Here is a 70,118-nt window from a genome sequence, read left to right as displayed (position 1 = left end):
ACATCCGGAGGGAGAGCTCCCTGGAGGACCAGACCCCCCCCACACACACACACACACACCACGTCCCTCCAAAGCCTGTCCCGGCCATTCCAGGAGGCCAGATCACCAGGATGGCCCTGATGGGGGTCAGGCAGTAGCCCAGGACTTCTGTCTACCAGCAGTCCTCTCCCTGAAGGCAAGAGGGGATGCCAACCCAGCCTGGGCTTTCCCACGCCCAGCTGGAGGCCCAGGTCACTGCAGCTGGAGGCGGAAGCTAAAAATACCCTGCCTGCCCAGCCCAGCAAACGGGAGCCCTGAGCCCGGGCCCCTCCGCCTCAGGTTCCTCCCCTCAGGGACGAGAGGCAAGATAGGCCCCAAGATAGGCCCCTGCCGCTGATCCTGAGATCCTGGACCTCTCCTCCTCCTGGCCCAGGCCATCCTGGGGCTTCAGCGGGAGCAGGGAGCACTCACCCAGGTAGATGTCTCCAAAGGAGCCGCTCCCGATCTTGCGTCCCAGGCGGTACTTATTCCCTACGCGGAGCTCCATGATTCACTCCTGTACAGAGAGGCAGAGATGCTGGGGTCAGAGAATGGGGAGCTGGCGGTGGGCCTCGCCCACCACACCCCACCCGGCCCTCCGAAGGCCAGGCACAGCACAGGACTCACAGGGAGAGCCCGCGTTCTCCCTCCCGCTGTCCGGGAAGCAACTGGCCCCGCTGCTCGCGGGCAGCCAGGTGTCGGGGGCCCGGTGGCCCGCACGCCCACACGTCTGGGGAGCAGCTGGCAGGTTCAGAATGGGCTCAGCCTGCCTTGGCAAAAGGTGGGATTAGGGCAGGGCACAGGAGGAAACCACCCAGCAAGCATCTCTTTGGGGGACACTCATTTGGGGGCTCCCTAACAATGAGGCCCTCGGTGGGAAGGCTGGCACCATGGGCTGAGATCCTGAAAGGAGAACCCAGGACAAAGGGGTAACAGAGGAGGAGCTAGCCACCCTGGGGCTACCATGGTCGGCCACCACCAAGCCCACCTCCAGGGAGGGAGGCAAACTGGAGGGGAGGGTCCTGAAGGAGTTGCTCAGCCCCTCAGCTTCTGAAATGACAGGGTCCCACCTCCTTGCCCACCCCCAGGGTTCTAGCACCAAGAACCGGAGGCCAGGCCTCCACCAGCTGGCCTGATCCTGCTGCACACCGCCTCTGCCCCGTGCTAGGCCCCCCAGTTCCCAGCATCCCGCAGGAAAGAGTGTGATCCACTCCAGGCAGGGCCAGATAGGGGCCCTGCAGTCCCCTCCCTCCTGACACCAACATCCTCGCAGCCCCTCCAGATGGACATTGGGGCTGACTTCCTTCAGGACTGGGGGGAGGGTCTCCTAGGCAGCCCCTGGACAGGGGCGGGGTGTGTGACCCCAGCCAGGCTTTAAGCCACCAGGCCCTGGAGCCGGCTCCCTCCTTCCTGCCACCCATGCTGGGTGCATCGAGCCAAGGCAGGGCTTGGGCCACCCTGGCAGGGACCCCTCTGTGCTGGCCTACTGCAGGCCTGGGCACCGGTGGTCCTGACTGGCAAACCGGGTGACTCGGAAGCCTCTGGGCAGTTTGGGCTGCTGGGGGAAAAGTAGACTCCAGAGCTGGAAGAGGAGGGGTGCCTGAGAGCTCTCGGCATGTTTATAAGAGGGCCAATGTGAATGACCAAGAAGGAAGACTCCTTTTGTGGACGGCAACTGGGCCCAGAGAAGCCATGCCACCCAGCAGCAAATTAGTGGCAGTGTGACCTAGGACTGGGCGGGGGCCCTGCTGCCCCCCACCCACACACGTGGCTTAAATGCCAAGGCAAAGCGGCCAGAGAGGAGAGCAGCTGTGTTGGCACAGGGGACCGTCCCTTCCCCAGGACAAGGGCTACCCCGGCAGCCAGGCAACAGGGGAAGGGAGCTGAGAGGGATCCATGGCACTGAGGCCAGGCCAGAACTCTTCGCCCCAGCAGGCCCAGAGCGCCTGCTCAGCTCCCAGGGGGCCTCCGCGGACACCAGGAAGTAGCCTCCGCGCGGTGCCAACCAAACTCTGGGCTCTCCATCAAGGGCCTCTGCCCACACGCCTGGCCCGGACACGCTGAGGGGGCGCGGCTGTCACATTTGCAGGAAACCCACACACCACACACCCCACATGCACACACCGGCCGGCTTCCCAGTGTGTACCCGCTAAGGGAAGAAAGAAGCAGGCGCCTGTGCTCGCTCGGTGCGCCCCGCTGGGGGGCCGGGTGCGTACACACCAACACCCCCAGCCCGCTCCCCACCAACGCAGGTTCAGAGACCACACACGGCAGCTGGGGAAGCCGCCGGTTAGGAACCGGTTAGGAACGGAACATAAATATACCCGCATCCTATATTACATAAATACCCACGCCGGGTTATATAAATACCCGTGCCCTCTGTCTGGGTGTCTTACATAAATACATTGCACAGAACCCCCAGCCCCTCTCCACTCACTGGGCTGTCAGCAGAGAAGGGCAACCAGCAGCACCCCACAACCACTGCGTCCTCGTCACCCAGACCTGCAGGGTCACCCCAGCCCTGGGGGCCTTGGGGGGAACCTAGTCTTTCCCGGCACTCTGCCTCCCAAAAGCCCCCCAAAGAAGGAAAGGCTTCATCCCAGAGCAGCTTCCCAGTTCTTTGGCTGGCCTCTCCTATGGGGGTGGGGTAGGGATGGGGGAGATAAACAAAGTAAAAAAAAAAAAAAAAAAAGGATTCCATGCAGAGCCAGCAGGAGTTTGAGCGGGTCAGGAAGACAGACTACCAACCAGCCCCGCACTGGTTTTTCACTTCCTGACACCTCCCCCTCCCCCAGAGCTGGCCCCCTGTCACTAAACCATTAAAATAAAAATTAAAGGGATACCCTAGACCTGAAGGCACAGGGGGCCCAAACACAGGCACCGAGCAGAAGTAACTTGGACACTGCAGCCCCTTCTCTCTCCCCAAAGCCTTTTCCCCAGGGGGAGGTTATGCCAAGAAGAAAATATGTAAAAAAAAAAAAAAAAAAACTATGGGCGAAGTTGGGGAGGGGGCTCTTTAGGGGCTGAGTTTGGGTGTTGAAAGGAGTTGGGAACCTCTCTTAAGGTTCCCAGCACCAACAGTTTTGCTTCGGTAGACTTGGGAACAGGAATTTGTCACCCAAGCATGGGAGAATCCCAGCTGATAAATAACCCCCACCCCTTCCTTTCTCCACAAAGGAAAACAAAGCCGGTGGCCCGGGTGCCCCCGCACCCCGGCGCCCCCCGGACCCCAGCCGCGCCCATCCGACGGCAGGGCGGCCGGGCCCGCCGGGGTCGGGGCTCGGGGGCCCCGGGGGCGCCGCTGCCCCCCGCTGAAACCCGCCGAGGCCCGGGGCTCGCGGGGAGCCCGAACCCGGACCCGCAGCCACAGCTCGGCGCCCCGAGCCCCGGCGCGGAGGCCGCGGGGCCGGCGGGGAGCGCGGCGGGCGGGCCGGGCCCCCCCAGACCCGCCGCAAAACAACAGCCCCCCCCCCCGGCCGCGCCTTTGTCCTCGCCGGCCCGCCGCCCCCGCCCCGCGCGCGTGGCCTCCGCGCCGCCGCCGCCGCCGCCGCCAGCAAAAACAAAGGGCGGGGAGCCCGCCGCGCCCGGCCCGCGGCCCCCATACTCACGCCGCCGGGACGCCGCCGGGGCCGCGCCGCTGCTCGGGGGGCTGCCGCGGCCGGGGGCGGCCCGCCGGGGCGGATGCCGGGGGATTCGGGCCGCCGGCCGCCAGCCTCTCGGGCCCGCCGCGCTCGCTCCGCCGGCCGGGCTCAGGCTCTGGGCGCGCGCCGCCGCCGCCTCCCGGCCGCCCGCCGCCCCCGCCGCCGGCTCGCGCGCGCCCGCCCCGCGCGCGCCCGCGGCTCCCATTGAGCCCGGGGCCCGCCCGCTGATGTCATCCCCGGCCCGCCGCCGCCGCCCCGGAGGATTTAAAGGGCCCGCAGCCTGGAGACGCCGGGCCCGGCCGCTGCACCGAAGCGCGAGCCACGCGGACGGGCCACCCCGAGGCCAGCCCGGGGTACGGGCGGAGAAACCCCCTGGCGGGCAGGAGAGAGAGGAGGGCGCACAAAAGCCGGGGTTTTGCACACCCAGAGCCTCCTTGCCCCCCCCCCCCGCCAGGTTTTCTCCTTTCTAGAGTTAGGTCAGTGGGCAGCTCCAAAGGCCGGAGAGATGCCCAGCTCTGGGGCGAGGCCGGCGAGGTGGGGTTCAGTCCACCTCCAGGCTCAGCGTTGAAGAGAACACGCCGGGTTGATACAGGGGAGAGACCGGCGCGGCCCTGGGAAATGGCCCAAGGAGGTAGGCTGCGCCCTTACGCTCTCCTCCGGTGGAAAGCCCAAGAGCAGACCCTTCTCTTCATACAGAGCAGAGCCCCGAATCCTAATCTTACACTCCCTAGTTGAAAGTGGAGCCCCACAGCTACTGGGGAATGAACCCTGGAGTCGGGGACCCTGTGGTCCACATCAGCCCAAGTCGGCTCCCAGCTCTGGGCTTGGGCTTCCTTAACTAAACAGGGAAGGAGGACCCTGCCCTCCCCGGGTCACAGGGATAATTAAGGCTTCCTACCGGCTTCCAGCTGATGAGACTGTTCCAGGACAGGGTTATTAAAATGACATTTACACTGTGCCATGCAAAGCTCCAGATCATGACACACCTATGCTCTCACACACACAGTTGTGGCTGTAGACACACAAAGCGCGTAAGCACACTGCATCCAACCCCGAAGCCCATTTCCGGAGAAGACTCATTCCCATCATAACCACATCTTCCCTGGAGCCTGAGGGACTTAGTCACACGCTAAGTGTGGAGTCCTACAGACCAGGTCCTTTCCCAGCCAGATGACTGTGGCCCCGAGAAGGCAAGGGTTCTGCCTAGGACCGCACAGCCCAGCCAGGCAGCTCCTTCGCTGAGAAGCTGGGTTAAAGGGTCATTTCCAAGAACAGGAGAGAGGAAGAGACTTCTCCCGGCATCAGTCACCTGGAGACCTGCCCTGGGCCACCTTTGTTGGGGGAGGGGGTCAGCCTACATGGTGTTTCTTGCTTTAGTTTTGTGAATAAGCCCCAAGTGGCAGGTTTCATATTAGAGGTCCACATTCCTGACTTGTGTTGAGACCTCGGGAGATTTGGCCACTCTGGGCACCGATCACGTGTCCTGGCCACATGCAGCTGCTCTGGGTGACAGCCCTTCCCTTGGTCAGAGTCCATTCTGTGTCTCTTGGTCAGGGCCCCGGCAGGACTGAGCAGGGGTGCATGCACCCGTGCCCTCCAGCCCTCACTGCCCCGACCTTCCAGCCTGGGCCCCATTCCCAGACGTGGGCCCTCCTCTTCCGCAGCACCTACCCAGCGCCTACAGAGCAGGGCGGCTATCTCATTTAATCCTCTTAGAGGACAGTGATTGGATAGGAACTCTTTCCATGGTAGGGAAGGTGAAGCTGAGGCTCTTTAGCATCTGCCTAAGGGCAGATCAACACCCGAGACTGCAGCCTGGAACTGGCCAGAACACCTCCCCTTCCCTGCTAGCCCAGTCAGATGCCCCAGGAACAAGGTGTGTCTTATCTGCAGTGTGCGCCCAGCGCCCAGCTTTCCCCGTCTTGTCATGCGCTCCCTCCCCATTCCCAGACTGGAAGCCCCACCTCCCACCCAGGGGAGATCCTGGTCAGCTCCCGCCCGGCCTCCCCCACCCAAGGGCTGCTAAGTCGTCCCTGGACCCTCCCAGGGGCTCCCCACGGTCTCCACCCTCTCTTTCCGCTGGAGGGTTCTCTCCACACCCTGTCAGCCGACAAGCTGCATTTTGGGTCCAAGTCCTCTTCCTTCCTGCTCCCCCATAAGTCCAAGCTGTGAGTCCTTCTAAAGAGCTTTGCAGCTAAGCTCTAAGGGGAAACAGACGTGACGCAAAACCGAGCTGGCGGGGAGGCGGCTGTTCCACGGCAAAAGGAGTCCTCCCTCCTTCCAGCAGCGGGCCTGCGTCTCTCTTCCAGTTGCTCTCCAGGATCCAGGATCGCCTGTGGAACTGACTTGCAGCGGCACAAGGGTGTGGCCGGCTCGCCAGCTCGCGGCTGGTCCCCTAGCTGCCAGCTAGTCTGGACATACACGCGGAGTGCCAGCTTGCCAGGGCCCTGCGGTTCCACATCCAGACAGGAGCCGCAGCCCTCCGGTACCCCTCCGGCCTCGTGTTTGTACCTGTTCCCTGATTTCGGACCCCACGGGACCACCTGGTACTCTGGACCACGGGCATTTTGCAAAGGAATCTGTGTCTTAGGAAATGTGAACGGCCCTCCTCCGCCGTTCTCCTGTCTCCTGACCTCAGCTCTAGTAACTTCCCTCTGGCTTCCCCCACGCCCGTGCCAACTCGCTGGAGAAACGTGGAAGCCCCCACCTCAGGCCTTAGCCCGCCGCCGTCCTTGCTGGCTGGCTCTGCCCTGCGAGCCACATAGTTCCTTGGGGCTTGACTCACGGGTCACCTTCACACGGGAGGCCGCCTCTGTCCCCTGATTTAAGATCCACCCCTCCCCCATGCCTCCCCCCTTATCTACTCCACTTTCCCCCCTGACACTGACATACTCTATATAGTAATTTTTATTTTATTATTTTTGGGGGGAGGTCTGCATCACTTAGAGAACTGAGTTGCATTGAAGGCAGGGAGTTAAGCTATTTTGGGTACCACTGTGCAGCCAATATCCAGAATAGAGTCTGGCACCTAGGAGTCATTTCACAAATAACAAGGGAATGAATGGGCTGGGAAGAAGCCGCTTCTTCCCTCTCTGACCAGGCGTGGGGAGCCAGCCCCTGGCATGTGCCAGGCCCTGTGGGGACACGTCTCCTGTCTCCTGGGTTGACTCGTGCAGGGCTCCCATCCACCCTCCCTCAGAGGAGGCTACGGCTGGAGCCAGCACTCACCCAGGCTGGCTCCGGTGGGGTCCCACACAAGACCCCACCCAACCCCCCCACCAGCAGGCTCCTGCCCCGAAAGGCTCTGCCGGAGGAGCAACTCCAGCCACTGGAGAGAGCTGCTAGGGCCCTGGGCTCAGCACACCACCCCACTGATTTGCAGACCCACAGAGGGTGACACTCCTAGGAGAAGCTTCTGGAAGGAGCCTCTGGGGCAGGTGGGCCCTGGAGACGCTCAGAGGTGGGCGGAACCTCGGGAAGGTCTGGAGGTAGGGCCAGGCCTCCTTGGGTACCAATAAATGCACCAGGCTGCCAGGCCTGGCGGAGACTGTGTGGGCCGCTCACCCTCAGTGGTCTCGGAGAGACCTGAGCAGGACCTCAGAAGGAAGGGCCCAGAAAGCCAAGACCAGGATGGCCAGGCTAGGGGCTCACCTGGGCCCAACCAGAGGTTGGAGGTAGCAGCTTGAGGGGGAGGATGAGAAAGGGTTGGAAGTAGGTGTGTCCTGGGCTACTGAAAAGACGGCCTGCTTCCCAGGGCCTGCTGCGGCCTGGTCCCACCTGCCTGAGGTCACATCTCACCTCTTAGTCTTCTGTTTCATCATACCTCAGGGCCTCAGCATGCAATCCTCCCGGTGGTGGCCCACGTTTATAATCCCAGTACTTGGGCAGCTGAGACAGGAGGATCACAGGTTCGTGGCCAGCCTCAGCTCTTTAGTGAGGCCCTCCACAATTTAGTGAGACCTTGTTTCAAAATAAAGAAGAGAATATAGGACTGGGGTGTAGCTCAGAGGTAGAATGCCCCTGGACTCTGTCCCCAGTACTGCAAAAAAAAAAAAATGTCACCTCCTCCGAGAGGCCTTCCCTGACCAGAGTCTTAAATGGGATTCCTTCCCCTCTGCCCGCTACTGGGGATACCCTGCTTTATCTCCTTTATTCTGCTTAGGGCTGGCTGAAGACATTAAGTTATTTTAACACCCTGGAACATAACCTTCAAGAGAGAAGCCTTCCTATAGGTGCCCATCAATATCTGTGCGCTGAGCTGGGCCTCGGGAGGTTGGAGTCTAGGGGATGGGGGCAGGGCCTGACACTCCCGTCCCTGGGCCAGCCTGCACCTCCCTGTGAACTGGCTGTCCTCCCCCTCCGGCCAAGCTGGGCAGACCCCATCCCAGTGCTCCCTGGGTTGCTGGTCTCCTTCAGGGAACCCTCCCAGAGGAGGCAGTAGTGCACCACGTGCCCAGAGGCACAGGGAGCACGACCCCAGGGTCCCTAAGGCCCCTCAGCCTGCCAGCTGCCTTCCCTGCACTCGGCACCTCTGGCACCTCTCTGCCTCTGTTCCGCACCATCAATCCCTTGTTTGTGCCAATTGTCTCCCAAAGGTGCCCCTCCCGCCGTCTGGAAGCCAAGGGTTCCCATCCCAGGACACAACCGCTCATTAGGCGGGCCACGGGGGCTGCCGATGGCTGCCGCTAAGAATCCCCACTCCCACCCGGCGTTCCTCAACCCGGCAGGTTGTCACGGCCCGTCCTGTCCCTGCACGTCACATGCCCACCCACAAGCACTTCCTGATGCCAGTCCCTGTGGGACCTCAGAGGCCTGCCCTGCCCTCCTGGCCGGGAGTCCACAGTGTGGCTGCAGAGGCTGGCCACACACGAGGAAAGACATGGATCACCGCTCCCTGTGCTGGGATGGAACCCAGGCCTTGTGCAGCTAAGCCAAGCACTACCCCCGAGCTGCACCCCAGCCTCTGGGTCTTGTTATGTTGCCCAGGCTGACCTCAAACTCCTGGGCTCAAGTAATCCTCCCGCCTCAGCCTCCCAAGTGCTGGGATTACAAGTGTGCACCACCATGCCTGGCTTTTCTTTCTTTCTTTCTCTCTCTCTCTCTCTCTCTCTCTCTCTCTCTTCTTTCTTTCTTTTGCAGGTCTGGGGATGGAACCTGGGATATTCTACCTCCGAGCTACATCCCCTGCCCTAATTTTTATTCTTTATTTTGAAATCAGGTCTCACTGAGTTGCAGAGGGCCTCGCTAAGGAGCTGAGGCTGTCCGCGAACCGCGATCCTCTGGTCTCAGCCTCCCGAATGCTGGGGATTACAAGCACACACCACCATGCCCAGCTTATTTATTTTTTTGCGGGTCTGGGGATGGAACCCAGGGGCACTGTACCTCCGAGCTACACCCCCAGCCCTATTTTTTTAGTCTTTTTATTTTTGAAACAGGGTCTCACTGAGTTGCGAAAGACCTAAGTAGTAGCTGAAGCTATCCGTGAACTGCGATCCTCCTGTCTCAGCCTCCCAAATGCTGGGATTACAAGCGTGCACCGCCACGCCCGGTGAAGCCTTACACAGATACAGCTTTGAAACACGTTCCCTCCCCGCCCCCCAGCACACAACCCCACAGCTCCCTAAGCCCTGTCTGTCTGTGGGGAGACTCAGCAAGGTGGGCGGGAGGAGGAGGATTGCAGTGGTGGAAGGCTGGGAGGGGCGAGTTCCTTCTGGTGGGAGCCTTAGCTGTTTGGGGTGGGAGGGACCCCAGTGGGGAAACAGTGAAGGGCACTGCAGGGTCTCCAGTCCCAGGCAGCCGATCCACTGGATTTGCTCAGAACAGCTAAGAGCTTCGCGTAAGGTAGGGATCACGAGCATTTGTGGACAGACACCGGGCGGGCACTTCCCAAGCCACAACAATACTACGCACAGGCTGGAGATCACCCCACCTGTTTTACAGGTCGAGCCCCAAGGCTCCAAGAGTTAAGAGAATCTGTGCTCATGTTCACAAAGAAGCAAAGCGTTCCCGGCGGCCTTTCCAGACTCAGCCCGGCCGCGCCCTGCCCTGCCCAGGACTGGGCCCCACGCTGTTCTGACTCCCCCGGTGCCTGCCAACCAGGAGCTGCCAATGGACGGGGATGGGACAGGATGGGATGGGATGGGATGGGACGGGATGGGATGGGATGGGATGGGACGGGACGGGATGGGACCCAACGCCCCACCGCAGAGTCCCTGGAGCTTAGATGCTCCACAGGGAGAGGTGCCAGTGGCCAGTAAGGAGCTTACTTCAAGAAGTGCCAGGAGCTCACTGAAGGAGCCCACGAAGGGCAGGAAGACAGAAATTGGAACTCTGTAGTCTTCTTTTCTTTTCTTTATTTTTTATTTTTATTTTTTGTGGTACTGGGAATGGAACTCAGGAGCATTCTACCTCCGAGCTACACACCCAGCCCTATTATATATATATATATATATATATATATATATATATATATATATATATATTTTTTTTTTTTTTTTTTTTTTTTTGGTGGTACTGGGGTTCCTGGAAGCCCTTCTACCTCCGGGATACACTCCCAGACCTATTTTTTTACATTTTTATTTTGGAAACAGGGTCTCCCAAGCCAGCACGCGCGGCTGGCTTCGAACCTGTGCGATCCTCCTGTCTCTGCCTCCCAAGCGCGGGGATTACAAGCGTGCGCCACCACGCCCGGCTTTATTCTATATTTTAAAACAGGGTCTCACTAAGTTGCGAAGGGCCTCACAAGTTGCTGAGGTTGGCCTTGAACCTACGATCCTCCTGTCTCAGCCTCCCAAGTACTGGGATTACAAGCATGCGCCACTACACCTGGCTCTTATTTTCTTTTAATCTTGGGCTTCTTCTGAAGATTGAACTCAGTGGCATTCTACCTCTGAGTTACAGCCTCGGTCCTATTTATTATTATTATTACTATTATTATTTTGGGCTTTTATTTGTTTTTTTATACTAGGGATTGAACCAGATGCTTCTTTCTATTTCTGAGCCACACTCAAATACCTATTTTATTTATTTATTTATTTATTTATTTATTTATTTATTTATTTATTTTTGGTACTGGGAATTGAACCCAGGAGCATTCTAACTCTAGGTTATACTCCCAGCCCTATTTTCGTTTTATTTATTTATTTATTTATTTATTTATTTATTTATTTATTTTTGCGGGTCTGGGGGTGGAATCCAGGGGCATTTGACCTCTGAGCTACACTCCCTGCCCTATTTTTTTTTTTAATTCTTTATTTTGAAACCAGGTCTCACTGAGTTCCAGAGGCCTCACTAAGTAGCTGAGGCTGTCCGCAAACCGCGATCCTCTGGTCTCAGCCTCCCGAGTGCTGGGATGACAAGGGTGCGCCCCCACGCCCAGCTACTCCCAGCCCTATTTTATTTCTTTCTTGGAAACAGGGTCTTGCTAGGTTAAGTCTCACTCCTTGGCTCTCCTTGACCCCGTCTCAGCCTCCCCAGCACTGGGATCACAGGCGTGCACGGCCACAACCAGCTTTTGTTTTGTTTTGTTTTGTTTTGTTTCAGAACTGGGGATGAAACCCAGAAGCATTCTACCTCCAAGCTACACCTCCAGTCCTATTTTTTATTCTTTATTTGAAACAGGGTCTCACGGAGTTGCAAAGGGCTTCACTAAGTAGCTGAGACTGGCTGTGAACCACGATCCTCCGGTCTCAGCCTCCCGAAGCGTGTGCTACCAGGTCAGCTGTTTTTTATTTTTAAAAAGAGTCTCATTAAGTTCCCGTGTACCGGCCTGAAACTTGTGACACTCCTGTCTTAGGTTCCCAAGTACAGGGATTATACTATGCACTAGCATGCCCAGTTTCACTATGTATATGTGTATATGTGTATATTTATATATAAATATATAAATTCATATATATGATAATGTAATATATATATATATATATATATATATATATATATATATATAGTTTTTTTGGTGCTGGGTATTGAACCCCGATTGTTTTTTTTTTTGCAGTACTAGAGAATGAACCAAGGGGCATTCTACCTCCAAACTACATCTCCAGCCCTATTTGTTATTCTTTATTTTGAAATAGGGTCTCACTAAGTTGCAGAGGGCCTCACCAAGTAACTGAGGCTGGCCGCAAAACTGCAATCCTCTTATCTCAGTCTCCCAAGTACTGGGATTATAAGTGTGCACCACCATGCCCAGCTTGATTTTCTTTCTTTCTTCCTTCCTTTCTTTTCCTTCCTTCTTCCTTCTTTCTTTTTTTTCTTTTTTTTGTTTGTTGCAGTACTGGGGATGGAACCCAGGGGCACTGTATCTCTGAGCTACACCCCAGCCCTATTTTTTAGTTTTTTGTTTTTTGTGGGTTTTTTTTGTTTGTTTGTTTTGCGGGTCTGGGATGGAACCCAGGGGCATTTGACCTCCGAGCTACACCCCTTGCCCTATTTTTTATTCTTTATTTTGAAACCGGGTCTCACTGAGTTGCAGAGGGCCTCACTAAGTAGCTGAGACAGTCCATGAACCGCGATCCTCCTGTCTCAGCCTCCTGAATGCTGGGATTACAAGCCTGCACCCCCTCAACCGGCTCCACCCACAGTTTTGATTCAGCCTGCGCCACCACGCCCGGCTTAGTCTTTTATTTATTTATTTATTTATTTATTTATTTATTTATTTATATTTTGGTGGTACCGGGGTTCCTGGAAGCCCTTCTACCTCCGGGCTACACTCCCAGACCTATTTTTACATTTTTATTTGGAAACAGAGTCTCCTAAGCCAGCGCCGGCTGGCTTTGAACCTGCGCGATCCTCCTGTCTCTGCCTCCCAAGCGCGGGGATTACAAGCGTGCCCACCACGCCCGGCTAGTCTTTTATTTTTTGAAACAGGGTGTCATTGAGTTGGGAAGGGCCTCGCTAAGTGTCTGAGGCTATCTGCAAACCGTGATCCTCCGGTCTCCAACTCCTGGAACAGAAGGACCACAGACTCTCCGCCAGCCTCCTCAAGAATTTAGCGACACTCTACAACCTAGTGAGACCCTGTTTCAAAATAAAAATTAAGATAGGGCTGGGGCTGTTGCTCAGATTTAGAATGTTCCTGGTTTTAATCCCCAGAACCACAAAAATAAATAAATAAATAAACAGCTGGGCATGGTGGTGCACACTTGTAATCCCAGTACTTGGGAGGCTGAGACAGGAAGACTGAAGTTTGGAGGACAGCCTCAGCAAGTAGTGAGACTCTCGTCAACCTACCCAGTACTTGGTAGGCTGAGATGGGAGAATCTCAGGTCCTTGGCCAGCCCCAGCTACTTAGTGAGGTTCTCTGCAACTTAGACCCTATTTCAAAATAAATAAAAAATAGGGCTGGAGGTGTAGCTCCGAGGTAGAATGTCCCTGGGTTCAGTCCCCAGTACTGCAAAAAAAACAACAACAAAAAAAAATAGGGCTGGGGATAGATCTCGGAGGTAGAATACCCCTGGGTTCAATTCCTAAAGCCAAATGATTATTATTAATAATAATAATAAGCCAGGCGTGGTGGCGCACGCTTGTCATCCCAGCATCCGGGAGGCTGAGACAGGAGGATCGCGGTTTGCGGACAGCCTCAGCTACTTAGTGAGGCCCTCTGCAACTCAGTGAGATCCAGTTTCAAAATAAAGAATAAAAAATAGGGCAGGGCGTATAGCTCGGAGGTCAATGTCCCTGAGTTCCATCTCCAGACGTGCAAATAATAACAACAACAACAACAACAACAACAGCCGGGCGTGGTGGCGCACGCTTGTAATCCCCGCGCTTGGGAGGCGAGACAGGAGGATCGCACAGGTTAGAAGCCAGCTTCGCTGGCTTAAGAGACCCTGTTTCCAAATAAAAAATATAAAAGTGGGTCTGGGAGTGTAGCCCAGAGGTAGAAGGGCTTCCAGGAACCCCGGTACCACCAAAATAATAATAATAATAATAATAATAATAATAATAATAATAACAACAACAACAACAACAACAACAACTCCATTCAAACAGCTAGATTAAAATCTTTCGCTAAGCCAGGCATGGTGGTGCACACCTGTAATCCCAGTACTTGGGAGGCTGAGACAGGAGGACTTCAGGTTCAACTCTACTGAGGCCCTGTACAACTTATCAAGACCTTGTTTCCAGATAAAAAATTAAACAGGGCTCAGAGTGTAGTCCAGAAGTAGAGGACTCCTGAGTTCCATTCCCAGTATGACAAAAAAAAAAGAAAAAAGAAAAAGAAGAAAAAAAGCCTTTTCTGCTCATATTGGTCATTCCAAGCTCCTGTTTTGTGGATGGGCATTTTCAGAACCTTTCTAAACCTCAGTTTCCTCATCTCAGAAATGGGTGGGAACCCAGATATCCTCAGGTGGACTGAGATGATGATGTGCAAAAACCTGTATCCCAGAACCTGGCACACAAATGGGAGAAGCAGCCACTTATTTATTTATTTATTTACTTATTTATTTATTTAGCAGTGCTGGGGATGGAACCCAGGGGCATTCTACCTCTTGATTTTGAAACACGGTCTCACTGAGTTGCAAAGGGTCTTACTAAGTAGCCGAGGCTATCCACGCACCGGGATCCTCCTGTCTCAGCCTCCCAAGTACTGGGATTGCAAGCGTGCGCCATCAGGCCCGGCTTGAGAAGCAGTCGTTATTAATCCCATTACAGAGTCAGCACCTCACGGCGGGTGTGGGGGACAGAGGTACACAGCCCTGGGCCTTGCCCTAGCGGAACTCAGCCACTCCGGCACCCCAGACCCCAGATGCAGGTCACTGTAAACTACTGTGAGCGGGGCTGAGACAGATCAGGATGTGACAGACATCAAGTCATGGATTCTCCCACAATGCCCTGGGCCCTGTGCTGAAGATGACACTCCGATGCCCAGCTGGTTGTTGAGCCAGATTGTTGCCCTTTTCTCAGGGGAAAGAGGCAGCCTTGCTTAGGGACAGGAGTGAGCGCTGTCACTAGAGAATCCTGGCTCAGTCCCACCATCATAGGATCGTAACTTAACTCTGTCATGGTATATCCACGGCTGCGGTACAGTTCAGTGCTGGCGTACCTGTTTAGTGTGCACGAGGCCCGGAATTCTAGCCCCAGCACCACAAAAAGTTTGTTTTTGTTTATGTGGTAGTAGGGATTGAACCCAGGGGGGCATTCTACCTCCAAGTTACACTCCCCAGTCCTATTTCCTTATTTATCTATTTTCTGTGGTGCTAGAGATTGAACCCAGAGACATTCTACCTGTGAGCTACACCCCCAGGCCTTTTCTGCTGTTGTTCTGTGGTACTGGGGATTGAACTCAGGGGCATTCTACCTCCTAGCTATACCCCCAGCCCTATTTATTTTATTTTATTTTGAAACAAGGTCTCACTAAGTTGATGAGTATCTCACTACCTGCTAAGGCTGTCCTCAACCCTGTGACTCTCCTGTCTCAGCCTCCCAAGTGCTGGATCTACAGATGTGTGCCACCATGCCCAGCTCACCCCCAAGCCCTTTTTATTTATATATTTGTTTTGGGGTTGGTTTTATTTTGAAACAGGGTCTTGCTAGGTTTGTGAGAGTCTCACTACATGATGAGGCTGTCCTGAAACTGCGATCCTCCTGTCTCAGCCTCCCAAGGACTGGGATTAAAAGCAGGTGCCACTATGCCCAGCCATAAAAAGTAAATTTAAGAAACAGTACTGAGTGCATAGTACTGCTCTCACGCACATGGAACCAGAGGCTGGCATGGAATCTGCTCTGGGGCAGATTCCTCAGTAGACCAGGAGTGGAGGCGGCAACGTTTCAGCAAGTGTCATTTCCCAGGCCCGAGGCAGGGGCCGGGCTGAGTCCTGGAGCTAATTGTCGCGCTACATGACTAGAGTTGGGACTATGCAGTGGGCCACCTCCAATTTCCTGTGAAGTGGAAGGTGAGTGCGAGGCAGAAGGAAGCCTGACCCCACACCTGCAATCCCAGTACTTGAGAGGCTAAGACAGGAGGATCGCAGGTTCAAGGCCAGCCATGGCCACCTAAGTGAGGCACTCAACAACTTAGACCCTGTTTCGAAACCAAACAGGGCTGGGGGTGTAGTTCAGACATAGAGGACTTGTGAGTCCAATCCCTAGAACAGAAAAAAGAAGGAGGAGGAGGAGGAGGAGGAGGAGGAGGAGGAGGAGGAGGAGGAGGAGGAGGAGAGGAGGAGGCAGCAGCAGCAGCTGGGCTCCCTGTTGAAGGGCAGGCCTCGGAAGTAGGTAGATGGGGAGTTATTATCCCCACTTCACAGACGAGGAAATGGAGGCTCAAAGAACAGAGACCTGTTTTCTCTAACAAGCCTTGACTAGGACAAGCACCACGATGACTCAAACTTGACCCCGCCCCCCCAGCAGTGGTCTGATACAGAGACCCCTGAGATGGGTAGGAACCTGAGGGCCGACCAGCCATTACTGCTCCCCCGGTGGGTCCTAAACAACTCCTGTCTCCTGAGCCTCAGGTCCCTTCCTCATCTGTAGGATGGGCTGATTATTATGTTTTATCTCCCCCACCCCCACCCTTCCTTTTCTCACAATCCCCTCACCCCGAACCCCTTCCCAACGCTCATCTCAAGGGAGTGGACCCATCCACACACGGTACACACACTGTTCCCACTGTCTCGTGTCCACCTGTCCCAGGCCCAAAGATGCCACCGTCCTGTTTTCCCAAAGGCGAATCCCCCTCCCCTGCTCTTCCCCGACTTGGACCCCTCAGCAGCAGCAGCTGGTCCAAACCCCTCCTTCCAGCCCACCACCCACACAAGTCAGCTCATTTAATCCTTGCGAATCTGGGGGAAATGGTCTCACTTTTCCTTCCCAGATGCGGGACACTGATGCTGCCGGACAGCAAGGGCTTCCCCAGGACCTCGCTGGAGGAGGCAGCGTCAAGCCCACATTCCTTCTACATCACCACGGAGCATTCGGAATGGTACCCAGCCTGGCCCACCCATCACATGGCAAACTATGCAGCCATTAAAAAGAATGATTACATATGCTCAAATGACTAATAACAACACAAGAAAATGCCTTTGACAATGTTAAGAAAAGCGAGACATAAGAACTGTAAAGACAGTCTGATAAAATTAACATGAAAAGACAATGGAAGGAAATCGACCCAAATACACACAAGTTTTCACTTGTGTCTTTCTGTCCTTTTTCAGTGCTGGGGATTGAACCCAGGGCCTAATATGTGCTAGGCAAGTGCTCTACCGAGCCATACCTCTGGCCCTTTTATATATATATATATATATATATATATATATATATATATATATATATATTTTTTTTTATATATATAAATATATATATTTATAAATATATATATATATTTTGCAGTACTGGGGATGGAACCCAGGGACATTCTACCTCCGAGATACACCCCCTGCCCTATTTTTTATTCTTTATTTTGAAACAGGGTCGCACTAAGGGTGGCCTCACTAAGTAGCTGAGGCTGTCCGCAAACCGCGATCCCCCTGTCTCAGCCTCCCAAAAGCCGGGATTACAAACGTGCACCAGCACGCTGGCGTCTCTCTCCCTTTTTTGAAAGGGTCTCACTAAACTGCTCCGCCTGGACTTGAGCCTGCGATCCTCCGGCCTCCGCCTCCCAAGTAGCTGGGCTTACAGAGCCGAGTCACCATCCCGGGTTTACTCCTGTCTTAACACCATAATTTCTACTTTTCTCCATTTGCCAAATAGTCACGCGGCGCACTCCTCTTTTACGACGAAGGAAAGACATCACATGAAAACAATACGTGAGTCTGAAGCCCTGGGGACCCGGGCTTCCTCTGCGGCTTCCTTCCTCCTTCAAGCCCCTGGACGCCGGCGTTTTCAGGACGGGGATCCCTAACCCGAGGCCAGGAAGGTCTTTGGGCGCAAGGGGCGCCCCGCAGTCCCTCGCCCGGCTCCCTCTCCCCTCGGACCGGTTCTTCCCACCAGCTGTCCTCCCGGTCGGGCCAGGACGCCCGCCGGGCCTCCGGCGCCTGCCCAGGCCCCGCCGACGCTCACCTGGCGCTGGGAGGTCGGCTCGCCGGCGAGATGCGCACACCTGTGGCTCCAGGTGAGGACTCCGCCCGCCCGGGAGGCGCGCGGGGAGGCCGGCGGGGGCGTGGCGGGGGCGTGGCGGGGGCGTGGCCTGACGTCCCCGGCCCCGCCCCTCCGGCCCGGGGTTCGCGGGCTCCTGTTTGCGGGGAGAGGTGCTGGGACGTTCTCCAGCCCACGTGGCTGCCCAGCTCCCCGTCACCAGAGGGAGCCCCCAGGGGCGGCCGGGGCGGGGGCTGCAAAGGAAGACCTGGATCCCCACCTCCGCTCCGGGTGCGCAGAACCACGCGCCCCCCCTCCAGGGTCATCACCCGGGTGGCGATGGGCGAGCCTGACTCCGGGTGTTTCCCTCCGTGGCCCCCTCTCGCACTTTTTGGGACCCCCATCTCTCAGCTAAGGAAACCAGAGGGTGGGGAGAGATGGGAGGGCAGAGTCCTAGGTGGTTGAATAAAGTTGTCTTGGGATCTGACACCTGCTTACCCCTCAGAACACTGTCCATCTTCTTTGTATTACCTGAATTTGCACTGGGCACAATTCCTTGTTGAAAATGGCAGCTTGGTGGTGGTAGCAGAGGTAAAGGACCACATCTTGGAAAGGCACCCACTATCTTTTTTTTTTTTTTTTGGCAGTACTGGGGATGGAACCTCCGAACTACACCCCCAGCCCTATTTTTTATTCTTTATTTTGAAACTGGGTCTCACTGAGTTGCAGGGGGCCTCACTAAGTAGCTGAGGCTGTCCGGGAACCGCGATCCTTCTGTCTCAGCCTCCCAGATGCTGGGATTATAAGTGTGCGCCACCACGCCCGGCTATTCATTTTTTTTTAAAACAGGGTCTCACTAAGTACATGAGGCTGTCTGAGAACCTACAATCCTCCTATCTCAGCCTCCCAAATGCTGAGATACAAGCATGTGCCACCACACCCGGCTTCCCAGCTATCTTTTTTTTTTTTTTTTTTTTTTTTAGCTGCTGAGGGCCTCAGTAAATTGCTGAGGCTGGCCTCAAACTCCGGATCCTCCTATGTCAACCTTCCAAGTATTTGGGATTTTGTAAGGCTGAGACAGGATGATCACAGGTTGAAGCCCAGCGTGTGTTAACTTAGCAAGACAAGACCCTGTTTCAAAAGAAAAAACAAAAAGCGCTGGGGATGTGAGTCAGAGGTAGAATGCCTCTGGTTCCAGATCCCCAGTGCCATACAGAGAAAGCAAGCTATAACACTACCCCAGCTGCCTGAGCCGGCCTCTTGGCCTCCAGCTCCACCTCTGGGCTCTCTGTCCTCCCTGGGCCTTGCAGGCGTGGGGGATACAGAGGCTCTGGCTCCAAGGAGGGCAAGCTGGGGCTCTTCCCCCGCGCTGGAGTCCCCTCTGCACGGCCTCCCCTGCACGCTGATGGGCAGGCTGGCAAGCCCCAGGGCCTCAGCGCCCTTTAGCACGAGAGAACTCATGGCTTGCTTAGCCTGCTGGTTAATCAGGAGTCTGGCTAATCTGGAGCCTGTGTAAGAGGCCCCTGTGCTTGGCACAGAAAGGCCGATCTCTGGTCCTTTCTATCCATTCAACCTTGGGAACTGCATTTCCTCATCTGTAACACAAGGAAAATAAAAATTCTTACTCTAGCGCTATTGCAAGGATTACATAGGGTCTTAGCTTAGGTTATAGTTCATGCTATATTAATGAGACCTCTTTTCTATGGTACTGGAGATTGAGCCCAGGGGCATTCTACCTATGAGCTACACCCCCAGCCCTGTTATTATTTATTTATTTATTTATTTATTTATTTATTTATTTTTGGTACTGGGAATGGAACCCAGAGGCATTCTACCTCCAAGCTACACCCCCAGCCCTATTTTTTATTCTTTATTTTGAAACAGGATCTCACTGAGTTGCAGAGGGCCTCACTAAGTAGCTGAGGCTGGCCGAGAACCACGATCTTCCGGTCTCAACCTCCCAAATGCTGGGATTACAAACGTGCGCTACCACGCCCGGCTCCTGTTTTTTATTTTGAAGCAGGGTCTCACTAAGTTGCAGAGGGCCTAAGTAACTGAGGTTGGCCTTGAAACTGCAATTCTCCTGTCTCAGCCTCCCAAGAACTGAGATTACAAGCATGTGCCACCATGTCCAGCTAATGGAAACTTTTGTGTGTGTGTGTGTGTGTGGCACTGAGGACCCCGGCTCTATTTTATATTTTGTTTAGAAACAGGGTTTTACTCAGTTGCTGAGGGCCTCATTAAGTTGCTGAGGCTGGCCTCAAACATGTGATCATCCTGTCCCAGCCTCCCAAGTACTGGGATTACAGGTGCATACCACCAAACTGAGGAGGTAGAATAGGAAATAGGCAGATAGGGAAGAGGCCTTGGTAGAAAAAAGTTAATTTCCTGAGGGAAGACATATATCAGAACTTTCAAGGAGCAGAGATAAGAAAGACCAAAGCTTCACAAAACCATCTGTTTACTAATCAACAAACCCAGGAGACATCACTGGAGCAAGTCTGACACCCCTACTGAAAGTAGACCCCTCAAAGGACATGCAAATACCCTATGCAAATTCTGAGAGCTGCTTCCCAGAATTCCCAGAATCCCAAACTCCAACCAACAGAGGACATGTAGACATATATAAACCCCTAGCACAGTCACCAAGACAGTTTTGCCCTCGCTGGGAACCCCTCCCCTTTGGGGAGCTTTTCTCTCGCACGCAGGTCGCATTAGCTTTGAGAAAAGGTAGAGTGCAACTGAAGGCATGTGGCCCGGGCCACACTTGGGTAGTGACCTGAAGGCCTCTGCTGGACATCAAGGCCGACCACGGCCTTTAGAGGTGACCTGCACTTCCTTTCTGGCAGATCACATGGACTCTGGGAGAAAGCAGCTTGCAACTGAAGGCATTTGGCTTGGGCTATCCTCAAGTATTGTAGCTGCTGGACATCAGAGCCCCGACAGCCCTTAGGGGTGTTCGGCCACTTTTCCCTATTCCCTGCTGCTTTCAATAAACCTTTTACTCCCCTTCCTGCGGTCTGCGGGTGTCATTCTTTGCTCACCATAGACAAGAACCTGGTAAGGAAACGCTGAGTTTCTTCTCAGGAAACTCTGTTTCATCTTAATGAAACGCCAGGTTTCTTCTCAAGAACCCCCCCCCCCGTTTCAATACCAGGCTTAATATAATTTTTTTATGGTACTGAGGATTGAGCCCAGAGGCATTCTACCTTCAAGATACACTCCTAGCCCAATTTTATTTCTTATTTGGAAACAGGGTCTCACTAGGTCGATGAGAGCCTCACAACTTGTTGAGGCTGTCTGTGAACCTGCGATCTCAGCCTCCTAAGAACAAGGGTGACAGGTATGCACCACTATACCCGGCTTGATATGAATTTTTTAAAAATAAAGGAAGCTGTGGTGGTGCACACTTGTAATCCCCGCGCTTGGGAGGCTGAGACAGGAGGATCGCACAGGTTCGAAGCCAGCCTCAGCTACTTAGTGAGGCTCTCAGCAACTTAGTGAAACCCTGTTTCCAAATAAAGTATAAAATAGGTCTGGGAGTATAGCCTGGAGGTAGAAAGCCTCTGGGTTCCACCTCCAGTACCACCAAAAAAAAAAAAAAAAAAAAAAAGAAAAGAAAAGAAAAGAAATAAAGGAGGCTGGGAAGTCAGGTGTGGTGGCACATGTTTATAATCCTAGCATTTGGGAGGCTGAGACAGGAGGATTGTAGATTCACAGCCTCAGCTACTTAGGCCCTTTGCAACTCAGCGAGACCCTGTTTCAAAATAAAGAATTAAAAATAGAGCTGAGGGTGTAGCTTCGAGGTAGAATGCCCCTGGGTTCCATCCCCAGTACCGATAAAATAAATAAATAAATAAATAAATAAATAAATAAATAAATAAATAGAGCTGGGGATGTATTCTGGAGGTAGAAGGCCCCTGGGTTCTACCCCCAGTATCATAAGAAATAAAAATAAACAAATAACAAGGTCTACACTTTAGTGGCTTTTAGTATCTTCACAAAGTTTTGCCACCATGGCCACTACCTAATTTCCTAACAATTCATACCCAAAAAGGAAACCTACACTCACTACTGGTCACTCCTGCACCTGCCACTCCCGCAGCCCCTGGGGACAGCTTACCTTTGCGGTTTGTTTTGTTTTTGTTTTGTGTGTGTGTGTGTGTGTTTTGCGGCACTGGGATGGAACCCAGGAGCATTCTATCTCCGAGCTACACCCCCAGCCCTATTTTTTATTCTTTATTTTGAAACAGGGTCTCACAAAGTTGCAGAGGGCCTCACTAAGTAGCTGAGGCTGTCCTCCTGTCTCAGCCTCCCAAGCACTGGGATTATAAGCGTGCCCACCACGCCCGGTATCTTTGTGGATTTTTGTGTGTGGTACTAGGCATTGAACCCAGGGGCATTCTACCTCTGAGCTACAGCCTCCAGCACCACCACCCCTTAAATGATAAAACAGGGCCTCACTAAGCTACTGAGGCTGCTCTCCAATCTGCGATCCTCCTGTCTTAGCTTCCCAAGTGTTAGGACTGCATGTGTGTGCCATCATGCCTGGATTTGGGACATTTTATATAAATGGACTCCTGCAACTTCTTTCATTCAGCCGCTTCCAAGCTCAGCCACATTGTAACATGTATCTGTTTTTTTGTTTTGTTTTGTTTTGTTTTGCATTACTGGGGGAAACATCCCCAGTCCTATTTTTCTATTCTTTATTTTGAAACAGGGTCTCACTGAGTTGCAAAGGGCCTCATTAAGTAGCTGTGGCTGTCCACAAACCATGATCCTCCTGTCTCAGCCTCCCAAACGCTGGGATTACAAGCGTGCGCCACCATTCCTATATTTCATTCCTTTTTGTTATGGTGAAATATGTTGCGGTGGAAGGGGAGAAATAATTCCCCCAACAAAACCACACAAAGATAAAAAGCGCAGGTTCTTGTCCTGAGCTAATGGTGAATACACATCAGCCCGGACTCTTGCCGAAGATTTAAAGAAGTTTATTCAAAAGATAGAAATACAGAAGACAGTTAAAGCCCCGTGCCATTCAGAAATGGCACAGGGGGACGATTCGAGGGAATTCACCGACAATCCCCGCAGCCTGAGTGTTCTTATCCCGACCAGTCTGCGGCAGGTCCTTTGATATGTCGATATGCTGCCCTGTCTCCAGCCCAGGTCTCCAGCCGGACCCGCCCTCTGAGGCCTGGGGAGTCCTCTCTGTCTTGGCACAGACACCCCCCCCACACACACCTTTTGTTACACTCCCAAGATGTGTTAAATTGTTTCCCCGGGTCTGGGATTTCCTCCCATCTCTCTTTAGAAATGTAAAAAGACCCTAGGCTTCTTTTACTCTCTTTTGTTAATTATCCGTGAGAAATCTGCGGACTTCTCCCAATAGCTCCTGGCTTTCTACACTACAAATGATATATTTTTAAAATTGGAAATCTTTCCCAATATTGGTGAGGAGAGAGAAAGGAAATAGGCAGATAGGGAAAAGGCCTTGGTAGAAAAAAGCTAATTTCCTGAGTTTCCTGAGGGGCAACAAATGCCTGAAACTCTAAAGGCTCAGAGATAAGAAGGCCAGAGCTTCACAAAGCCATCCTGAGTTTTCTAATCAACAAACCCACCAGAGCAAGTCTGGCATTCCTGAAAGAAGACCCTTCAAAGGACTTGCAAATGCCCTATGCAAATTCTCCTTGGAATCCCAAAGTCACCACAACCAAGAGAGGATTCCCAGGAATTGACAAAGCCTTAGTCCCCCCTAGCAGATCGGTTACCCACTCTGGGAACCCCTCCACTTTTGGGGAGCTGTTCTCGTTTTCTCTCTCTCTCTCTCTCTCTCTCTCTCTCTCTCTCTCTCTCTCTCACATCGTGTTGGCCCTGAGAGAAGGCAGAGTGCATCTGAGGGCACGTGGCTCGGGCGACTCTCGAGTAGTGACCTGAAGGCCTCTGCTGGACATCATGGCTGGCCAGGCCCCTAGGGGTGACCTGCACCTCTTTTCTGGCAGATCGCGTGGACTCTGGGAGAAAGTAGTTTGCAACTGATGGGCACTCGGCTCGGGCGACACTCGGGTAGTGACCCTGAAGGCAGCTACTGGACCCCGGAGTTCCGACCGCCCCTTTGGGGTGTTTGGCCACTTTTCTCTATTCCCTTCTGGCAGATCGTGTGGACTCCGGAAGAAAGCAGCCTGCACCTGAAGGCAATTGGCTTGGGCTACTCTCAAGTATTGTCCTGAAGGCAGCTGCTGGACCCAGAGTTCCAGCCCCTTTGGGGTGTTCAGCCACCCTTGCCCCATTCCCTGCTGCTTCCAATAAACCTTTTACTCCCCTTCCTGAGATCTGCGGGTGTCATTCTTCGCTCACCGTAGACAAGAACTCGCCGGGTTTTCTCTCAAGAAACCCCTGTTTCATTGGTACATTAATACATTTTGAAACCTTTTCCCAGCCGGGCATGGTGGCGCACGCTTGTAATTCCCCGCACTTGGGAGGCGGAGACAGGAGGATCACGCAGGTTCGAAGCCAGCTGTGCAAAACCTTTTCCCAATACTGGTACACTTTTTATTTTTATTATTTTATTTTATTTTTATTTTTTGCAGGTCTGGGAATGGAACCCAGAGGCATTTTACCTCCGAGCTACACACCCCCTGCCCATTTTTTTATTCTTTATTTTGAAACAGGGTCTCACTGAGTTACAAAGGGCCTCGCTAAGTAGCTGAGGTTGTTGGTGAACCGCGATCCTCCGGTCTCAGCCTCCCAAATGCTGGGATTACAAGTGTGCGCCACCATGCCCAGCTTCACTTTTTATGTCTGAATAAATTGTTTTTTTTTGGCACTGGGGATTGAACCCAGAGCATTCCTTGTTTGAGCTATACCCCAGCTTTATTTTATTTTATTTATTTTTTTGGTGGTAGTGGGGTTCTTGGAAACCCTTCTACCTCCGGGCTACACTTCCAGACCTATTTTTATGTTTTTATTTGGAAACAGGGTCTCTTAATTTAGTGAGGCTGGCTTCGAACCTGCGTGATCCTCCTGTCTCCGCCTCCCAAGCGTGGGGATTACAAGCGTGCACCACCACGCCCGGCGCCTTATTTTTATTTTTGAAGCAGTGTCTCGCTAGGTTGCTGAGTATCACTACTAGCTGAGGCTATTCTCGAACCTGTGATCCTCCTATCTCAGCCTCCCAAATACTCGGATTACAAGCGTGCGCCACCACATCAGGCTGAATAAGATTTTAGACAGTTTCCCACTGTCTGGTTTGGTTGACTGCAACCTGTATGGGGTCTTTTCACCTGTTCCACAACCCCCTATGTTTCATATAAACTGGTAATTAGATTCAGACTCTTTCTGTGTGTGTGTGTGTGTGTGTGTGTGTGTGTGTGTGTGTGTGTGTGTGTGTGTTTACTGGGGACTGAGTTGAGCCTAGGACATTCTATTTTCACATATTTAGTTTTATTTTGAAACAGGGTCTCACTAGGTGGATGAGAGTCTCACTTCTTGCTGAGGCTGTCCTCAAGCCTACAATCCTCCTGTCTCAGCCTCCCAAGCACTGGGATTACAGGTGTGCACCAACCCCAGCCCTTTTACATTTTTATTTAAAACAGGGTCTTGCTAGGTTGCTGAGAGCCTCACTAAATTGCCGAGGCTGGCCTCGAACCTGTGATCTGCCCTTCTCAGTGCAATCACAGGCGTGCGCCGCCACGGCTGGCTTGGGTTTGATTATGAAGAATGTTTCATAAGTGACCATGTGGGCAGCGTGTCAAGCCGTCTTACCTTAGTGACATTAAGGCAGGTCCATGGCTTTTGTTGCCGTTCTCCTCTTCCTTCTGTTGAAGTCTCCTACCAACCTTTTCACTCAATGGATTTGACATCCATTGACTACCATCCTGCTCCTCGGCCCTTAGGTTCGTAACTAGGGAGCTGCGGCCAAGAGAAGCGACTCTCCCGCAGCCCAGGGCTCCTCAATGGCCCTGGCTGTGCGCCTGGCCCTGGGCCAAGTGCTTCCCACGACCTGACTCACCGACTCCTCCCAGCAGCCCCTGCGGTTGGCATTATGCTCGTCCTTTTCAGATGAGGAAACCGGATCTGCCTTTATGAATCACGGGTAATTCGTGTCAGGAGATTCTGCAGCACAGGGAAGTGCAGCTCTTGTTTTGGTAAATATTAGTGCCCTGAGAGGGGATGGGAGCCATGGAAGCCTTCCCAAAGGGAGTGGAATGTTACTTCCTGCAGCTGGGCCCTGAGTATGTAGGAATTTGACTTGGGGAGTAAAGGCAGAGGATGGGCCGCCAGCCATCTGAGTCAGGCCTCAGGTGGGACTGACAGCCTCGCACAACGCCTGCCCTCAGGCTGGCGGGCGGGCGGAAGAGGGAGAGGTGAGGGTGCATGCTTGGGAGGTGCAGACAGGATCTCAGAGTGGGGAGTGCTTGGGGCACTGGACTAGAAGCCTGCAGGCAGTGCTGCATGGGCTGCAAGAGAGGCCTGGGTGGTGGAGGCAGACCTGGGGAGCCAGCAGCTTCTACCCCAGAAAGGGGACAGGTGTAGCTCAGAGGTAGAACGGCCCTGGGTTTAATCCCCAGTACTGGGGGAAAAAAAAGTCAATCCCACTGATGGTGAGGGGCGAGGGAAGCAGGCACCTTCGTACAAGGAGAGTAAATTGGTTTAAGCAGAAAGGCAGCGACACGGCATCTATCAAAATGACCAGGATAGCAGGCGGGCGCGGGGCACACACCTGTAATCCTAGTACTTGGGGGGCTGAGGCAGAAGGATCGCAGGTTTGAGGACAGCCTCAGCAGGCAGTGACACTCTCATTAACAGAGTGAAACCCTGTTTCAAAACAAAAAAGCCGGGTGTGGGGGCGCACTCTTATAATTCCAGCATTTGAGAGGCTGAGACTGGAGGATCACAGGTTAGCAGCCAGCCTTGGCTACTTAGTGAGGCCCTTTACAACTTAGTGAAACCCTGTTTCAAAATTAAGAATAAAAAAAAAAATAGGGCTGGGGGTGTACCTCAGAGGTAGAATGCCCCTGGATTCAATCCCTAGTACTACAAAATAAAATAAAATAAAATAAAATAAAATAAAATAAAATAATAAAAAATAGGGCTGTAGCTCAGAGGTAGAATGTCCCCCCACACACACATACAAAGTGTTGGTCAGTGAAAGCAGCAGGGTCTAGAGGAGAGTATAGCTCGTGATTATTTATGTAAAAAGGCAGGGAGCTAGCCGGGAGCATGACACACACCTGTAGCCCCAGCATTTGGGAGACTGAGACGGAAGGATCGCAGGTTCAACACCAGTCTCAGCAATTTAGCAAGACTCTCGGCAACCTACTGAGACCCTGTTTCAAAATAAAAAATAAGAAGGGAAGTCAGGCGTGGTAGTGCACGCTTGTAATCCCAGCGCTTGGGAGGCTGAGACAGGAGGATCACGCAGGTTCGAAGCCAGCCTCAGCTACTTAGTGAGGCTCTCAGCAACTTAGTGAGACCCTGTTTCCAAATAAAGTAGAAAATAGGTCTGGGAGTATAGCCTGGAGGTAGAAAGCCTCTGGGCTCCACCTCCAGTACCACACACACACACACACACACACACACACACACACATATATATATATATATGAAGGGATGGGGTGAAGCTTGGAGGTAGAATGCCCTGAGTTCAACCCCCAGTACCCTCCACACACACCAAGCAGAGAGGAAGGAGGCCATGCACCTTTTCTTTCTATGTATTTTTTTTTTTTTTTTTTTTTTTGTGGTATTGGGGGTGGAACCCAGAGGCTTTCTACCTCCGGGCTATACTCCCAGACCTTTTTTATATTTTATTTGGAAACAGGGTCTCACTAAGTTGCTGGAAGCCTCACTGAGTAGCTGAGGCTGGCTTCGAACCCGTGTGATCCTCCTGTCTCAGCCTCCCAAGCGCGAGGATTACAAGCATGTGTCACCACGCCCGGCTTCTATGTATTTTATATGGTAAAAAATACATACATATACACATGGCCGGCAGTTCAAGAGGTTGGGGACATCGCAGCTTCCTCCAGGAGGAGAGATGGTACCTGGGGACAGGGAGAGAGGACAGAGACTTTTTTTTTTTTTTGGTAGTACTGGGGTTCCTGGAAACCCTTCTACCTCCAGGCTACACTCTCAGACCTATTTTATATTTTTATTTGGAGTGGCTGGCTTTGAATCTGTGCGATCCTCCTGTCTCCGTCTCCCCAAGCACAGGGATTACAAGCGCGTGCCATCACGCCTGGCCAGAGAGAGGCTTTCTGTCATACCATCTTTGGTAACCTTTGAATTTTCATCAACATGAAATATTTTTCCATTACAAAAATTAAAGTAAATTAAAAATTGGGTGTCCATTTCACAGACATGGAAACCGTGGGGGTCAGCAGCGTCTCCGGCCCTCCTAAGAGGCCCAGGAGGCCAGGAGGCCAGGAGGGCAGGGGAGGCAGGACCCCGCCCCGGGGGCCCTGGGGAAGTCTCTCTCCTTGGTCTCCTGGGTTAATCTGCACAGCTGGCTCCCTCTGTTTCAGATGAGGAAACTGAGGGTCGGTGTGGGAGGGGGTGCCCTAGCTCGTCCACCGGGCGCCCTGGGGGGGAGCCTCAGCATGACCCATTTCTCACTTAACTGGCGCCGGCTTTCTTTGGTCTAAACTTTCTGGTCATTTGACCAAAGTGGACCATTGTTTACCTAAATTACACTTTATTAAAGAGAAGAAAAAAAAAGGCTAAGCCGATTGAAAGAGTGGTCATAAGACCAGAAGGGCTCGGGGCTAGGTCTTTCAGGGACTTGGCTGAACTGGCCCACTCACTGGATTATTTGAGGGAGCTGAAGTTGAGCAGAACTCGGATTCCCTGGCTTTCTGAATAGGACTGGATTTGGGAAGAAATTTGATTAACTGGTTCCTTGACAAAATTAATAGGATTATTCTGATCAAATTCTGGCAGTTTCTTCCATGACTTATTTTTTCTCCTTTCTGAAGCTTTTCTAGACCTTTCCAGGGGGTTTCAAGGAGAAATAGAGACTCCACCCCTTCCTCTCCGCTGATTCAGAAGGTAGCTGTCTCCTTCTAAGTCAGCCCTAGGAGGTGTGTGTGTGTGTGTGTGTGTGTGTGTGTGTGTGAGTGATACTGGGGGTGGAACCCAGGAGCATCTCACCTTTGAACTACACTCCCAGCCCATTTTATTCTTTGAAACAGGGTCTCAAGTTATAGAGGGCTGACCTCAAACCAGCAATCCTCCTGTCTCAGCCTCCCAAGTAGTAGGATTACAAGTATGTGCCGCCATGCCTTTCACCCCAGCCCTTTTTTGGGGGGAGGGCAGGGGAACCGGATTTCACTAAATTTCTGAGGTCCTCACTAAGTGGTTGAGACCTGCCTCTAATCTGTGATCCTCCTGTCTCAGCCTCCCAAGTACTGGGATCGCAGGCCTGTGCCGCATGCCAGGCTCCTGGGAGACTATTATGGAGCTCCACACTGCCTCTGCCTGGCTCCCAGGTCCCTTCCCGGTGACAGCTCCCCATCAGCCACTGAGCTCTTTGGGGACAGGGTTTGTTTATTTATTTATTTATTTATTTGTTGTTGTTGTTGTTGTTGTTTTCTATAAAATAGGACTAGGGTATAGCTTAGAGGTAGAATAAACCTGAGTTCAATTCCCAGTAACATACACACACACACACACACACACACACACACACACACACACACACTCTTTATTTTTATTTTTATTTTTAATTTTTTTTGGTGGTACTAGGGGTGGAACCCAGAGGCTTTCTACCTCCGGGCTATACTCCCAGACCTTTTTTTATATTTTATTTGGAAACAGGGTCTCACTAAGTTGCCGAGAGCCTCACTAAGTAGCTGAGGCTGGCTTCGAACCTGTGCGATCCTCCTGTCTCAGCCTCCCAAGCGCAGGGATTACAAGCGTGCCACCACACCCGGTTTGGGGACAGGGTTTACAGTATGGTTCACCTGGGTCCCAGCACCTGGCAAAGGCCAGGCCCTGAGTAAGTCATAGTAGGAATGAAAAAAAGCCACCTTCTTTTTTGTGTGTGTGGTACTGAGAATTGAACCCCAATCTACACCCACAGCCCTATTTTATTTTGTTTTTTATTTTGAGACAACGTCTTTCTAGATTGACGAGAGTCTCACTACTTGCTGAGGCTGTCCTCAAACCTGTGGTCCTCCTGTCTCAGCCTCTCAAGTACTAGGATTCCAGGCTTGTGCTGCCGCTCCTGGCTGGACCCCAAGCCTTCTGGCTCAGCCTTCCACTCCCTGCTGGAAGGACATCAGCTTGGTGTTGTTGATACTGGGAATTGAACCCAGGGCATTCTACCTCTGAGCTACACTTCCAGCCCTTTCTATACTTTATTTTATTTATGGCACTGGGGATTGAACCCAGGGGCATTCTACCTCTGAGCCACATCCCCAGCCCTATTTTGCATTCTTTATTTGGAAGCAGGGTCTCACTAAGTAGGTGAAGTTGGCCGTGAACCTGCGCTCCTCCTGTCTCAGCCTCCCAAAGAACTGGGATTACAAGTGTGCATACCATGCCTGATGCTTCTATTTTTATTTTATTTTATTATTATTATTTTGGTGGTACTGGGGTTCCTGGAAGCCCTTCTACCTCCGGGCTACACTCCCAGACCTATTTTTACATTTTTATTTGGAAACAGGGTCTCCTAAGCCAGCGCGCGCGGCTGGCTTCGAACCTGCGCGATCCTCCTGTCTCTGCCTCCCAAGCGCGGGGATGACAAGCGTGCGCCACCACGCCCGGCTCTATTTTTTATTTTAAAACAAGGTCTCTAAGTTGCTGAGGCTGGCCTTGAACCTGTGATCCTCTTGTCTCAGACTCCTAAGAACTGGAGTTACAGGTGTGCACCAACACACCTGGCTAGCTGGATTTTCTCTAAAAGAAGGGATGGTTTTCTTTTTCTTTCCTTCTTTTTTTTTTTTTTTCCAGGTCTGGGGATGGAACCCAGGGTCATTTGACCTCCAAGCTATACCCCCTGCCCTATTTTTTATTCTTTATTTTGAAACAGGGTCTAAGTTGTGAAAGGCCTCACTAAGTAGCTGAGGCTGTCTGCGAACCATGATCCTCCAGTCTCAGCCTCCTGAATGTTGGGATTACAAGCATGTGCCATCATGCCCAGCTTTCTTTCTCTCTGTCTCTGTTTCTGTCTCTGTCTCTCTCTTTCTTTCCTCCTTTTTGTGGAACTGGGGGTTGAACTCAAGGATATTCTACCTCTGAGCTATGCCCCCAGCCCTATATTTTATTCTTAATTTTGAAACAAGGTCTCACGAAGTTGCAGAGGGCCTCACTAAGTAGCTGAGGCTGGCTGCGAACCTGTGATCCTCCTGTCTCAGCCTCCCAAGTACTGGGATTACAAGTGTGCGCTACCACGCCTGGTTTGAGAAGAGATGGGTTTTCGGACCTGGTTACTAAGATCCCCTTGGCCCCACCCCACTCCAGCTACCTAGCACACAGCACCACAGCTCAGCCCCAGTACAGCGGGCAGAGCCCCCACCCTCTCTCAAATCTTCAGAGAAACCTGTCCACGGCTGGGTTCTCTACCCTTTTGCTCAGAGAGGGGCAGGGCCTTGCCCCCAGTCACACAGCCACTGAGTGGAATGTCAGGACACTGGGGGCTGCGCCCAGGAGGTGTGCAGGGTCAGGGAGGGTCCTGAGCTCAGAGCGGAGACTGGAGGCTGGAGGACCTGGCTCACAGGCTCAAGGCTGAGCTGCGCTGGGCAGCAGGAGATGCCCGCAGTCCTGGGAGGTGAGGAGGGCGGGGCGTGGTGGGAGGAAGTGGATGCGAGCTCACTCAGACCTGACGCTGCCCGGGCTGAGACCACGGTGGGTCGGGGCAGGGAGACTGTGCTGGCTGGGAGGCCCCCAGGAAGGTGTGAAGCCAGAGGCAGCATGCGCTTGGCCCGGAAATGACCCCTCTGCTGCCCGGTGCTGCGGCAATGCCTGCGGTGCCCCCCTCTACTCAAAGTCTTCATACCCTGCCCCTGGGGGGCAGAGCGCCCGGCGCCCCATTAACAAGGGCGCAGAGCTCTGGAGTCTGAGGCTGGCATTGGTACTGGGGATGGAGCCCAGGGGCAGGCTACCTCTGAGCCACACCCTTTTCCCTTTTTATTTTGAAAGGGTCCCCCTAAGTTGCTGAGACTGGTCTTGAACCTGCGATCCTCCTGTCTGGGCCTCCCACGTACCGGGGTTTCAGGTGCACACCACTGCACACTGAGCTGCGGGTGCTGCAGGGCCTGGCTGCTAACTGTGCGGCAGGAGCTTCTCAGCCCTGGCCTGGAAGGCATCAAGGATCAGAGGGTAAGTGTGTGTGTGTGTGTGTGTGTGTGTGTGTGTGTGTGTCTTTTTTTTTTTTTTCAGTACTGGGGATGGAACCAGGGGCATTCTACCTCCAAGCTACACCCCCTCCCCTATTTTTTTTCTTTATTTTGAAACAGGGTCTCACTGAGTTGCAGAGGGTCTCACTAAGTAGCTGAGGCTGTCCTCAAACTTCAGTCCTCCTGTCTCAGCCTCCCAAATGCTGGTATTACAAGCGTGCACCACCACACCGGGCTAACGTGTCTCTTTTTGGCTTTTTGCCTAGACATGGAGGAATGGTTGGGCTGAAGATGAGCAGACACAGCCCAGCCCCACCTGGCACTTACACCCTGGCCTCTCCAAGCCCCAGTTACTCTCCTGTAAGATGGGGTGAGGATCCTGCCTTGTGTCCAGTGGAGGTCAAGCCCACCTCCTGGTATACAGCAGGTCAGCGAGGCGGGGTCCCTCTTCTCACTCACACCCTCCAGAAGGTCAGGGACCATCTGGGAAGATCTTTTTTATCTTTTTTTTTTTTTTTTTTTTGCACTACTGGGGATGGAACCCAGGGGCATTCTACCTCCAAGCAATACCCCCAGCCCTATTTTTTATTCTTTATCTTGAAACAGGGTCTCACTGGGTTATAAAAGGGCCTAAGTAGATGAGGCTGTCTGTGAACCACGATCCTTCTGTCTCAGCCTCCCAAATGCTGAGATTATAAGCATGCACTACCATGCCCAGCTGGGAAGGTCTTTGTGACCAGCCTGCCCTGTGTCCAGAGAGCAGCAGGACTGTCCCTGGCCAGCGGCACCCTCCGGAGAAGGAAATTCTCTGAGCTTTTTGGTGCTGATGCACGTGGTGAACCTGGAGGTGGAGGTGGGAGGTGGCGACAGAGGTGAGGAAGCCCTGGCTGGCCCTGACATTCCAGGCTGATGGCCTCGGCCTGTGGCCTGACCTTGCCCTCTGCTGCACCCTGACCGAGCACTTCCCAGGGACTGACTGTCCAGGAGGCCACATTTCCTAGAAGGTTGTAACCAGAGCTCAGAGGAGGGAGGGCGCTCACCCGAGGTGACACAGCAGTTCTGGAACGGGGCCGGAGCCTGGCTGGGCCTGCGCACAGCACCAGGAAGCCCCACGCCCCACGAGTGTCTTGTGGAGGTTTTGGGCAGAGGGCTGTCTGAGGGAGACCACGCAGGTGTGCGTGACAGCTGGGCGGGGTGTGAGGACTGTCCCGTCCAACACTGTCTGATTATGGCGGCCCCGGCGTGTGGGTGTGTGGGGTCCTGCCCCGTGTGAGTGTGTGGGCAGCAGGCTGGGTCTGAGGGGCCGGGCAGGAGGATGCGAGTGTGTGCGTGTCTGTGCGTGTTACACGCTCTGTCCCTGTTCCACATCTGGCCTTTTGAGCGCGCTCACTCACACCTCCACAACTTTGGGGAACCCTCTGTCCCCCGTTCTACTCACCCAGTTCCTGATTATTTCTTCTTTTTTATTTTGTGGTACTAGGGATTGAACCCAGGGGCATTATACCTCCAAGCTATACCCCTAGCACTATTTAAAAAAATTTTTTTTCTTTTTGCAGTACCGAGGTTGGAACCCAAGGGCATTATACCCCCAGCCCTATTTTCTTTTACTCTTTTTATTATTTGAAACAGGGTCTCACTGAGTTGCGAAGGGCCTCACTAAGTAGCTGAGGTTGTCCGGAACCGTGATCCTCCGGTCTCAGCCTCCCAAATGCTGGGATTACAAGCGTACGCCATCACACCTGACTCCTTTTTTTTTAATTTTATTTGAAACACGGTCTTGCTAGGCTGATAAGAGTTTCACTACTTGCTGAGGCTGCCCTCGAACCTGCAATCCTCCTGGCTCAGCCTCCCAGAGCTTGTTTCTTATCTCTTTCTCTCTCTCTCTCTCTCTCTCTTTTTTTTTTTTTTTTTTTTTTGGTGGTACTGAGGATGGAACCCAGGGGCCTTCTACCTCTGGGCTACACTCCCAGACCTATTTTATATTTTATTTGGAAACAGGGTCTCTTAAACCAGCTGAGGCTGGCTTTGAACCTGCGCGATCCTCCTGTCTCTGCCTCCCAAGAAGCCAGGGATTACAAGCGTGCGCCACCACGCCCGGCTAGTTCTTATCTCATTTTTGCAGCACTGGGGGTTGAACCTAGGGGCACTGAGATACACCCTCAGCTCTTTTTTATTTTTTATTTTGAGGCAGGGTCTTACTAGGTTGATGAGAGTCTCAGTACTTCCTGAAACTGCTCTTGAATCTACAATCCTCCTGTCTCAGCCTCCCAAGTACTAAGATTACAGGTGTGTGTGACCACACCCAGCTATTTTTTTTTTTATTTTAAAACAGCCAGGTGTGGTGATGCACACCTCTAATCATAGTATGTGGGAGGCTGAGAGAGGAGAATTGCAAATTCATGGCCAACCTCAGCGACTTAGTGAGGCCCTCTGCAACTAGTGTGACCCTGTTTCAAAATAAAATAGGAAAAAAATAAAATTAAAATAAGGCTTGGGGAATTGACTCAGAAGTAGCATGCCCTTAACTTTAATCCCCAGTATCACAAAATAAATAAATTAATTAATTAATATTGAAACAGTCTTGCTAACTTGGTACCTTGCTGCGAACCTGCCATCCTCCTGTCCCAGCCTTTCAAGTACTGTGATTATTCCCTTTCCTTTTTATTTTTATTTTTATTTTTATTTTTTCCCCCTGAGCCTCAGAGTCCCAGGCCAGCCCTGCTGTCCCCAGTAAAGGCACCGGGAAATCCTTCCCCTTTTGGGGCTCCTTACCGACATCCCACTCTATTCCTTTTGACAGATGGGGAAACTCACGCTGCCGGGAAGAGGGTGGGCGAGCTGCCCCCTCCTCTGCCCCTCGGGCTGGAAGCGCGAGGGCGGCGCTCGCCTGCTGCCCCCGTGTGGCCGCCGCTGACACTGCAGGCGGTGCCGCCGGGTCCTGGGCGCGGGGCGGGGCGGCCTCCTGATCCCACCCAGGGGCGCTCCCGGAGCGCCACCCGAGGGAAGACCGGCCCTGGCCCCCGGAGACTCTGGAGAAGTGTCCGGGGAGCATCGGGTTCCCAGGGGGAAGCTAGGGCGGGCCGTGCTACCTGGGCGGGTGGGCAGATTTGTGCGTGCTCTCCCCCCCGAGGATCCAGGCCAGGTGGAGGGCTTTGGGCCTTCCTGGGGATCCCAGCATTCAGTATCCGTGGCCCCCAGCAAGCCCCTTGCCCTCTTGAAGCCTATTTTTATCAGGAAGAAATTGGGGTTTGCAGCAGCCCCTCCTGATAAGCCATAAGACAAACTAAGATGGTGTTTAAAGCGTCCTGCTCGGCCTCCCTCCCGCCTCGTCCCTCTGCATGGAATTCCCTGGAACTCACCTCCCGGATGGCCCTGGTGCCTGGACCCGCGGGCGGTCACCCAGGTCCTGCACGAGTCTGGGCGTCCCTCTGCGGGCGGAGAGGAGGCCTGCCCCAGCCCACCCTCGGCAGCACCCCCCTCCCTCTTCAGCAGGGGCCCCTGGCTAGAACAGGGACACCTAGTTTGTCTTCGTTATATTTATTTCCACCTTCGCTTCTATATATGACAAATTAATACACATTTCCAGTTATAGTAGGGATAGAAATTTTCCTTTGAAAATAAAATTGTGTAAGTAAAAAAGTGAGATGATTTTAAAAACAGGATGTAAAAATAGTTGAGAGGCGCACAGCTGTGGGGACAGCATCCTCGCTCGGCAGGGGGAGGGGGCTGGACCAAGCTGGGGGCCCAGCAGGTGTCTTCTGAGCAGCCAGGTGCTGGGAGACAGCGCAGCAGGGGCCCCAGCCCGGCCACACAGTGTCCCTTCCTGGAGATGTGAGAGAAGAAATTGGGCAGGACGGGGTGTCACCAGAGGGGGTCTGAGGAGTCCCCAAGAAGGGGGGCTCACCTCAGGACCAGTGTGGTTCCTGACCAACTTCGTAGAAATGAATTTAAGGGTGTGATACTTAGAGGTACAGACAGGGATTCACTTAGGAACACAGACACATCCGAGGGGCGCTGTGGGCCACACCAAGAGTATGGGACGCTTTTGAGTTCTCCGGGTATTTACTTATTTACTGTGGTACTAAGGATTGAACCCAGAGACGGTCAACTTCTGAGCTATACCCCATCCCTGGTGTGTGTGTGCGCGTGCGTGCGTGCGTGTGTGTGTGTGCGTGTGCGTGTGTGTGTGTGTGTGTGTGTTTAAATGGGGTCTTGCTAAGTAGCTGAAAGTCTTATTTTATTTTATTTTTTATTTTTTTGGTGGTACTGGGGTGGAACCCAGGGGCTTTCTACCTCCAGGCTATACTCCCAGCCCCATTTTATACTTTATTTGGAAACAAGGTCTCACTAAGTTGCTGAGAGCCTCACTCAGTAGCTGCGGCTGGCTTCGAACCCGTGCGATCCTCCTGTCTCAGCCTCCCAAGCGCGGGGACTACAAGCGTGCGCCACCACGCCGGGCTAAGTAGCTGAAAGTCTTGCTGAGTTATTAAGGCTGTCCTCAAATCTGCCATCCTCCTGTCTCAGTCTTCTAAGAACCCAGATTATAGGCGTGTGCTACTGTACCCAGCTGGATTAGATTTTTTCTTTTCTTTTGGTATTGGAGATTTCTTTTGGTATTGGAGATTGAACTCAGGAACATTCTAACTCTGAGCCACACACACACACACACACACACACACACACACACACACAGCCTTTTTAAAGTTTTTTAAAATTTAATTTCAAAACAGCATCTCACTAAATTGTTGAGGCTGGCCTGGAAAATACCATCCTCCTGTTTCAGCCTCCCAAATGCTGAGATTACAGGTGTGCACCACCACCAGCTCAAATTAGATGTGTGTGTGTGTGTGTGTGTGTGAGTGTGTGTGTGTGTGTGTGTGTTACTTGGGATTGAACCCAGAGGCATTCTGCCCCCAATGTACAGCTCCTACTGCAGCCCTATTTTTTTTGTGTGTGGAACCAGGGATGGAACCCAGGGGCATTCTACCTCTGAGCTACACTCCCAGCCCTATTTTTATTCTTTATTTGGAAACAGGGTATCACTGAGTTGCAGAGGGCCTCACTAAGTAGCTGAGGCTGTCCATGAACCGTGATCCTCCAGTCTCAGCCTCCCGGATGCTGGGATTCCAAGTGTGTGCCACCACGCCCGGCCAGAGGGGACTCCTGTTCAACTCGGGCAGCTTGGCTCTGACCACTGGCCAGCACTGCCTTTCACAGGTGCACGGCTCCCTCTCATGGCAGCCCTGAGGCAGGCCGTGGCGTCCCTAGTGTTGGGCATGGCTGGCATCCAGCAGACTCCTAGTGCATCTTGTGTGGACGAACAGACACACGCAGATGACAGTGTGGTTTTGAGTGACCCAGAGGCATTGCTCTAAGACTCCGAGACACCGCAGCCAAAAGCTGAGAGCCTCCGGGTGTCGTGGTGCACACATCCCTGCGCTTGGGAGGGGGAGACAGGAGGATTGCGCTGGCTTAAGAGACCCTGTTTCCAAATAAAATATAAAATAGGTCTGGGAGTGTAGCCCGGAGATAGATGGGTTCCATCCCCAGTAACACACACACACACACACACACACACACACACACACACACACACACAATAAAAAAAGCTGAGAGCCTGAGCCGGGGGCAGCGGCACAGGCTTGTAATCCCAGTACTTGGGAGGCGGAGACAGGAGGGTTTAAGATTCGAAGCCAGATTCAACAATTTTTTAAGTCAAAATGAAAGCTAAAAAGCGCTGGGGAAGCCGGGCGTGATGGGCACGCTTGTAATCCCAGCATTCCGGAGGCTGAGACCAGAGGATCACAGTTCGCGGACAGCCTCAGCTACTTAGTGAGGCCCTCTGCAACTCAGTGAGACCCGGTTTCAAATACAGAATAAAAAATAGGGGAGGGAGGTGTAGCTCAGAGGTCAAATGCCCCTGGGTTCCATCCCCAGACCCACCAAAAAAAAAAAAAAAAAAAAAAAAAGCGCTGGGGGTAGCTGGACGTGGTGGCGCAGGCTTGTAATCCCAGTACTTGGGAGGCTGAGACAGGAGGTTTGAAGCCAGCCTCAGCAATTTAGCGAGGTCCTCTACAAATTAGTAAGACCCTGTTTCAAAATAAAAAATAAAATTTGGTTGGGGGTATAACTTAGAGGTAGCATGCTTCTGGGTTCCATCCCCATACCAAAAAAGGGGTGCTGGGGGTGTAGCTCAGAGGAAGAAATAAATAAACAGAGTCTGAATCAGTGGGGGTTGTACAGAGAGGCTTCCAGAAGGACACACGGGCAACTGGTTCTCTGGCTGCCTCTGGGGACCGGGGGTGGAGAAGGCAGAGGGAGACTTCTGTTTGTAATGTTTATATTGTATATTATAGTGAGCGTAGATCCTAGGGTGTTATCATAACACAGTGCCATGATTGCACTCAGTGAACACACGGGTGTGGAAGTCAGTACCCCGGGATCTCCCTGGTCGCTGCGGCAGCACCTCGGGGTTGGGGCAGCAGGTCTGGGGGTGGCCGGGCCCAGCGTGAGCGCCCAGGTGATTCTGTCACAGGTGGCTCTGGACTGCGCGTTGGAAACACAATCACCAGCTGGGTCCACTTCCCAGCGGCCACTTAGCCAGGCTCATTTGCATAATTTCTGCATATATTTGCATGTTGTCCCTCGTTCCAAATCAAGCTTGTGTCATCCCTTCTCCTCTCTTCTGCTGATCCTGAGGAAAGCTGCATCAGCATCCCCTAAAGCCGGCTGGCTAAACACATCTTTCTCAAACCCCCAGTTCGCAAACCCCCAGCCAAAGGTCACCCCTTACCTGGTCTCTCCGTTCTCCTGGGCCCCGGGCGACACCGTCATGGCCTCCTCCTGAGGTCTTTCCCGCGCTCAGCAGAAAGCTTGCTCCCCTCTCTCCCTCCAGCCCCCTCCTCTCAGGCCCCCAAACACTCTTCCCATGTTCTGAACACCCACCCCACACCCAGCTCGGCTCATCCACCCATCCCTCCCGGGACCCCAGGCCAGACCCCTGGGCCTGTTTTGCAGATGAGCAGACCAGCCTCAGGACCCCGAGTCTCCGCCCGCTGGCCCCTCAAACACCCCTCTAGTATTTTGCCCGTCCCAGGTCAATGTGGTTCAGGCTGTGATTTGCTTTGCTGGCTTTAATTGGGTCATTAAATGTATCCAAGTCCTTCCAGGCATGATGGGACACACCTGAATCCCAGTCCTTGGGAGGATGGAACAGGAGGGTGGCAGGTCAGCAACTTGGTGAGACCCCGGTTCAAAATAAAAAAAAACAAAAAGGGCTGGCTCTAGCTCAGAGGTAGAATGTCCCTGGGCTCAATCCTCAGTACCACAAAAGAAAAGAAAATCACTTAAGTCACAGAAGCTTATGTAAAAGCAGTCCAACAATCCAGAAATATATGAAAACAGGCGGGGGGAGCAAGTACCCTTATTTTTGCCCCCTCCCTCAATAACACTCTTTTTATTTCAGTACTGGGGATGGAACCCAGGGGCATTGTACCTCCGAGCTACACTCCCTTCCCTATTTTTTATTCTTTATTTTGAAACAGGGTCTCACTGAGTTGCAAAAGGCCTCACTAAGTAGCTGAGGCTGTCCACGAACTGTGATCCTCCTGTCTCAGCCTCCAGAATGCTGGGGTTACAAGCGTGCGCCACCACGCCCGGCCCAAAAGACATACAATTTATTTTTTTATTTTAATTTTTTTTTTTGGTGGTGGTACTAGGGTTCCTGGAAGCCCTTCTACCTCCGGGCTACACTCCAAGACCTATTTTTATATTTTTTATTTGGAAACAGGGTCTCTTACGCCAGCACGGCTGGCTTCGAACCTGCGCGATCCTCCTGTCTCCCCCTCCCAAGCGCGGGGATGACAAGTGTGCGCCACCACGCCGGGCCCAAAAGACATACAATCTAAAGGGCGACAGCAGCCCACCCAAAGAAGTTACCAGCCCCTCAGAAGCACACTGCGGGCCCATAGAGGTCTCCTTAAATAATAAGTGAAGGATGGGACTTTCCATTTTATTAGGCAAGGCGAAACTATTTTCCAAGGAGATTGAACCAACTCGCACTCCCACCAGAGTGGATGCGAGTCCCCGCCGGTCCACAGCGATGCCAATTCTGGCACCGCTCGGCTTCGAGATTTCTGCCAAACTAGTGGGAGTAAAATTCCGACTCGTTGAGGCTCTAATTTGCATCCCCCTGATTACTAATGATACCGAGTATCTGTTTTGTTTGTATCTTCGTATCCTTAGTGATTCCTTCATCTCCTGTGTCTGTCAGTCACAGAAAGGTTGAGATAAAAAACCCTCTAATTATGATAATGGATTTGTTAATTTCTCCTTGGTTCACTTTATTAATTTTAAGGTAATGTTAGCAGGCGTATACGAGTTTAGAGCGTTCTATCTTCCTGGAATTCTATAGTCCCCACTTGTTATTACAAATGTTTTACCTTGAAGCCTAGTTTATCTGACATTAAAAAAATGACAAATCTTTTGATTTTGAACTTTTTCCAGACAAAGAAGTACAATTTATTAATTTATTGCCTCCCCCTCTTTTTATGCATCAAATTATCTCCAAATTACCAGTTGGCCTTAGTAAGCAGAGGCTCAATTTCTTTTCTTTCTTTCTTTCTTTCTTTCTTTCTTTCTTTCTTTCTTTCTTTCTTTCTTTTTTTTTTTATGTGTGTGTGTGTGTGGTCCTGAGGATGGAACCCAGGGACAGTCTACCTCCAAGTTACACCCCCAGCCCTATTTTTTATTCTTAATTTTGAAACAGGGTCTCACTGAGTTGCAGAGGGCCTCACTAAGGAGCTGAGGCTGTCCGTGAACTGCGATCCTTCTGTCTCAGCTTCTCAAGTAGTGGGATTACAAGCGTGCACCACCAGACCCAGCTTTTTTTTTTTTTTTTGAAACTGGGTCTCACTAAGTTGCAGAGGGCCTCATTAAGTAGCTGAGACTGGCCACAAACCCGGATATTCCTATATCTTATTATTTATTTATTTATTATTTATTTATTTATATTTTGTAGTACTGGGGATGGAACCCAGGGGCATTCTACCTCCTAGCTACACCCCCAGCCCTATTTATTTATTTTTTTTAATTTTTTATTTTGAAACAGGGTCTCACAGAGTTGCAGAGAGCCTCACTAAGTAGCTGAGGCTGGCCATGAAGTGTGATCCACCTGTCTCAGCCTCCCAAATGCTGGGATTACAAGTGTGTGCCACCATGTCCGGCTTATTTTTTATTTTATTTTATTTTTGTGGTGCTGGAGATTGAATTTAGGGGCATCTACCTTCGAGCTACACCCTCAGCCCAATTTTTTTTTTTATTCTTTATTTTAAAACAGTGTCTCACTGCCAGGCATGGTGGCGCACGCTTGTAAACCCCACGCTTGGAAGGCGGAGACAGGAGGATCCTGCAGGTTCGAAGCCAGCCTCACTGGCTTAAGAGACCCTGTTTCCAAATAAAATATAAAATAGGTCTGGGAGTGTAACCCAGTGGTAGAAGAGTTCCATCCCCAGTACCACACACACACAACAAAAATAGGGTCTCACTAAGTTGTGGAGAACCTCACTAAGTAGCTGAGGCTGGCCGCAAACCGCAATCCTCTGGTCTCAGCCTTCCAAGTACTGGAATTACAAGTTTGTGCCATGCCCAGCTTGCTCTCTCCCCTCTCCCCTCTCCCCTCTCCCCTCTCCCCCCCTCCTCCTTCTTCTTCTTCCTCTCTCTCTCTCTCTCTCTCTCTCTCTCTCTCTCTCATTTTGAAACAGAGTCTCACAAAGTTGCCGAGACTGACCTTGAGCCTGCGATCCTCCTGTCTCAGCCTCCCAAGTGCTGGGATTACAGGCATCACCGCACCTGGCTTTTGATTCTTCAAAGAGCTTCCTAACTTGTACGACGGGCCATCTATCCCAGACAGAACGGCAGGTGCCCAGGTACCCCAAACAGCACCTGCAGTCGCTCTAACCCAGTGATGCTCTGTAAAAATATGCGTAGCACAGAAGCGATCTTCACGTCTATTTAAATTGTTTATAATTATAGAAAATGAAAACGGGTTGGACAAGTGGTAGAGTGCTTGCCCACCCTGCACGAGGCCCTGGGTTTGATCCCCAGCACTGAGAAGAAAAAAGGTGAAATTAGTTTTAATTATATACTTTCACTAAACCTGGGCTTGGTGGCGCACGCTTATAATCCCAGCATTCGGGAGGCTGAGACTAGAAGATCGCAGTTCGGGGACAGCCTCAGCGACTTAGTGAGGCCCTTCGCAACTCAGTGAAACTGGGCGTGGTGGTGCACGCTTGTAATCCCTGCGCTTGGGAGGCTGAGACAGGAGGATCACACAGGTTCGAAGCCAGCCTCAGCTACTTAGTGAGGCTCTCAGCAACTTAGTGAGACCCTGTTTCCAAAGTATAAAATAGGTCTGGGAGTATAGCCCGGAGGTAAAAAAAAAAAAAAAAAAAGCCCCTGGGTTCCATCCCTAGTACCACAAAAATTAATTAATTAATTAATTAATAAAAAATAAAAGACTAGCCGGGTGTGGTGGAGCACGCTTGTAATCCCCGTGCTTGGGAGGCGGAGACAGGAAGATCACGCAGGTTCGAAGCCAGCCATGCTGGCTTAGGAGACCCTGTTTCCAAATTTTAAAAAATATATAAAAAATAAGTCTGGGAGCGTAGCCCGGAGGTAGAAGGGTTTCCAGGAACCCCAGTACCAAAAAAAAAAAAAAAAAAAAAAGACTAAAAAATAGGGCGGAGTATCCCCGGTACCTCAATATATATATATATATATATATATATATATATATATATATATATATACTTTCACTATATATGAATATTGACATTAAACAATACAACTGATAGTTAAAATGTATTAAGATATTTCACATTTTTTTGTTGGAGGAGGGTGCTGGGGAATGACCCTAAAGGCATTTTACCTGTGAGTTACACTCACAGCCCTTTTTAATATTGATTTTTATTTATTTATTTATTTATTTATACTAGGGATTGAACCCAGGGGCACGGCTTTATTTTTATTTTAAAACAGGGTCAGCCGGGCGTGGTGGCCCACGCTTGTAATCCCCGCGCTTGGGAGGCTGAGACAGGAGGATCACACAGGTTCGAAGCCAGCCTCAGCTGGCTTAAGACCCTGTTTCCAAATAAAATATAAAATAGGTCTGGGAGTGTAGCCCGGAGGTAGAAGGTCCCTGAATTCCACCCCCAGTGCCACCAAAAATAAACAAACAAACAAACAAATAGGGTCTTGTTAGGTGGACAAGTCTCGCTACTTACTGAGGCTGTCCTTGAACCTGTGATTCACTCATCTCAGCCTCCCAAGTACTGGGATTACAGGTGTGTGCCACTATTTATTTTGAAACAGGGCCTCTCTAAATTCTTGAGAACCAAAGTTGCTGAGGCTGACCTTGAACCTGTGATTTTCCTGTCTCAGCCTCCCGCGGGCTGGTATTACAGATGTTCTCCGCTACACTCGGTTTGACATTCTTTTTTCCAAGCCAAGCCTTTGAGATCCAGCGGGGCTTTGACGCGTCCAGCGCGCCTCAACTCGGCAGCTGACCTCAAGCGCTCAGTATGGGATGTACTGGATTGGAGAGGATTAGATAATGTTTGCAAAATGCACTTTGCAAACTCTGCCCTAAACAAAATATGAGGGCAAGTCACAGCCAGGAGAGGCTCAAATCCCACCTGCAACTCGTCTCTCTGCCCCTCTGCGCCCAACACCCTTCGGCCGGGTCCTCGCCGCGCGACCTGGTTAGTCCCTTCGCCTTCAGAGCCTCCACCTGTAAAATGGGCTTACAGCTTCCAGCTCCGCAGCGGCGAGCTTGGAGAGGGCGCGGGCGGCCGGCGGCCGGCGCTCCGGCACAGCCAGGCGCCCTCGGGGAGCTGGGGCCGGGGTGGTGAAGGAGGCGGGCAGGTGTGGAGGTGGGAGAGGCCAAGCCCGGTTCCAGCAGGGCCAGGGTCGCCGAGCCAGGGCTCCGCCCCCCGCCCTCCTGCAGCGCCCGGGACCGCCACGCGGCGGCGCTGTGGGGCAGGGACCCCGAGGCGGCGTAGGGATGGGGGCCGGGCCGGCAGGAGGAGGCTAGGGCAGCCTTCCCTGAACTGGATGGAGCATCCCTGTCCCCCTGCCCAATTCAGACATCACTGCTGCAGAATCATGAGTCCTGGGTGAGGTCTGGCTCCGCCCAGCCCAGGACCTCGGGCAGGTCACTCACCTGTAAAAAGGACACCTTATCTCCCAGGGCAGGAGCTGGCCACTGCAGGCGATGGCTAGAAACGGCCTTTGTCAGCTGGTGCCCAGCCAGCAACCCAGGCACCTCAACTGAGAGCGAATTTTGAAGGATGAGGATTAAAAATAACTGCCATTAGCTGGGCTAAGTGCTTCCTGCACTCTGGGAGCAGCAACGAGGGCAGTATTACTACTGTGCTCAACCAGGAGCCGGGCAGGCAGGGCGTCGAAGGCATGGCGTGACTTGCCCGCAGCGCCCGCCCCGCAGAGCTGGCCCTTCAGGGCTCTGTGCTGGTGCCTGACCGGAGCCTGGCCAAGGTCTCAGAATCTCCTGCCTGGTGCCTTCTGCTGCTAGCTCCTGGCTTCCCTAGTTCCCCTCCTGGGTTCTCAGTCCCTCTGGCCTCCCCCCTCTCTCCCTCCAGGTTGCCAGGGCCCCTGTCCCGTCCCTCAGTACCCTCATGAGACCAGATATCTCTCAGTGCCCATGACTCCGGCTGGGCAGGCGGTTGCCTAGGCAGGAGGAGCCTGGACAGGGCAGCAGAGCAGGGCAGGGAGGGTTCAGGGAGGGCGGCGGTGGCGGCTGGTGCAGCCTCCAGAGGCCTCCGGCAGCTGAGGCCCCTCTCTACTCCAGCTTCGGGAAACTAAGATAGGGCTCTCCTGTGGAGGCCACAGGCAAGCTGGGGCCACTGCCCTCCAGAATGGAGAGGTCACCTCTGCGTCTTCAAGGCCGGGCCCCTCAGCCCTGCAGAAGCAGAATATGGGGGATTTGATAGTGGGGTAGGAGGCAGGGGCGCAGACGACAGCACTGGAGGGCAGCCGCCTGGGGGCCTGGGGCTCTGTCCTCACAGCCACCTGTGAGGTGGGTGCTGGGGCTCCCCTTGTCTGTCAGACAGAGAGGCCCAGATGCCTGTCCAAGGTCAAGCAGCATCACGTGGCAGGGCCGGGACTCAGCCCAGGGCTGGATGGAGCCGAGGCCGCTCCTAGCCACAGGAGCTTGTGACCTTCTCCACAAGCAGAAGGAGCCACTGTGTCTTGGGCACCTACTGGGTTCCAGGCCCCCGCGGATGCCCCCGCCCCAAGCCGCCCTGGCAGGAGGTCACCCTCACCCTCCTGTCACAGACCCGCCTGAGCCCCGGGAGGCCTGGTGCGGGTGTCCCAGCCCCACCTGCTCAACGGCGCCAGGTCCGTCCCCTCTCCTGGCTCTCTACGCAGGTTCCATGACAGCCTCCTCCCTGAGGAGCCAGGGGCCAGCGTGCTTCCCAAGCCGGCCTTCCCCAGAGAAGGTCTCTCCAGGTCTCCATGGGAGGTGGGGAAGAGGAGGGACCTGGGGCCTGCGTGTGTCCTCACTCCTGAGAAATGGCCGCTGGTGTCATCCGTCCGATTTTTATGATAGAGAGGGGCAGCAACTCCCCGGGGCCCTCCAGAGAGGACCCTCCCAAAGCCAGCCAGGGCACTCGGGCCAGATGCCCGCTTTCTTCCACCGTCCCTGTCCCCCAGCCTTGGTTGCCGGGGATGGCAAGGCCTTTGGGTGCCCTTCCTCTCCCTCTCCTTCCCCGCCGAGGCTCGGCCATAAATAGCCTGTCCCTCTTCTCAGCTGGTTTCTACCGTTGCGTGCTCAATTGCCCGTGTCCTCCCTCCTCTCACCTGTCACCTTGTCCTTACCACCTCCAGGCACCGGTCTGCCCATCCCGCCACCTCCACCGAGGCTCTTCCAGAAGTTTCCCTGGTCTAGCTTCCTCCAGGTGCCATGGAGACCTAGAGCTGGGCAGATGCCCTGAGGAGGCCTGTCCGGGCTGCGCCTCCCCGCCCTCTCAGCTGCCACACACAGCTCCCGGAACCCCATCACTCACTGCTCCTGCACGGCCCGGGGTCCCCAGTCCTGCCTGTCCCCTCCCCCGGCAGCCAATCTATCAGGCTGAAGAGTCCAGCAGCAGCAGTCCTGGCTGGCCGCAAGAGCTTTGGTAAGACCCAGGCCCCCTCTGAGCCTCCGCATCTGCAGGTTGGGGTGAGAGGAGCATCTGTCTCCCTCACAGGCTGAGGGTGACCAGCGAGAAGTCCAAGGGCAGGGGCTTTGCTGCCCAGGAACACGGGCATGTCACGGGCACCGCTTCTGGTAAGGGACCCTTTGGACTAGCCTCCAGCTGTACCAGGAGACTGGTGTGTGTGCGTGTGTGTGATGGGGCAGGGGTCCCGGGGAGGTTGGGTCAGATGTCTCTACCCTACAGGGGCACATCCACATGTCAGAGCTCCCTGGTGACCGTGCAAGAAAAGAAACTTGAGCCGGGCATGGTGGCACACGCTTGTAATCCCTGCGCTTGGGAGGCTGAGACAGGAGGATCACACAGGTTCAAAGCCAGCCTCAGCTACTTAGTGAGGCTCTCGGCAACTTAGTGAGACCCTGTTTCCAAATAAAGTATAAAATAGGTCTGGGAGTGTAGCCTGGAGGTAGAAAGCCCCTGAGTTCTAAAAAAGAAACTTGAGAAATTACTTACCTCAAGCCACAGGACGGGGAGGCAAGAGAAAAGCTTGGTTGTTTTTGTTTTTTTTTTAATCCTGGGGATTGAGTCCAGGGGCATTCTACCACTGAACGACACCCAGCCCTTGCTTTTTATGTTCTGAGACAGGGTCCCGCTAAATCGCCCAGGATGTCCTTAATTTGATCTTCCTCTCAGCCTTCAGGGTTGAGGGCTTTTTGGGTGATACTGAGGATTGAACCCAGGGGCATTCTACACCCAGCCTTTTGTTTGTTTTGAAACAGGATCTCACTAGTTTGCTAAGAGTCTCACTAAATTGCTGAGGCTGTCCTCGAACCTGCAATCCTCTGTCTTAGCCTCCCAAGTACTGGGGTTATAGGTGTGTACCACCACACTCAGCTAGAGATCTTTCTTTCTCTCTTTCTTTCTTTTTGTGCTGAGGATGGAACTCAGGGACATTCTACCTGGGAGCTACATCTCCAGCCCTATTTTTATTCTTTATTTTGAAACAAGGTCCCTGGGTTCCATCCCCAGTACTCCCAATAAATAAATAAGTAAATAAATAAATAAACAAATCCATGAAGTGAGCAGTGTCCAGAAGCAGTGGCAAGAAGCTGTGGTAAAACTTGAGGGATTTGGCCTGATTGGTGGGGTTTGGGGCAGGTGCAAGGTGTGGGATTGAGGAGGGCTGGGCCGCTTCAGCTCCACCACACCCTCTTCCTGCCGTGTCCCCATCGGTCATTTCGCCCTTCCCGCTTTCCCTGGGGCCCAGCAGGACTGAAGTGGGGGCCGGCTGGGGTAAGGAGGGCCTGGCGGCACCCCCAGGGCTGGCCTCCTGCAAGACTCCAAGCTGCAGGATATCTGAGCTTCTTACGCCCCCAGATGCACGATCCACCACCCGGAGCCGGAGCCCGAGTGGCAGGAGAGATCAGAGCTGCTGCAGGGGAGCGGGAGGCAGGTGGGAGGGCTGCGAACGGGGAACAGGTGGGAGAGGGAAGGTGAGTCAGCAGCTGAGCCAGTGTGCAGGCGCCGCACCCCTGGAGCCTCTGGAGCACCCGTGCCCCCGCCCGGCGCACCCCCTTTGCACTCCCAAAGCCCTGGCTTTGGGATCCTGCTTCACAGGCTCCTCTCTGGTGCCACTGGTTACCTCGCCTGGGACCAGAGCGACCTGTTGCAGCCGGGCGTGGTGGTGCACACCGGCTGAGTGTGTAACTTGGGGGTAGAATGCCCCTGGTCGGTTCAAGGACAACCCCAGCAAGGAGTGACACACTCAGGTGGGCATGTGGTGCACACTTGTGATCCCAGCATTTGGGAGGCTGGGTGTGTAGCTTGGAGGTAGAAAGCCCCTGGGTTCCATCTCCAGTACTGCCAAAAAAAAAAAAAAAAAAAAAAAGGAGTGAGGCTCTCATCAACCTAGCAAGATTCTATTTACAAATAATTATATAATTGGGCTGGCTGGGCGTGGTGGCGCACGCTTGTAATCCCCGCGCTTGGGAGGCTGAGACAGGAGGATCGCACAGGTTCGAAGCCAGCCTCAGCTACTTAGTGAGGCTCTCAGCAACTTAGTGAGACCCTGTTTCCAAATAAAGTATAAAATAGGTCTGGGAGTGTAGCCCAAAGGTAGAAAGCCTCTGGGTTCCACCCCCAGTGCCACCAAAAAATTAATAATAATAATAATAATAATAATAATAATAATAATAAAATTGGGCTGGAGGTATAGCTCAGGGGTAGAGTGCCCTTGTATTCAATTCCCAGTTCCATAAAAAGGGGGGGGGGCGATGGCCATTCATGCCTGAGCAAACTTGGCAAGGACCTTGGAAGCCCGGGTTGCATCTCTTAGGGCGGCCCTGCACAGAGTGGACGGCTGTAAAATGTGTTTCGGGTCCCAGTTGGAGAACATGAGCCTGAGCCCTCCCGAGGTCCTGCTTCTCACTGGGCTCCCAAGCCCTGTGGAGAACGCAGCCGGCTGAGAGCCTGGGGTGCTCCAGCTGGGCGGCTGAGGTGTTTTCTGGGCCAAGTGGCCCCTGCAGGCCCTCAGGCTGCTGAAGGTCACAGGTGCGCTCTTTGGGGCCCGGGGGGTGGGGAGGAGAGGCAGGTGCCTTGGGCTGCCAGCACTGGCCCCGGTCCCAGCCAGCCCGGCACCCTCATCTCCTCATTTACCCAAAGAGACCGCAATCGCTGTTCCTCCTGAGCTAGAGGAAGAGCTGTGTGTTGGGGGCTTTGATCTGAGCCAGCCTCTCCAGGAAAGCAGTCTCACGCTTTCTTTTTCTTCTTTTCAGTACTGGGGATTGAACCCAGGCGTGTTCTATCTCTGAGCTATACCCCCAGCCTTATTTTAATTTGGAAACAGGGTCTCACTCATTTGCTAAGAGCTTCCCTGAGTTGCTGAGGCTGCACTTGAACCTGTGATCTTCCTCCCTCAGCCTCCCAAGTACTGGGATTACAAGCATGTGGCAACGTGCCCGACTGGGGCTCCCTTGTCAAAGTGTCAAGGCACGAGGGATACACAGTCATTTACCGACGGCAGAGCCCTGGCCAGTGCTGGCTTGGAGTGGTCATTCCAAAGCGGTCCCCCATGCCGCCGCACTCCTGGAAGGCGAGGTTGCTCTCAGGCTCCGTGTGCTCCAGGGCAGCTGGCACCTTGGCAAAGAAGGTCCCAGGACCAGAGAGACGCCCCCTGCTCGTCCATAACCCGAGTGGACCTCGCGCGAGCATGGCGTGGGGGTAGCAGCGGCTCTTTACCGCTCTCCCGAGATGCGGAGTTTGATTCTTCACCTGTCATTGTACGAGTTCGAGACCAGAGGCCTTGCAGCTTCTGCTCGAACCCGAACCTAAGACGCCAGGAAGGAATCTGCCGTAGCCGGCTGCAGGAGGAGCGGTCCCTGGAGGAGGAACCAAGCCCCACGGGGAGACCCCAGGATCTCCAGCTGCTGACACTCCAGCTGCGCACAGCTGCCAGGTGAGCCCAGGAGAGACGCTCCTGAGAGCCCCGGGCCACCCAGGGGTCTGAGAGGGAGTAAAGCCTTGTTGCCATAGTTTGGTTTCCTCCTCTTTTCTTTTCTTTTTTTTTTTTTTGGGGGGGGGGTTACTCAGCACAGGCTACTTGAAGCCCAGAGTAGCCAGGCAAGGCCAAGTGTAGACTGCTTAGGTGTCCAGCTGGCTCCCAGAGTCCTTCCCACAGGTGTGCTGAAGCCTCATCAGAGTGTGTGTGTGTGTGTGTGTGTGTGTGTGTGTGTGTGTGTGTGAATCAGATGGGCCTTCCCCTAGGTAAAGTCCAAGCTTTGCCTCAGACCCGGGTTCTTTTATTTATTTATTTTATTTATTTATATATATATTTTTGTGGTACTGGGGTTCCTGGAAGCCCTTTTACCTCCGGGCTCCACTCCCAGACACCTATTTTGTATTTTTATTTGGAAACAGGGTCTCCTAAGCCAGCGCACGCGCCTGGCTTCGAACCTGCGTGATCCTCCCGTCTCTGCCTCCCAAGCGCGGGGATTACAAGCGTGCGCCACCACGCCCGGCCTAATTTTTAATTTGTTTTTGTACTGGGGATTGAACCCAGAGGTGTTCTACCTCCGAGCTACACCCCCAGCTCTATTTTATTCCTTATCTAAAACAGAGTTTCACTAAGTTGCTGAGGCTGGCTTCAAACCTGCGATCCTTTAGTCTCCGCCTCCCAAGTGCTGGGATTGCAGGCGTGCGCCATGTCTCCTGGCTTGACCCAGGTTCTCTGACGCCCACTCATGTCTTTCCATTGACTCCTGTGAAGAGGGCAGGTGATGGAGTCCCGCGGGGGGCAGTGCCCGGGAAGCACGGACACAGACACACAAGTGCGTTCACGGGGGCTCTCACCCTTCTTCCCATCCCTCCATCTCCAACCAGCCTGTCCCTACTGGACCATATACTTTATTAAAAATATATAGTTACAAACTCCATTGTCAATCTGGGCTGGAGGGGGGCAAAGGGACCATGGGGGGGCAGAGGATGGGACGGATCCTGGTCCTGCCTCTCGGGTCCCACCTCTGTATCCAAACCCAGCACTATCCAGGGGCTTAGACAGTTGGCTCTGGGGGCCTCGAAGGGCCAGCCGGCTGGGCAGGGAGGGGCCGGCGCAGGGGGGTACACAGAGAGGGACCGAACCTCTGTGTCCTGCAGGTAAAAACAGCAGAGGTGGATTTCGCATCTCCACCTCACTCCATTTATAGATATTTACAAAAGAAAGTCATGAGCACAGGTCACAGTCATGCAAAGAAACGTGGCCCTCCCCTCCCCCAGCCCCGCCCCTCCCCTCCCAGAACCCCATGATGCCCACCCCCCAGCAGTCCAGCCGCCTTCCCCAAGGTTCTAGAGCAGAGAGGGGCACGTCCTTGGAAGGTCAATGGGGAAAGGGCGGAGGGTCAGGGCCCAGAGCCACCTAAGGGTGGGTGCTGGGGAGTTCAGGCTGGCAGGGCTAAGTACCTGGGCCCTTCCTTCAGGGCTGGGCTCTGCAGTACACAGGAAGGGGTCCCCCAGTCTTTGAAGCCCCCGCCTTCCTGCAGAAGGTCCGCAGAGCCAGGGCCAGCTCTGTCCTGAGCGTAGGAAGGGCGTCCCCGCATCCCACCCGGGCAGAGGCTCTCGTGGGCAGCCACATGGGCAGGGTCCGGTGGTCAAATGGCAGACTCCCGGCGGTAGGAGATGTTGTCCAGCGGGAGGGTGGCCTGCATGCGCTCCAGATCCAGGTGACTGCCGAATTCCAGCATCCGAATGATGCCCGCCTCCTCCTTGGAGCCGGCCTCCAGGCCTAGGCCCGCAGCCACCGCGGCGGCCGCTGCCTCCTCCATCTCCTCCTCCTCCTGGCTCATGAGGGCCAGCTCGTTCTCATAGCAGAAGGCACTGGGCGGGGGCGGCGGGGCGGGCAGCACAGTGACCTTGCTTTCCTGTAGCTCCCGGGCGGAGCAGCAGGGAGTGCCGGCCACCTCGTAGGTCTTGTGGAAGCGCGAGTAGTCTACCTTGTAGTGGCTCTTCTCCTCGAAGACCACGGGCTCGAAGCGGTGGCCCCACAGGATCTCACTGGCCAGGTAGGAGCTGCGGGCCTGCGTGGTCATGGCCGTGGCCTCCACCATGCCCTCCAGGATGACCACGATCTCGAAGTCCTCCGACTCCAGCTCCTCCTTGCCCATGCCGTAGAGCGGGCTGTCCTCGTCGATCTCGTGGACGATGATGATGGGCGACACCAGGAAGATGCGGTCCAGGCCGATGTCGTAGCCCACGTTGAGGTCCCGCTGGTCCAGCGGCAGGTACTCGCCCTCCTGGGTCATGTAGGGCTTGATGAGCTGTGCCCGCACGTGCGCCTCCACGATGTGGCTCTTCCGCAGGTTCCCCACGCGCCACATCAGGCAGAGCTTGCCGTCGCGCACCGAGATGACCGCATGGTGGCTGAACAGCAGCGTCTGCGCCCGCTTCTTGGGCCGCGCCATCTTGGCCATGATGGTGCCGATCATGAAGGAGTCGATGACGCAGCCCACGATGGACTGGACCACCACGGCGATGACGGCCAGCGGGCACTCCTCCGTCACGCACCGGAACCCGTAGCCGATGGTCGTCTGCGTCTCCACCGAGAACAGGAAGGCGCCCAGGAAGCCGTTCACGTGCATGATGCAGGGCTTGGGGGCCGCCGGGGCCGCCCCGCCGCCGCCGCCCGCCGGGCCCCCTGCCGCCGCCGGGCCGGCGTCCAGGTCACCGTGGAAGAAGGCGATGCACCAGAAGAGGAGGCCGAAGAAGAGCCAGGAGATGAGGAAGGCCGCGGAGAAGATCATGAGCATGTAGCGCCAGCGCGTGTCCACGCAGGTGGTGAAGATGTCCGCCATGTAGCGCTGGGACTTGTTGCTCAGGTTGGCGAAGTAGACGTTGCACTGGCCGTTCTTCTTGACGAAGCGGTTGCGGCGTTTCCGCCGCGGCACGTGGGCCTGCCCGTTGCGGCTGTGCCCGTGCATGTCCTGAGGCCGGCGTGGGCAGCTGGGAAGATGCAGGGCCTGTGGGGGAGAAGCCGGACAGGTGAGCGCCGGGAGCCGGGGCCGCCAGTCGCCAGAGATGCCCAGGATGAGCAGTCGGGCCGCCCCACAGCGCGCGGGAGGCCGGAGCGCGGAGCTCGCGCCTCCGAGGCCAGCCCAGCTCCAACCAGGAAGCCAAGGCCACCGGGGTCCCAGCCCCCCGTGCCTCTCAGGGTTGTCTTCCAGCTCCACGTTGCCCACTGTTGTGGAAGCTTCCTGATGCCCATTGGATCCTGCCCTTCACCACTGGCCCTGTGCTCCGCCCCGCTCACCTCCCTGCAGTCAGCCTCTGAACTTGCGGGTGCCTCAGAAGCCGCACATGCGTCCCCCTGTGCTACACAACTGTCACCACTGGCCACCTGAGGCTCTTCAGATTTCAATAAAATTAAACAAACCAGGCCTGGTGGTGGCGCATGCCTGTAATCTCAGTACTTGAGAGTCAGAGACAGGAGGATCACAGGTTTGCAGCCAGCCTTAGCAACATAGCGAGGCCTTCTGCAAATCAGTAAGACCCTGTTTCAAAATAACAATAATAAAAAAAAAGAGCTGGGCGTGGTGGCACAGGTTTGTAATCCCAGTACTTGGGAGGCTAAGACAGGAGGATTGCAGGTTCACGGCCAGCATCAGCTAAGTTGTGAGGCCCTTTGGAACTTATTGAGACCCTGTTTCAAAATAAAGAATAAAAAATAGGGCAGGGGGGGTATATCTCAGAGGTAGATGCCCCTCCATTACTGCAAAAAAGCCCCCCAAAACAGGGTTGGGGGTGTGGCTCAGAGGTAGAATGCCCTTGGGTTCCATCTCCAGTACCACAAATAAATAAAACAAACAAACATTTTAGTTTTTTTTTTTCTTTCTCTGCAGTACTAGGGATGGAACCCAGAGGCAGTCTGCCTCTGAACTACACCCCAGCCCTACTTTTTATTCTTTATTTTGAAACAGGGTCTCACTAAGTTGCAAAGGGCCTAAGTAGCTGAGGCCGTGCCCCCCCCCAAAGCCTATCCTCCTGTCTCAGCCTCCCGAACCATACTTTGTTTAATGATATTGTATAAATAATCTTTAGCAAGATGTGAAGAAAAGGAAGTGCTTTCGCACTGCTGGTGAGAGTGTCAACTTGTACAGCCATTGTGCAAACTGTATGGAGGCTCCTTTAAAAAGTACAAACAGGGCTGGGCGCTGTGGCGCACGCTTGTAATCCCCGCATTTGGGAGGCTGAGACAGGAGGATCGCGCAGGTTCGAAGCCAGCCTCAGCTACTGAGTGAGGTTCTCAGCTATTTAGTGAGACCCTGTTTCCAAATAAAATAGAAAATAGGTCTGGGAGTATAGCCTGGAGGTAGAAAAGCCCCTGGGTACCACCTCCAGTACCACCAAAAAAACAAACAAACAAAAAAAGTACAAACAAAGGCAGGGGTGGTATACAGCCTTCTAATCCCAGTACTTGGGAGGCTGAGACAAGAGGATCATGAGTTCAAGGACAACCTCATCAACCTATCGAGACACTGTTTCAAAATAAAAATAAAATAAGGCTGGGAGTATAGGAGCTAGAATGCCCATGGGTTCAATCCCCAGTACCAAAAACAAACAAAAAACAACAAATAATCCAGGCATGGTGGCACAGGCTTGTAATCCTAGTACTTGTAGGCTGAAACAGGAGGATTGCAGGTTCAAGGCAAAATTCAGCAATTTAGTGAGATCCTGTTTCAAAATAAAAAATAAGGCAGGCGTGGTGGCCCACACTTGTAATCCCAGCATTTGGGAGGCTGAGACAGGAGGATCCAGGTTTGCAGACAGCCTCAGCTACTTAGTGAGGGCCTCTGCCACTCAGTGAGAAATTAAAATAAAGAATAAAAATAGGGCTGGGGGTGTAGCTCAGAGGTAGAATGCCCCTGGTTCCATCCCCAGTACCAAAAAAAAAAAAAAAAAAAATCCCTATATCAGCCATGATGTGGTGGTACATGCTTATAATCCCAGGTCCTTAGGAAGCTGAGGCAGGAGGTTCAAAAGTTTGAGACCAGCCTGGGCAATTTAGTGAGATCTTGTTTCAAGATAAAATAAAAAGGAGCGCCGAGCTTGGTGGCGCACGCTTGTAATCCCAGCACTCGGGAGGCTGAGACAGGAGGATCGCACGGGTTCGAAGCCAGCCTCAGCTACTTAGTGAGGCTCTCAGCAACTTAGTGAGACCCTGTTTCCAAATAAAACATAAAAAAGGTCTGGGAGTATAACCCGGAGGTAGAAAGCCTCTGGGTTCCACCCCCAGTACCACCAAAAAAAAAAAAAGTTTGAGACCAGCCTGGGCAATTTAGTGAGACCTTGTTTCAAAATAAAATAAAAAGGATTGAAGGTGTAGCTAGCCTAGTATGCACAAGGCCCCAGGGTTCAATCCCTAGTATGCCAAAAATAATTTTAAAAAGTAAAATAAGACAGACTCCTATCTCACAAGACCTAAAAGAGTCCTAAGAGATGAAGCCTGTCCCTCCTTCCACGTTTCCCGCCTCCCAGGAGCCAGTGAGAGGCCGGCCGGGCCTGTCAGCCTCCCCAGCTGTTCCAGTGGAGGAGGACCATCACCTGTCGGGTGGAGCACAGCGGCTGGGCCTCAGAGGGCAGAGCCCCTATCCACCCTCCCTGCCAAGGGCCCCGGGACAGAGCTGGCGTGCCTCGGCCTCCCGAGGCTGGCAAGGCTGGGACCCGGTCTGGGATCCTGATAACATTTTGGCCCAGAATTATATAAGGCTGAAGGTTTCTATTTTCTCCTTTATTCTTCTTCCTGATCTAATTGTGCATCTGCGGCAATGTTTATACACTTCCCTGGTTCGGGACAACTCGGTTGCCGCAGTAACCGGTGCGCGCCAACGCTATAATTTAGATATCAACAGCTTCAGAGCCTGCCTCTCCCCAGAGAAACTCCCTCTCCCATCCCGGGGAGGGGGAGCCCTGCCCCACCTCCACCCCCACCCCGCCAAGGCGCTCCCGGAGCCCACCGGCCTGAGCTCAAGTCCCAGTCCAAGTCACTGAGTGTCCCCAGCCTCAGGTTCCTCCTCTAGCAAAGGGAGCCAGCGAGCCTCGGCGATCTGAAGACCCAGCAGGTCTCGCAGACACGGCCCCTAATGCAGCACGGGCCCTTCAGGGGCCCCAGACCCCCTGCGCCACCTCCCCAGAGCCCCGGCAGCCAGGGCTGCGGGTGTTTGCCGGAGGGGACGGAGGCCGAGTGCGCCTCGGGCCTGTGCACCTGCTTTCCAGGGAGACTTTTCTGCTGCACACCCCCCGCCGCAGCGCATCCCGCTGTGGCCTCCCAGGCCTGGTCAGCACCCCCCCTCCATGGCTGGAGGAGCACGGGGGGGGGGGGGGGTTGAGGCCCTTGCTTTACACCCAAGGCCAAGGAGGTCCAGAGACAGAAGGCACAGGAGGCGGAGGGCCAGAGTGCGGGGAGGCCCGTCCTGACCCCGAGGCCTTCAGCTCCGGCCGCCTCTTCCCCAGAGGGCTGGGGGCTTCGGGCTAGGGAAGAGAGCCGCCGCCCCAGCAGGCCCCCACCAGCAGGAGAGAGGCAGGGGGACACAGCGCAGCACCCTGGCCTTTGATGAGCGAGGTCACGGAGCCCCGGAGGGGGTGTGGGTCCTGCCCAAGGCAGAACGCAAGCCCGGGGTGCTGGGGAAGCCGTGGCTCACTGCCCAGCGGGAGTGGGCCTGGCCCCTGCCCTGGTGGCTCACCTGTGCTGCAGAGGAGGACTTCTGGTCTGCCCTCTGGGAGGGGTCCTGGAGTGAGGAGCTGAGGGAGCCGATCCACCACGCCTGTTGTTCCCCATTAGTAGGAGGGGTGAGCCCACGGAGGGGCAGCCCTGCGGTTCTACATGGCCACACACCGGACTCTTACCCCAACTATGTCCCCTGCCCCTGCCCTCCCAGCACTCGGACCCCACCGTCCCCACCACGCAGTCAGCCCGAGGGGCGCAGCTGCCCCCCACCCCGCTCTTGCGCCGATCCCTCCCGCGCCGGCCCGCGCCCTGCGGCAGGGCCTCAGGATTGCCAGCAGGTCCTGGCGCTCAGCCATGCCCAGAAGAGAGCCGCTTCCCAGACCTGGCCCCGGCCACGGGGAGGAGGGCCCAGGGACCCCACTGCAGTGGCCGCTCGGAGCTGTGGGCGGGAGTGGAAGGGCCGCTGCCAGCAGGAGGGCAGAGCACGCAGTGGGCAGGACCCGCTCCGCGCTGCTGCGTTTTTGGTTTCAAATTTTTTTTCAGTACTAAGGATGGAACCAGAGGCCTTCTACCTCTGAGCTACACCCCCAGGCCTATTTTATTTTATTTTATTTTATTTGGTGGTACTGTGGTTCCTAGAAGCCCTTCTACCTCTGGGCTACACTTCCAGACCTATTTTATACCTTTTATTTGGAAACAGGGTCTCCTAAGCCAGTGCGCGCGGCTGGCTTCAAACCTGCACGATCCTCCTGTCTCTGCCTCCCAAGCGCGGGGATTACAAGCGTGCGCCACCATGCCCGGCTCCTATTTTATTTCTTATTTGGAAACAGGGTCTCACTAGGTTGCTGAGAGCCTCACTCAGTTACCGAGGCTAGCTTTGAACCCGGGATCCTCCTGCCTCAGCCTCTCAAGTACTGGGACTACAGGCATGTGCCTCCATGCCCGGCTTGACGTTGTGTTTCCACGTGACAACCGTGGGGATGTGGGGTCCTCTTCCTGGCCTCTTCCCTGGGCTTCCTGGGGAAGCTACCCAGGCCCGAGGGAGAGCACAGGAGAGAAGGGGCCCAGTGGCAGGAGGGGACATGGGCCGTGACTTGGTGCCGTCCTGGCCTGATGATACGGAATTCAGAGGGGGCTGGTAAGCTGGGTGTGGTGGTGCACGCCTGTAATCATAGTATGTGGGAGGCTGAGACAGGAGGATCACAGATTTGAGGCCAGTTGCAGCCATTTAGCAAGATCTTGTTTCAAAATAAAAAATAAAAAGGGCTGTAGCTCAGAGGTAGAATGTCCCTGGATTCAATTCCTAATGGGAGAGAGGGGGGGAGGGAGAGGGGGAAGGGGGAGGGGAGAGGCAGGGGGAGAGAGGGGGAGGGGAGGGAGAGGGGGAGGGAACATACGTGTGCACATGTGCACTGATTGTTCAGGTGGCTGCTTTATTTCTACCTCTATTAAACCACTTCCCCGGAAGGCACCTCACTGGCCTCATCCCTTGCACGAGCACGGAATCCTTTCATGAGCACAGCCCCTCAATGTGCACTGAAGGGACGGAGGCCCTGGGAGGCAGGGAGGCCAGGGGAGGCAGGGAGGCCAGGCCTCTGCCCCTGCCTCCGTGACCTCCAAGGAGCCCGCCCTCTCCTCCTTTTCATTCTTCTTTTTGATCCAGGGCCATTGCACCTCTGAGCTACACCCTCAGCCCTTCTTTGCTTCTTACTTTGAAACAAGGTCATGCAAAGTTGCTGAGGGCCTTGCTGAGTGGCTGAGGCCGGCCTCAAACCTGCAATCTTCCTGCCTCAGCCTCCCAAGAACTGGGCTTATAGGCATGCACCACCGTGCCCCACTAAGCCTCCCCGTTTTTGGACTCGGTGACTCCTCCTGGCCGGGGCTAACTCCTCCAGTCTCATCTTAGGCTTTCAGAGGGCGGTGGAGCTTGAGAGGAAGGAGGGAGCGGGGCCTGGCGGTGGGCCAGGGCTCCAGCCCCCAGGGGAACAGCGGGTCCCTGGAGTCGCAGTCTTATTCTAAGACCGCATCCGGGATTGTCTCGGCAGCAAAGGTTCTTTTAAGAAATCCTGGCAGCTTTTCACATCCACCGTCCTGTCTTGGGAAGGTGAAGAATTGGCCGCACTCCGCCAGCTGCCAAACTTTTTTTTTTTTCTTTTCATTTTACTCTGCTGAGAACACCCCAAATCTGGGTGTCCCTAGTTAGGACTTCCCTAGACACTTAGGGAATCTAAGGCCCAGGGTGTCACAGCAAGCTACTTAACAGCTGCTGAAGGGGTCGAGGCCTGGGGGGGTCAGGAGGTGGCCCACGGGGCTGTGGACACCGGCACCGCCGCCCCTGCGTAGGGATGACGGAGGGGCCGCAGTCCACGCCTGCCTGGGAGACCACGGGCTCCCGCCACGCGCTAGGCTTTCCCTAGGGCTTTAGGACTCTAAGGTCCCCTCCCTTGTACATTGCATGGACGCTGCCTGCCCAGACAGGACCTTCTGAAACCCACCCGGGGCAGTGGGCGGTGAAGCCTGCCCTGGCGGGCCCGAGGTCACTGCAGGGCTCGCCGGGGTCATAGGGCTCAGCCTCCCCTCGGAAGCTCCTCTCAGGGCCAGTCTGATGGCGCCCACTCCACGCCAACGCTGAGGGCCTCAGCGAAGCCACACCAGCCTGTTTGTCTAAGCATCTACTAAGCGCCTACCACGGCCTCGCATGTTATCAGGGCTCCTCCCCAGCCAAGGGACCGCAGCGGAGCTGGGGAGGCCCTGACTGCCACTCAGGTCTGGCCGGCCGCCGGCCGCCGTTCCGCTCACCGCCCCCCAGCGCTGCTTGGCCTGGCTCCCCTCAGGCCCTGCCATCCCGCCCGCCTCAGAGGCCCGGAGTCTGGCGGCCATGGGCCGAGGACCAAGGGGCGAACTCTGAGAGCCCTGAAGGGTCCGCAGGGTGGAAGGCTTCCCAGGGGGAGGTGGAAGCCTTCCGAGCACGGCCTCCTTCCCAGTCCTCACTCCATCTCAGGACTCTGGGGCCTGGCTCCTGGGGCCCTTCTTCTCTAACACGTGGGCCCCGTGCAGAGAGGGCCAGGACGCCGGCCCAGGCAGCTGAGCTGTGCCCACAGAGAGCAAAGGAGCCGAGGACGGAGCAGCCACCGGGCAGTGTCCCCACCTCCTCGCGGCTGGGCTCGCTGCGGCCGGGCCTTGCTCCTCACCCCGAGACCGACTCCCTCCTCTGCCTGATCCTCAAGAGCCCACCCGGCGCAGCAGCTTCAGCTCCCAGTCTTTAAAGCGCTTCCCCCGTGTGACCGCGGGCCAGTCCCCTCAGCTCTCTGGTCCCCGACACCTCGACTGTGGGTAAAGGCACAAGAACACAACGGGAACAGACGGCATCACGCCCGCGCAGTCAGTGATCCTCCGGCTGTGGCTGCTCCGGGCCTCAACCGCCCTTCTCTGGATTCCCTGCCCGGGGGCTCAGACGCAGAGGCCCGGGCCCCCATCACCCAGGCGGAGGCGGAGGCGGCAGCGTCACGGGGAACCGGGCTCAGGCCCGCCTGGCCCCCTCAGGCTCCTGGACCTCTCTGGGGCTCAGAATCTCCACTGACAAAAGGAACACAGCAATGCCTAGCGGCGGGGTGGTCCTGAGGGCCAGCCACGATGCTCACACAGGGCATGCGCACAGTGGGTGCTCTCTCATGCCCCCCCCCAACCCCGGGACACTGCAGAATCCACGCGGCCCAGCTGAGGCTCAGCCCGCATCGACTCCGCCGGAGCTGCCGAGTGCTGTACGACGATCGATTGCCATCATCCTCGCGGCGACCTCAGAAGGAAACGCTGCTATATCATTCCTATTTTAGAAGTACGGCAGCCAAGACCCAGAGGCTCCACTGCTTGCCCAAGCTCACGCAGCTCATACGTGGTAGAGCCAGGATTTGACCTTGGGCCCTCGGGACCAGAGCACACAGACACGGCACACGGCGCAGCCGTCAAACCGCACGGGACCTGTGCTTCCGCGTGATAAACGTGGTCCACCGTGTGAAGCCAGGCCTTCCGGGAGAAGAGACACCGGACTGCAATGCAAGTTGGGGCCAGGAGCCGGGCTCCTGATTCCAGGTCCTGCTAGGGCCCTGACATGGGCAAGTCCAGGCTTCGGTGGGCTCTGAGAAGCAGGGCGTGAACTGGCGCATCCCCAGCCCCCGTCCCAGCCAGCCAGCTAGAGAGTGTGGGGCGGGCAAGTTCCCCAGAATGCCCAAAGGGGCCCTCAATCAGGGCCAGGAGGCTAGAGCTGGGGCTGGAGGACCCAGGGGCCACCTGCTCCCACCCACAGGCACCCCTCTGCTGGCCTCTACCCTCCATCAAGAGCTTAGAGGGGCCACCCCAAATGCCCATATCCCCTTCCCATGGGGATCTGCAGGCTGGCACAGGTTCCTGGAGGCATCTCTCTTCCAAAGCAAGCTTAGCTCCCGCTGTGGCGATGCCCACTGTGGCTTCCAGGGTCCTGGTCAGCCTCACCTGTCTCCCTCCACAGGTGTTCCTCCAGGAGGCTGAGACAGGAGGATCTAGGTTTGTGGCCAGCCTCAGCTACTTAGTGAGGTCCTTTGTATCTCAGTGAGACCCTGTTTCAAAAAAAAGAATAAAAAATGGGGCTGGAGGTGTAGCTCGGAGGAAGAATGGTCGTGGGTTCAATCCCCAGCACTGCCAAAAGAAAAAAAGAAGAAAGAAAGGTGCTCCTTCACTTATGTGTGTTTGGGGGGCTACTGGGGATTGAACCTAAGCACATTCTACCTCTGAGCTACACCCCAGACCTTTTATTTTTATTTTGAGATAGGGTCGCACCAAGTTGAGAAGGCCGCACTAAGTTGCCGAGGCGGCCTCGAACCCACAACCTCAACCTCAGCCTCCCAAGTACTGAAATTACAGGCACATGCCACCGCACCCCGCTTATTCATTTCCTGTTGATGGCGCGCTTGCTGGGGTCTGACGCAGGCCTTGGACTCCCCCAGCTTCTGGACCGGCAGGGGCCACTCTGTGGGTCACAGGCCCCCTTATGCAGGAGATATGAAGGGGAGTGTGGCGTGGTGAGGGAGAAGACTCTAGTGTGATGGGGTCTCCAAAGGTCAAGCTGAGACCGGAGAGGCAAGGGGTCGGGAGGATTGCATGTCTGGGTGGAAAATGGGGTGTGGAACTTTCTAGAACACACTTGTCTGGAGGGTCGCACAAGGCCCTGTTGCGGCGTGCAGCGAACAGAGGGGAGCTGCCAGGGTGGGGCCCTGAGGCGGAGGGGCAGAGCCCTGGGTCCCATCCTCAGGACCACCGGAGGCAGGAGGGCAGCTTGGTAGGTTTTGTGAAATCGTGCGCGTGTGCATGTGTGAGTGTGTGCGTGTTTGGGGGGAACTGAACACAGGGGGCATTCTTCCTCCGGGCCAGCAGAAAGTTCTAGCCCCCACTAAGTAGCTGAGGCTGGCTCGGAACCTGTGTGAGCCTCCGGTCTCAGCCTCCCAAGTACTGGGGTTACAGATGTGCACCACCGCGCCCAGCTCTATTTTAATTTTTTTTTTTTTTTTTTTTTTTTGGTGGTACTGGGGTTCCTGGAAGCCCTTCTACCTCCGGGCTACACTCCCAGACCTATTTTTACATTTTTTTAATTTGGAAACAGGGTCTCCTAAGCCAGCGCGCGCGGCTAGCTTCGAACCTGCGCGATCCTCCTGTCTCCGCCTCCCAAGCGCGGGGATTACAAGCGTGCGCCACCACGCCCGGCTTCTATTTTAATTTTGAAAGTAGGTCTCACTCAATTGCTGACGGTGTCCTCAAACTTGAGCTCTCTCAGCCTCGCAAGTACTGGGATTACAGATATGCATGACCACACTGACCTCATGAGAAATCTTTAAGAAATAGAAATAAGGAATAATACAATAAACCCTTGTGCACCTGCCACCAGATTGAAGAAGTCAAACGCCCCGGTCTGGTGTGGTGACGCACACCTGTAATCCCAGCAACCTGTAATATGAGGCAGGAGCATAGCATGTTTCCAAGCCTACCCGGGCAACATAGTGAGATCCCTTCTCAAAACAAAGAACAAGCCGGGTCAGGTAGCGCACACCTGTAATCCCAGTACTTGGGACGTTGAGACCAGAGGATCACAGGTTCGAGGACAGCCTCAGCAATGTAGCAAGCCTCTCAGCAACCTAGTGAGACCCTGCAATGAAGGTGACCTGAGGGGATGGGAGGTGGAGGAAACTCTTTAAAGCACATGATGTACTTAAACATATCAAGTCAAGCACTAAGCCAAGCATGGGAAGGAGGGAGGGAGGAAACAGGATGGGGACTGGGTAAGAGCTAATTGGGTGGTGTGTGCTTGTATATCTCCACAAGTTTCTTATCCCATTAAGATGTATGACTACAGAGTCAGGCGTGGTGGCGCACGCTTGTAATCCCCGTGTTTGGGAGGCTGAGACAGGAGGATTGCACAGGTTCGAAGCCAGCCTCAGCTACTTAGTGAGGCTCTCAGCAACTTAGTGAGACCCTGTTTCCAAATAAAATATAAAATAGGTCTGGGAGTATAGCCTGGAGGTAGAAGGCTCCTGGGTTCCACCCCCAGTACCACAAAAGAAAAAAAAAGCAAAAAGTTAAAAAAAAAATTAAGGTGTAGCTCAGAGGTAGAATGTCCTGGGTCCCATTTCTGTTATCACAAATAAGTAAATAATAACAAAAAGCGCTGGGGATACAGCCCAGTGACAGAACACCCCTGGGGGCTCAGGGGAGGGCTAACACCTCCGCAGGGTCCCAGCGGCACCTGCCCCTGCTGGCCTGCAGCGCCAGGCTTGGGCGTCGCCGCCCCAGGCTGTATCTCCGGGGGCCACTGTGTGGGCTGTGGCGGGGCCAGCGAGGAGGCGACGGGGTTGGAGCTGATGGTGGTGGTAGAGCTGGAGAGAAGGAGAGGGGTTCTAGTACATTCTGGACAAAGAGCCCACAGGGGTGGTGGCCGGCTGGAAGTGGGGGAGGGGAGAAGGAGTGACAGGGGTGACAGGTGATGGGGAACTCAGGGCGTGCGTGGCCCTGCGCCGTCCGGATGATAGAGAACACCCAGACGGAGGGATGGCGGTGAGAGGCCGGCCCGCCACTCTACAGAGGAGTGGCGGCCGGGGTCAGAAGCGGCTCCCCGCCCTGACCACCTGAGGTCCCCTGCTCCCCCAGCCCAAGGAGCCAGGGGGCGTGTGCGGTGGGCTGAGTTGCGGGGAGCAGGAGCAGAGGGGACCCGGGCAGGGCGCGCCTCCGCCCGTCTGCCTCCGACCAGCATTGCTGAGTCCTTGGCTCCCAGCAAGCCAGACTCCAAGAGCGGGGCTGGGCGGACTCACACCTGCACGGGGCGGCAGGACCACCAGGGTTTGCAGAGTGGGGCTGGGCCAGCCTGCCCCGGCCCCCGCGGGGTCGTTCAGTGGCGGCCACCAGGAGCTCCTGCTGAGACAGCCCCGCCGAGCCGCTGCGGGCACGGCTGGAAGCAGCCCAGACGCCCATCGCGAGCGAGCGCGGCACACCACGCGGCCGTCGAAAAAAACGACGCGGGAGCTCTCGGGAGCCATGTGGGTCTTCAAGATGTATTTTTAAGTGAAAAAAGGCAGCAGCAACGAACAGTGAGTAGAGTAGCTGCCGCTGGTGTAAAAAAGGAGAGAAAAGAAATTTATAGATACGCATAGTTGCTTGTCTGCGCCGGCTCTGGATGGAGAGCCAGAAAGCTGGTGACACGGCCGCCTCCGGGGAGGGGAAGCAGGTGGCCGGGAGGGTGGGAGGGAGAATTCTCACTGCTTCCTCCTTTGTGTCTTTGTAATTTTAGAACCATCTGAATGTATTACCTATGGAAAAAAATATATATACACGTAAACTTTTAAAATTAGCGCGCACATCTGTGTGTGTTTTCAGAGGAGGGTCCTGGCACCCGGGAGTCCTCAACAAGCACCGTGAGCCCAGGAAGTCCGAGCTGTGTGGCTCTGGGGAAATGCGTTAACCTCTCTGAGTCACATTCATAAAACGGGGAAGAATAACGCCCACTGCGCAGGCAGGAACGCTGTGGAGATGAACGGCGGAGGGCGGGGGTTGGTAGCTGGAAAGTACACCAGCTCACCTTCTTCTTCTATTTGTGGTGCTGGGGATTGAGCCCAGGGGCGCCCTTCCACTGAGCTACAGCCCCCGACCTTTTTTTATTTTTAATTTAGAAACAGGTTCTGGTGAGGTAGTTAAGATTCTCACTAAGTTGTGGAGGCTGCTGGCCTTGAACCTGCCATCCTCCTGTCTCAGCCTTTCGAGTACTGGGATCCTAGGCGTGTGCACTACCGCACCCAGTCAGAAGCTCTTTTTTTTTTTTTTTTCTTCCTTTCTGTTTTGCGGTACTGGGGATTGAACCCAGGAGTGTTCTACCTTTGAGCTACACCCCCAGATCTATTTTATGTTTATTTTGAAACTGGGTCTTATCAAGTTGATGAGAGTTTCACTAGGTCACTGAGGCTGACCTCGAACCTGTGATCCTCCTGTCTTAGCCTCCTAAGTACAGACTGGAATTGTAACCATGTGCCACTGTGCCCTGCCAGAAGCTCTTTTTTTTTTTTTTTTTTTTGTATTCGGAACGGAACCCAGGGGCATTCTACCTCTGAGCTACACCCCCAGCCTATTTTTTATTCTTTATTTGGAAACAGGGTCTCACTGAGTTGTGGAGGGCCTCACTAAGTAGCTTAGGCTGTCAGTGAACCCAGATCCTCCTGTCTCAGCCTCCTGAATGCTGGGATAACAAGTGTGTGCCACCACGCCCGGCTCCAGAAGCTCTTCTTGAAGGGGCTTTTCCTTACCTCCCATGCCCCCCTCGGCTCCTCGGGCTCCTGGAAGCCCTCACCCCCATCCTGAAGCCCTCCTGGCCTGAGGGGCCCCCTCTGTGTGCGGCACACCCTGCAAGCCCGGGCTCAGCCTCAGCCTGGCCACCCTCCTCCCTTCTCTTTTCCCCTGTGGTCTGCCCTGTGGCTTGCAATAGCATCACCAGGCTCTCCCAAGCGCACCACCGATGAGCTGGACACCTAAAGGGCATCACAAACCCAGTTCAGCCAAGAGAGCCACGCCCCCATCTCCATCCCCAGCCCGTCCCTCCTCCCAGGGCCCTCAGATCTCACAGCCGGGCGTCCTCCATTGCCCAGGGCACGACCATAGCAAAGGACAACGACCCTGAAGACCCTGGACGCTGGCCCCACACCTGGTCCAGGCAGCCTGCAGGGCGACGTGGCTCCCTGGAATCTCCCTCTGATGGCCTCAGCTTCCAGCCCAGGGCCCACGGTGAGCTCCTGGCGAGGTGCTCCCCTGGCCTCCCCCGGCCCCGCACCTCGTGGCCCTTTCTTCCTGTCCTGTCTCTGGGCCTCCACACTGGCTGATCCACCTGACTGAGATTCTCTTCCCTAGGCCTCCGCTGCCCCTGCCTCTCCAGGTTAGGTCTTTGTGGTAGAGAGGATGGACTCCAGGGCATTCTGAGCTATACCCCTAGCCCTTTATATTTATTTTTTATTTTTTGGTGTGGTACTAGGAATGGAATCAAGGGGCTTTCTACCTCCAGGCTATACTCCCAGACCTATTTTTTATGTTTTACTTCTCACTGCGTTGCTGAGAGCCTCACTAAGTAGCTGAGGCTGGCTTCAAACCTGCGCGATCCTCCTGTCTCAGCCTCCCAAGTTCTAGGATTACAAGCGTGCGCCACCACACCTGGTTTTATTTTTTGTTGTTGTTGTTGTTGTTGTTGTTTTTTTTTTTTTTTTGGTGGTACTGGGGTTCCTGGAAGCCCTGCTACCTCCAGGCTACACTCCCAGACCTATTTTTACATTTTTCATTTTGGAAACAGGGTCTCCTAAGCCAGCGCACGCGGTTGGCTTTGAACCTGCGCGATCCTCCTGTCTCTGCCTCCCAAGCGCGGGGATAACAAGCGTGCGCCACCACGCCCGGCTTGTTGTTGTTTTTGAAACAGGGTCCTGCTAGGTTGCTGAGAGTGCCACTAAGTTACTGAGGCTGGCCTTGAACCTTCGATCCTCCTGTCTCAGCTTCCCAATTCTGGGATCACAGGCTTGCCGCTATGCCCGGCTACATTTGGGTCGTGATTCACAGGCTGCCTGCTCCAGGAGGCCCCAGCGCTGGCCTGATGGTCCTCAGGACTTACAGTCCACTGAACTCACCGCAAGGGCTGTCGGGGCCAGGCCTTGGCTGCTTCCTGACTCCCAGGGCCTGGCAGACGGTAGACACGTGTAAACATCTGACTACAGACAAGGACGGGGTACTTCAGCCTGCTGTCCTTCCCGGGAAGGGCCTGCACAGGGCCAGGCCAGAGGATGACAGAAGAAAAGCTATTTTTGACACTGCGGTCAGGGAGCACCTCTCAGCGGAGGTGGCCCGGAGCAGAGACCAAAAGGAGACCTTCTGTGTGTCTGGACACAGCACAGTGGTCGTAAGCAGAGGGCGGAGCGGACAGGGCATTCGGGCCCCGGCTGCTGCCTCCCCTCCATGAAGCCCTGGCGTAGAGCCGCGCTGGCGGGGTGGCGCACGCCTGCAAGCCCAGTTCCCAGGAGGCCGAGGCCGGAGGAATGCAGGTTCCAGGCCAGGCTTAGCAACTTAGTGAAAACCTGCTTCAAAAATAAAAAAACACAAAGGTCTGGGGTGTAGCTTGGAGGCAGAACATCTCCTGGTTCCATTCCCAGCACCAAAGTGAATGAAATGAAATCAAAATAAGGCACTGGCTTGTTCCCGGGGTTCTGTGGAGGGAACAGGCATCCTGGCCCCAAGGTCCTGCATCCTGGGGAGAAGCTCCGGGAGGCGGGCGGGAGTTGAGTGGGACACAGACTAAGAGCCTTAGGAGGGCCAGAGGGGGCAGCAGCAAGGGCAAGCCCTGCCCCAGCTAACAGAAAGGCTGCCATGCTGGCTAAGTGCCCCGCTGTCCGATCCTTCCGCTCCCACTGGCTCCTCAGAACAAAGACTGTCCAACTCCAGCCCAGGCCCTCATTCATTCATTCATTCATTCATTCCCCTGGATGCATCCTGAGATGGTACTGCGCCTGCCTTCCTGCCTGCTGCGTCTAACGCAGTGCAGCGTCACGCCTCCCAAGGCGGAGTGATGTGCACTTACTGAGCACCTACTGTGTGCCGGGGGAGGGAAGTGAGTGAGACGCAGCCCTGCCTTGCTGAGCTCTGTGTCCACACAGCCAGGGCTGAGAGACGAGGTCCCTAGAAGGTGGGGGTGAGCTGCGGAGCAGAGGTGAAGGCTGGCGGCCCAGCGGGACAGACCCCGGGGAAGGCGCTGGCCAGAGGAGCCTGGGGGCTGCGCGCGGCTGAGCCAGGGAGGGGCAGGGAAGGCCGCAGCGCCCACCTGGGACCCCCGGCACCCACATCTAAGGCACCAGGCATCCAGGAACCCCCAGCTCCTGTGAGTGCCGCCTCAGGTGCAGGACGCAGGGCAGCCCTGCAAGCCTTGCTTTTGTTTAGTTTGTTTTGCAGTACTGAGGATTGAACCCAGGGGCATTCTACCTTCTTACTATACCCCCAGGCCCATGTGCGATCCTCCTGTCTCAGCCTCCCAAGTACTAGGATTACAGGTGTGCGCCAGCTCGCCGGCTATCGCTGTTTTGTTTTCTTTGGCTGGAGACTGAACCCAGGAGCACTCTACCACTGAGCTACACTCCCAGTCCTTTACTGCATTCTACCTGAGCTATACCCCCAGCCCTATTCTATTTTTATTTAGAAACAGGGTTTCAGCATTCGGGAGGCTGAGACGGGAGGATCACGGTTTGTGGACAGCCTCAGCTACTTAGTGAGGCCATCCGCAACTTAGTGAGGCCCTGTTTCAAAGTAAAAAATGAAAAATAGGGCAGGGGGTGTAGCTCGGAGGTCAAAAGCCTGGTTTCCATCTCCAGACCGCAAAGAAAAGAAAAGAAAAGAAAGGAAAAGAAAGGAGGAAGGAAGAAAGGAAGGAAAGAAGGAAGGAAGGAAGGAAGGAAGGAAGGAAGGAAGGGAGGGAGGGAGGGAAAGAAACAGGGTCTCACTGGATGATGAGAGGCTCACTACTTGCCAAGGCTGTCCTTGAACCTGGGATCCTCCAGACTCAGCCTCCCAAGTACTGGGATTACAGGCGCGAGCCACCACGCCCGGCCCTTTTTACTTTGAGACGGGGTCTTGCTAGGTTGCCCAGGCTGGCCTCAAACTTGTGCTTGTCCTGCCTCAGTCTCCTGATTTGTCTGGCTTGCAGGTATAGGCACCAGCAAGCTGGGAGGCCGGGCAGGAAGCGCACCAGGTGCTTCCGACTCTTTAACAAAGACCCAGAGTGAGAAGCAAGATATTGCTATTTATTGTATTATTTATATATGAAACAAGAGCATCGCAAAACCACTTCCCCTCACTACATGCATAGTATTTTAAAATGCTGTTTTTCCTTTCATTTTTAAAAATTAAGTAGTGTAACTCACAAAGTCTGACTCCACATGCCAGGATGGGGGGGGGGGGTGACTTCAAAGGCCCTGGCCTGGGGCCGCCTCGGGCTAAGAATGGGTTGAACAGGGACCCGGGCTTGGCTCTTCATGGACGCACCTGGGGCCATCGGAGGCCCTGAGTGGCCGGGTACACCCTGAGCCTCGCCCGATTTCTGCATGAAGCCCAGACACCAGAGACTCTGAGCTCTGGGTCCAATCCCTTCCCTGGCCCTGGGTTAGAACTTTCTGCTGCCCAGCAGGTGTCATTCCGCAGCTGCTTACACTCCTCCCGGGACAGGGAGCTCACCCCTCCCCAGGCAGCCCTCTGATTGCAGGAGGGGCTCTGCTATGTTATCAGTGCAGCTGGCAGCTGAGACTCCACCCACGGCTGGACGGCCATTGTCTCTGGCTCCTGATCTCCTGCAGCAGTGGCCTCGGCCTTCTCTACCTGCCTGCTTCCCTCCCGCTGCTGCTCAGGCGCTGCCTGGTGTCGGGGGCCAGAGAGAGGGTTCTCCCGGGGTCAAGTGGCCGCGGGATCCACAGCCCTGTGGCCTGTGCCCGGGCCCAGGCGGTCTTGGGGCTGGAGGCGGGAGGCTGTGGTGTCTGACGGGGATGGCTATTGCGGGGGCAGGGCAGGGGAGCCCGACACCTGGACCCTGGCAATGCACTCAGCAGTTGGGCCACAAAGTGGTTCACATCAAGGACAGGCCGTGATACATTCGGATATACAGGCTCACAGGTTCCAGGCGACCTTCAGACACAGGGATACCTACTGGCCCCTCAGCTCAGCAATGGAGGATTAGAGAGGTCAAAAGTTGCCTGAGGTAACACAGCAGTGCAGGACTGCTGTTTCCCACCTGTGGGCCTCAGCCAGGACTGCAAGGTTTCCAGAGGTGGGGCGGGAGGCAGGCCCTTCGGGGTGGGCTGCCCCCTCCCACGCTGGCCTCTGCTCCCCTCCCGGCTCACCCCATCCAACCATCTGGGTGGCAGCTGGCACTCCAGGACGGAGGGCTCCTGCTACTTGTCTCACAGGCTAGAGAGCTGCCTGCAGGGAGCTGGAGTGGGGCCTGGGGAGGAGCCTCGGGTGGCACAGAGAGCCTCTAGGGCCCCGCAGGCCAGATGGGGAGCCTGGCCAGGCCTGGAGCTCCCTTAGGAGGGGGACCGGATCCCCACCGCGCATGGGCCCCTCATCTCTGGGGCTGAGCACCCTGCCCAGCCTGGGGTGGGAGTCCTGGGGA

The 70,118-nt window shown here is 54.6% G+C and overlaps 2 protein-coding genes across 2 annotated transcripts in view; both read right to left on the bottom strand.

Annotated features, from left to right (window-relative positions):
• Positions 1-3,757, bottom strand: part of CSNK1E (casein kinase 1 epsilon) — a gene marked incomplete at its 3' end in the record, with an annotated part of 26,496 nt that extends 22,739 nt beyond the window's left edge. The window contains exons 1-2 of the mRNA XM_080706403.1: positions 3,627-3,757; positions 451-535 (exon numbers count right to left, since the gene is read on the bottom strand). Coding sequence (XP_080562529.1) covers positions 451-526 — 76 coding nt within the window. The 5' untranslated portion in view covers positions 527-535; positions 3,627-3,757. The remainder of the gene's footprint in view (positions 1-450; positions 536-3,626) is intronic.
• A 47,602-nt stretch (positions 3,758-51,359) lies between these two features.
• KCNJ4 (potassium inwardly rectifying channel subfamily J member 4) lies at positions 51,360-52,685 on the bottom strand (the record flags this gene model as incomplete). Its single annotated transcript, XM_080706128.1, has 1 exon — positions 51,360-52,685. One exon carries the CDS (start codon positions 52,683-52,685, stop codon positions 51,360-51,362), a length of 1,326 nt encoding a protein of 441 aa, XP_080562254.1.
• Between the last annotated feature and the right edge of the window lie 17,433 nt (positions 52,686-70,118).

Source organism: Muscardinus avellanarius, assembly GCF_963383645.1.
Source record: "Muscardinus avellanarius genome assembly, chromosome: 11".
Classification (NCBI taxonomy): Eukaryota; Metazoa; Chordata; class Mammalia; order Rodentia; family Gliridae; genus Muscardinus; species Muscardinus avellanarius.
The sequence above is the reverse complement of the archived record's forward strand: the minus strand, read 5'-3'. Positions and strand labels throughout refer to the sequence as shown.